Source organism: Ipomoea triloba, chromosome 3 (assembly GCF_003576645.1).
Source record: "Ipomoea triloba cultivar NCNSP0323 chromosome 3, ASM357664v1".
NCBI classification, from domain to species: Eukaryota; Viridiplantae; Streptophyta; class Magnoliopsida; order Solanales; family Convolvulaceae; genus Ipomoea; species Ipomoea triloba.
Genome location: NC_044918.1, coordinates 30172596 through 30244684, shown reverse-complemented (window position 1 = coordinate 30244684; position 72089 = coordinate 30172596). Strand labels below are relative to the sequence as shown.

At 34.6% G+C, this 72089-nt stretch overlaps 4 protein-coding genes across 4 annotated transcripts; 1 reads left to right on the top strand and 3 right to left on the bottom strand.

Moving 5' to 3' along the window:
• Nucleotides 1-9136: 9136 nt before the first annotated feature.
• LOC116014213 (probable 6-phosphogluconolactonase 1) lies at nt 9137-12102 on the bottom strand. The gene is made up of 4 exons (XM_031254223.1): nt 11849-12102; nt 11223-11426; nt 10965-11100; nt 9137-9786 (listed from the first exon to the last, which is right to left on the bottom strand). The coding sequence occupies exons 2-4, from the start codon at nt 11393-11395 to the stop codon at nt 9295-9297; spliced, it is 801 nt and encodes a 266-aa protein (XP_031110083.1). The 5' UTR covers nt 11396-11426; nt 11849-12102; the 3' UTR covers nt 9137-9294.
• A 25720-nt stretch (nt 12103-37822) lies between these two features.
• Nucleotides 37823-40888, bottom strand: LOC116012269. The gene is made up of 5 exons (XM_031251772.1): nt 40553-40888; nt 40207-40271; nt 39730-39905; nt 38609-38717; nt 37823-38485 (listed from the first exon to the last, which is right to left on the bottom strand). The coding sequence occupies exons 1-5, from the start codon at nt 40797-40799 to the stop codon at nt 38183-38185; spliced, it is 900 nt and encodes a 299-aa protein (XP_031107632.1). The 5' UTR covers nt 40800-40888; the 3' UTR covers nt 37823-38182.
• Nucleotides 40889-45861: 4973 nt separating this feature from the next.
• LOC116014379 (AUGMIN subunit 8-like) lies at nt 45862-52214 on the bottom strand. Its single transcript, XM_031254426.1, is given in 8 exon segments — nt 45862-46253; nt 47308-47415; nt 48434-48523; nt 48603-48719; nt 49643-49762; nt 50292-51515; nt 51517-51707; nt 51807-52214. Coding segments are annotated over 7 exon segments (1782 nt in total). The 5' UTR covers nt 51556-51707; nt 51807-52214; the 3' UTR covers nt 45862-46169.
• Nucleotides 52215-57204: 4990 nt separating this feature from the next.
• LOC116013188 lies at nt 57205-62615 on the top strand. Its single transcript, XM_031252836.1, has 5 exons — nt 57205-57415; nt 57512-57563; nt 57863-58840; nt 58952-61811; nt 61995-62615. Exons 1-5 carry the CDS (start codon nt 57205-57207, stop codon nt 62613-62615), a joined length of 4722 nt encoding a protein of 1573 aa, XP_031108696.1.
• The last annotated feature ends 9474 nt before the right edge of the window (nt 62616-72089 follow it).

Sequence of the window (72089 nt, the reverse complement as noted above, 5' to 3'; positions counted from 1 at the left end):
ATAGTAATTTGATTGTTGGATTTTTTTTTTAAAATATACATCATATAGTAATATACATACATACATACATACATACATACATACATACATACATACATACATACATACATACATATATATATATATATATATATATATATATATATATATNACGAAGGCAAGTTATTTACCAATGTTAGAAAGCACGACAAAACAGATGATGGCGAAAAAGACGCACAGAGCTAAAGCTTTACCCATTTTCATTGGTGCTCTAGTATTTCTGAATTAATATGTGAGTGAATTTGTGTGACCTTAAATATAGAGACATTGGTGCCATATTTGGTAACTTTTTTACCATTCAGGGATAAAAATCTTACAGTTTCAAATTATATTAAGAATGAATGATTTCCCAAAGAGTATTGATGTAATTCCATATAAATATTATGTATATTTAAAGATGTACTCGTGCCTCATTTCGATAGATGTATTACCTTATTCGGTTCCATTTTTTACGTTATTTCCTTATACGTAAACTATTCCATTTTTGCTTGATTTATTTCTTTATATTTCATTAGTTCTCTTAAATTCTTTTTGTCCTTATATTCATAAAAACATATATAATTCGCCTATGATAATTAATAACTAGTCTTTTACCCGCACGATGCACGGAAAATTTTTTGTTATTATGAATTTAAATAAAAAATTTTTAAAATGAAAATATATTAAAATGTACAATATAATAATATAGTTGAATTTTCATATATTTGGTCAAGTATCTATTATCTTAGCATATAAAATTAAAATTAAAATTAAAATTCTGTATGATTAATATAATCTCTAATCATGTACATATTTAGATAGATTTACATAATTAAATTGAATTATTCCTAATCGTATTTTTTTGGAATGACTATAATATATATCATATAGTAATTTGATTGTTGGATTTTTTTTGAATATTATGATGAGAGGAATTTAATTACGTACATTAACATAATATAGTAATATTTTTTTGGAATACTATAATATACATCATATAGTAATTTGATTGTTGAAATTTTTTTTAAATATTATAATGAGAAGAATTAATTACGTACATTAATATAATATAGTAATATTTTTTGGAATAGTATAATATACATCATATAGTAATTTGATTGTTGTAATTTTTTTTAAATATTATCATGAGAGGAATTTAATTACGTACATTAACATAATATAGTAATATTTTTTTAATACTATAATATACATCATATAGTAATTTGATTGTTGGATTTTTTTTTTAAAATATACATCATATAGTAATATACATACATACATACATACATACATACATACATACATACATACATACATACATACATACATATATATATATATATATATATATATATATATATATATGTATGTATGTATGTATGTATGTATGTATGTATGTATGTATGTATGTATGTATGTATGTATNATATTAAAAATACGCAAGGTTAAACTATTTTGTTTAAGGAATTCATACAGGAATAGAATCGAATAAAATATTTCATTAATTTCCATGCATAAAAAGGAATGGAATCATATTTTGAATATTTTGTCAATTCTAGCCATAAATAAGGAATGATAAGGAAGGCTAGAATTTCTAATAAGGAATTATTATATAATATTATGTTGACCGATTTCAAAATTTTTGGACTAAAATGAGCGAGAAAGCTAGCACTTCTGTTTTAATATATATATATATAGATATAGATTTCTAATTAAGAATGTCCTACGGAGTATATTAATATTAGGTGGTGCAAAAATATAAATAATTAATTATATTGTATGTATGAATTAGAATGAATAAAACTGTGATTATATTTAATTTTATTGTTGGTCCCGAAGGGTTTGGGGTACGAGTTTAGAGGAGGGGTGGGGGTGGGGTAGTTAAATAAACTTTTACGATTTTTAAAACTCTAGCTTTTTGAAAACTTTGAGTTCAAGTAAACTTGAACGCAAAGTAAAGTCAATGATTTTAATAAAGTACACAACAGAAAAATATGTTTAGGCATGCTTTTGTTCTTTTTTTTTTTTTTTTTTTTTTTTTTTTTTTTTTTTTTTAATAGGTTTGATTGGTTATATCTTGAAAGGAAATGTTTGTAAGTAAAAGATAGGGAGAGAAATTTTTATAGTGGTTCGGCTAAACTCAGTATACTCCACTTTTCTTCTAAAACTCCTTCGAGAATTGCACTATCAAACATTAGTACAATAAACAAGCACTTGAGCCTTGACCAATGCAACATTTTTGGGTCCATTGGCTTCCTCAATATCTCTTGAGCTCATCTCAAACTCATAAGCCTTCGAATCCCTAAACAAGTGCACCGTAGGCATGATCTTAATATCCCTATGATCACGCATTACTGTGATGTTAATTTCTCACGCCTTGGGCAATATCCTTAGTATTTTCAAGCTTACTTCTTTCTTGTTGATGTCCTTTCCGACATATGCAATCTCGCTCAACAGCATCATGAATCTCATTTTGATGTCACTGATGGTTTCCCCGTTGGCTATTCTAAAAGAGTTATGGTCAAAATTCTACCAGCTCGTTGTCGAATATCACGTTTTATCATTCTTTTCTCAGAAGTTCTTCAAAATCAAATGTTAAACGAGCTAAGCACCAAATTGTATCAAGATAAACAAGAAATCGACCCAATTGATAAGAAATATCTATGGAAAATATGTGCTTTTAAACACTTATCAATACTCAACGTTGCTATCTTTTTTTTTTTTTTTTGAGTACTACTGACTCTGTTACAATGTAGTATCTGTTCATAACTACTTTCTCAACCTATCGGGGACACCGAATGCCACTAGACCACAAGGTCTTGGCCTCAACCTTGCTATCTAGAATTCATATAATTGCATGAATGATAAGCCATAATTCTCAATCCTAGAAAATGACGTTTTACACTTTTACCCACTCATTTTATACCTACATCATATATCTTTTTATTAGTGAGGAATTGTTTAAAAAGCAAACACCCAGAGTTTTTATATTAAATATTTTTTAATAACGCGGCTTGTTTCAACACATTGTAACCTTTTAATTTTTGTAGGAGTGAAAATTTCATTAAACGTTAATATAAATTCTGCATATGCTATTACATTGCTATAAAATTGTAAATGTTATATTAATATTTAATTATTATAGCAACAACAAGCTTGAGGAGCTCCTATAACACCACCTCTAGGTGTTCGACATATGCCACGTTTGAAACCTTCTCGTTTGCATAGTGTTGCAATCTGCAAGGTGTGGAGCACATGCCCAATTGCAAGCCTCTTGTCCTTTTGTTTCTCCTGAAATGATAAAATTAAAAATAGATTAAAATCATCATAACAATAATATTCCATAGATAATTAACTAGACAATACTTCAATTCCAACATATTTCTAGGGAAATTTTTTTTTTTAAATTTATAAATAATATATCAAAAATAATAATTATTACTTTTAATCCATTCACTGTAGTGGCATTTTCATTTTGATCACTTCTAATTCTTGACTTTTAAAATCAGCCTTCTCTCCGTCCGTTTAACGGTCCGGGGTCCACCCATGTTCGCTTTTGGTAAATTTACAGGGTCTTTCTCTCCGTCCGTTTAACGGTCCGGAATCGTCACTTGTGGGAATTGAACCCGGGTTATCCCGAAATTCCTCCCCACAAAGAGAGCTCACTTGCCACTTGAGCTACCCCGTTGGGTTACTACGTCAAATGTTATAGTTAGTAGCGAATTGAAGGCGCAACTTTATTTGTTTATATTGCCACATTTTGAAGAGGCAGGGTGTTGGAGTTAACCCTTCACGCCTCTACCCAACAATTCCCCTCAACTCCCCACCAGCACCTGCCAAGCATAATTACATAGTTTTTTTTACTGTTCCTTGGACTTGAACCCGCCTATAACCTAGCTATGATATTGTTAGGATCAAACGCTTTGCACTATACCAAAAGTTATAGCTAGTAGCGAAGGCGCAATTTTATTTTCTTACACCACCACATTTTCAAGAGGTAGAGTGCTGGATCTTCAAGTTTTCGTCCAACAATCACCTAGCCACCTAGTGTTAGACATAGCCCTTCACCGGCCTTTACCCAACAACACTCACCAAACTTCACCTCCTCTATATGATGTCATTTTAGATAATTAAACTAAATTTGATTAATTAGAAAAAAAAATCATAAAATTAAAAGTTATCAAATTGATAATTGAGAACCAAAACTAAAAATGTTGAGATAATCAATATACCAAAATATAAATTAATTCTTATGCAAAATAACATTTGAGTTAATAAACATATGTCAAAAGTTTTAAAAAAAAAATAATAATAAAGTCACCTTTGAACATGAAAATGATTCCAATGCAAATGACTAAAAAAAAAAAAAAACTAAGGCAAGTTATTTACCAATGTTAGAAAGCACGACAAAACAGATGATTGCGAAAAAGGCACACACAGTGAAAGCTTTACCCATCTTCATTGGTGCTCTAGTATTTGTGAATTATTATGTGAGTGAATTTGTGACCTTAAATATCGAAACATTGTTGTCATATTTGGTAATGTTTTTTCTAGTTCAGAGATAAAATTCATTGCATTTCTAAAGTATGAATATGCAAACTGTATATTCATTGCATTTCTAAAATTCATTGCATTTCTAAAGTATGACCTTAAATCTAGCGACATTGTTGTCATATTTGGTAACTTTGTTTTACCATTCAGGGATAAAAATCATTGCATTTCCAAACTGCATTAAGAAGGAATGATTTCCCAAAGAGTATTGATTTAATTCCATATAAATATTATGTATATTTAAAGATATGCTCGTTCATCATTTTGGTACATGTATTACCTTATTCGGTTCCATTTTTTTCCGTTATTTCCATGTATGTAAGCTATTCCATTTTTGCTTGATTTATTTCTTTATTTTTTTTTTTTTGAGGAAAGATTTATTTCTTTATATTTCAATTAATTCTCTTAAATTCTTTTTGTCCTTATATTCATAAAAACTTATATAATTCACCTGTGATAATTAATAATTTCTAATTAATAATGTATTACGGAGTATATTAATATTAGGTAGTATAAAAATATAAATAACTAATTATATTGTATGTATGCCAAAGACCTTGTGGTCTAGTGGCACCCAGTGTCCCAGTTTTCACTCCCATATAGATGATGAGAGTGAGTTTGAGCCTCAGTGAAGGTAACTATTGTTTTTGTGCTTAGTGTGAGTTCATTTTTTATATGAACTGATACTGAATAACAATTCTTTGTGCTTTAGTAGGTATTGTAATAGAGTCAGTGTGGGTTCATTTTTTATATGAACTGATACTGAATAACAGTTTCACATTTGTGTTTTATATTATCGAATGAAACTGTAGTTATATCGAAATGTAATTGTAGTTGTGTTGAAATGTAACTGCAGTGTATATGAACTGATACTGAATAACAGTTTCACATTTGTGTTTTATATTATCGAATGAAACTGTAGTTATATCGAAATGTAATTGTAGTTGTGTTGAAATGTAACTACAGTAACTGTTGATTCTTTGTGCTTCAGTAGGTATTGTAATAGAGTCAGTGTGAGTTCATTTTTTATGAGTTCATTTTTTATATGAACTGATACTGAATAACAGTTTCACATTTGTGTTTTATATTATCGAATGAAACTGTAGTTATATCGAAATGTAATTGTAGTTGTGTTGAAATGTAACTGCAGTGTATATGAACTTGTGTTTTATATTATCGAATGAAACTGTAGTTATATCGAAATGTAACTGTAGTTGTGTTGAAATGTAACTGCAGTGTATATGAACTGATACTGAATAACAGTTTCACATTTGTGTTTTTATGTTATCGAATGAAACTGTAGTTATATCGAAATGTAACTGCAGTTGTGTGAAACTATATTGAGGTCGGGAGATGTGCATCTTGACCGGATATGGTCAGGTTGAGGTCTGCCCAGTCCACGGAGTAGGACCCAACCAACATACGGATACCAAGAGCAAGGAATAATCCCTATAAATCAAAGATTTTAACAAAGTAGACAACGAAAAAATATGTTTACCTTTTTTTACTTAGTCACGCTTTTGTTCTTTAAAAAAAAAAAATAAGTTTGATTGATTATAGGCTTATAGCTTGAAAGGAAATGTTGGTAAGTAAAAGATAGGGAAAAAGAAATTTTTATAGTGGTTTGGCTAAACTCAACCTACCACGCTCTTCTACTAAAACTCCTAGGAGAATTGCCTATCACACTTTAGTACAATACATAGAGATGGAAGATAATAAATATGTACAGAAGTCCTATATGAACACTAGCAGTGTACAACAAGTATAATACGCAATACGTAAAGTCCTAATATATAGGACCTTCAATGACTACCTCTCACATTTCGTCATGGAGGGCAAAAATGTGTGCATGCATGCGCACCTTCCAGTTATCAAATTTGTCCAAATTAAACATTAAATGATTGAAAATAGATCTTTCCATTATAATAAAATATCGTGCTAAAAAAATGTTTTACATTTCGAAATGGGATCACTAGGCAGTCACACAAAGTTTGACTATTCAAGGTAGATATCACTTGTTGGTCCCAAGGGGTTTGGAATACAAGTTTAAAGGAGAGTGAACAAACTTATAGAATTTTAAAAATTTTTAACTTTTCGAAAATCCTGAGTTCGAGTAAACTTGAACACAAAGTAAAGTGAAAGATATACTTAAAAGAAAGGTGTGATCTTTAGAAACTAAAACCATCATTATTCTGTTACAATTTTCACTTTGCACTTTACACACTGCAGTGCCAGTTTAGCAAGTTTAAATTTACACTTGACAAACTGATGACCTTGCGGCTACTACTTCTAGTAGTATAGAGAAAGTTTCAACCGAGAAGAAGGTAACAAGACGGAGAGGAAGTAAGAAGTCTAGGAAATAATTCTCGAAAAACTCAGGAAAAATGGATGAAATAGAAAATCCACAATAAAAATAAATAAATAATTCCAGGATTTTAAACCTACACAAAGGTTAGATAAACTTGGAATAACATGGGGATGGAGATGGACGATTTTGGGTAGTTGTAAGCATGAGTAGAGTTGTCTTTGTCCTTAAAACCTTATTTACTGCCTCCCGGGGTGTTGGAGCGTTGCGGCCTAAGTTTCCCAAGATAAAACGTACTACGATCCCTGCGTTTGAGCACACAAACTTCGGACTCATATCACTTGTTGGTCCCAAGGGGTTTGGAATACAAGTTTAAAGTAGGAGAGTGAACAAACTTATAGAATTTAAAAAATTTTTAACTTTTCGAAAATCCTGAGTGGTCGAAAATCCTGAGTTCGAGTAAACTTGAACACAAAGTAAAGTGAAAGATATACTTAAAAGAAAGGTGTGATCTTTAGAAACTAAAACCATCACTATTCTGTTACAATTTTCACTTTGCACTTTACACACTACAGTGCCACTTTAGCAAGTTTAAATTTACACTTGACAAACTGATGACCTTGCGGCTACTACTTCTAGTAGTATAGAGAAAGTTTCAACCGAGAAGAAGGTAACAAGTAGTAGTATAGAGAAAGTTTCAACCGAGAAGAAGGTAACAAGACGGAGAGGAAGTAAGAAGTCTAGGAAATAATTCTCGAAAAACCGGAGAGGAAGTAAGAAGTCTAGGAAATAATTCTCGAAAAACCCAGGAAAAATGGACGAAATAGAAAATCCACACAAAGGTTAGATAAACTTGGAATAACACGAGGATGGAGATGGACGATTTTGGGTAGTTGTAAGCACGAGTCGATACCTTATTTACTGCCTCCCGGGGTGCTGGAGTGTACGTTCCCTGCGTTTGAGCACACAAACTTCAGACTCGGCGAACAAGAACGTGGGATGAACACATGTGGCTTGAAGGAAGGGGGAGCAGCTTGTAAAATGCTATTCTAGCTTTATCACCTACGTAACAGCTCTCCACTAACCCCATTAACAAGAGTTTTAACCCTCCCCTATGCGCGAGAGAGAACATCTATGCTATACAAGTTAACAAGTTATAAAAGACCCTTGTATATATAGTGGGTGAAATCTTCTTCCCAAACCAATGTGGGACAAATGGCTTTACTTAAAGCTTTTTCCACACAAATTTCATCTCTAATGGGTCTACTTTGAGAACCAATTTTTCATTCACCCATTATCCATTTTGAGCGTATAATATATCGATCTCTTCGTCTCACTACGAAGAACTCGAATCCACTTTGACCAGACAAAAATCGGATGTGGACCCTACATATATTTATACCACAAAATGACCACTTTAAATGTCATTTATGCCATTTCTTCCAACAAAGAAGGTGCTTGATAATTCGGAAGATCAAGATAGCCAGTTAGAATCTTGTTCTCGTGAAGGGGACATGCTTATTGTGAAAATGGATGATAACAATGAGGATGAACTAGATTTGGATAAAGATGGATGAGAGGATATTAGTTCCACTTATGGGTGACCTCAACTTTGATGCAATACTTGAAGTGAGGCAACCATTGAATCCCTTCCCTGTTTCTCTTCTTCCCCCAAAAAGGGTGAATCTCCGGCCCTAACGGCCTAAACCCTTCAGCCCGACAGAGTATTTAAGAGAGAATGTAAATCACGGTAGTTTAATGACGCACCAGATTGGGTCGAATGTTGATCGCACACAAGGGATTTGTCCCATTTTGAACAAATTTTTCACATTGCAATTGTCGAGTTTCAAATCTCAGTCTCTTCCCTCAAATATTGCCTACTCATGGGCTTTCCCATTTCTCTAGTTTGTGGGCATAGCGATGCCGGCCAAATTGGAAAAACATGGTTTACATATTAACTATAATGATGCTTTGTAGATGAGATTTACCAATCAATACTTGATTGCAATCTTCTGAAATTTATCTATTGTTTATTTCTCTATGAATTTTCTTTTTAAAAAAAAAGTATTTATGAATATCAATCACATTAATAAGAGATAATATGCAATTTATTCCAACAATTTTATATTTTAGTATAAATATTTTTTTATCGTGTTTGAAGTTATTTAATTTTCTAAACTACAAGAAAACAGACAATCCCAAAAGCCCACCTGAAATGAGATACCATTCGCCTAAGAGAAATCTTAAACCAATACTAAGGTGTTTTCTTTAGATGTGTTTCCCATTCATTGAATAAGTAAAAGAAAGGGTAGAATAGATGGACAAAATGGAAGATGAGAGAGAGAGTTCACTAAGTTTTCATAATCCCTTTAATTTGCTACATACAAACATACATTTTGGCAAAGAAAAGGCTGTTCCCCCTATTTGGAAAATATTGAGTTGTCAAGTTTAGAAGCAGCTGCCTTGTCCAGAAACCACACCAGATTCCCCTTGGTTGGCTGGACCATCCTTGCAGGCAGCAATGGAGAGTCGGGCTCGAGATCGTCAATGGCCAAATGTACCGCCTCCGACTTGCCACTACCAGTAACAACTACAGCCACATTGGAAGCGGAGTTAATAACGGGTAAAGTAAAAGTAATCCTCTCGGGAGGGGGCTTGGGCGAGTCCGTAAGAAACGACACCCATTCTTCTTTCTCTTCGAGTATCGTGTGATTGGGAAACAAGGATGCCACGTGTCCATCGGGCCCCATCCCTAGGAGGATAAGGTCAAACTTGGGGCAGTCACTGATGTCAGAGACGCTGATTACACGGGTCCTCACGAGTTGTCTAATAACAAACTCGTAGTCTTCAGAAGCTTTCTCCGCTGATACCGAGTCATTAATAGAATGTGCATGACTAGGAACAATTGGCACCTGAAAGATGGACACAGCAAAGTTACAGTGAAAACAAGATACCTAGTGCCTAAACAAGACAAATAGAGTAAGATACCAGGTCAATTTCAAATACCATTCTCTTGTTTCAGACTCGGATTAAAATGATCCTCAGAAAATTGCAGTGTTGTTTATCGAAAACAAAGACTGGAGGGAGAGCTATATCTCTATGAGCAATATGTGCTTTATCATTCTTGCACTGCAGTGAAGACTAAATTTGATTCCATTTTGTGCAGTGTGGGATTGAAGACAGAACATAGAAGAGAGAATCTTAAGTCTTAACCAGTATTCTTGCTTTGTTTTCCCTTTGACCGGAATTCATTTTCCATTGACTCTAATTTTCCTCCTCTTGCTTTCATTGGAAACCCGAAGAAATCATTTTCCGGGTTTCCAAACACACCCTAAATGGCTAACACGTTTTCTCAAAATATCTTATGCAACAGAGTTGTGAAGTCAACAAAGCAAAAAACACATGTTTGAATGTATCCAGACAGAGTTTGAAAGTCAAAAAATCAATATAGACATGTTTGTTATTAATTGTTAAATACATATAGTTAGAACGGAGTAGTCAAAAAATTAAATTATGCAACCATATAGTGTGAAGAAGCTAATAAACAGTATGTAGATGAAGGGACTTCCACGTGATAAATGGACAAATACTAGTCAAAGCTGAAAACAACAGCAATTTAGCACAAGGACTCCAATGATTAGTCAATAACTTTGGTTTGAGAAACTCTCCACAATAGTAAGACAAATGTGCCAAATCAGAGTACACTTAATTACTACAATTGGAAGCTCACATAAGAAGAAAGGGATAAGGATATCACCAGCAAAATCTTCAGAAGAGGTTAATTAATAAATAATTTATGGACGCCAAACACCTTGTGCTCAGATGGCGCTCCCCTCGAGGGAAGGTCACAGGATCAAACCCCGGTAGTGGGTTATTGACTCTTTGGGTTGCAACAGATAGAGAAAGTATAGAACAGATACTACCTTGTAAATAATCTATGGACAAAAGAATTGAAACATCGTGTACTATACACTAATTGCTAGAGGATGCCATTTTAATTCTGCGGGTAAAGCTTTGATGACAGATCTCACAAGGGCAGAACATCAAATGCTATGCAGAAAGCAAAATTATGCCGAATATGAGCATTTACCTTGGACAAAAGGCCATCTTTGGTTAGTTTGTAATTGCTATCTGCATGAGTCTTAGCCACAACGCGCTCATCAGCCCAGAATATATGCCACTTAGCCCAGTCAACAGTTTTGTTGTAAGGGGCTTCAGACAGTTTTCTACTTCCACAGGATAAATTCGAAAACAGATCAATAAACTACAGAGTACATAATAAGGGAAAAATGAAAAAGCAATGAATATCAAGCAAATCAGAAAACAAAAAGACAGTGCACTTACATACCCCATGAGGCTAATGAGAGATCCACCTGATAAAGCAATGGCAAAAACACCCCTCTCCTTCACAGAAGCCTCAGATAATTCCGCAATATATTCTGCCAAATCTGTGCTCAGTTCATCAAAATTTTCATAAATCCTGACCTCTTTTCCATCTTTTCTAGCCCTAGACATAGCCATCCTTCTCAAATGGATGCTGCTAACCACAACTCTGCACAAATCACAGCAATGGGTGCAAAAATTCAGCTTGTATGCACCAAGTACAACTCACAATATCAACTGCATAATGCTTATGGAACAAGAATTTCCTAGAAATGCTATAAAATTCCCAAGAACAACACTATTTGAGGAAAAGTCAAAAGCCAAAAAGATCACAACTTTATGAACCTTAAAATCCAAATGAATGATCAGTACACGAAAATGACAATTCAATAAAGTAAACCGGAGAACCTCAAATGAACCCCAGATCCGGACATTCGTATCATACACATTTCAATTCATCAAATTCTAATTCAGATTTGAAAAAGCTTCAACCAATATCTCACACACATCAAAAGAAATAACATAATAAATGGAACCCCATAAATACATATTGGATTAATCAATGAAAAAATAGGTGTAGATGATTAATACTTTTTGATGTGGAGTTAGACAATGAGCAAGTGAAGAATTTTGAGAGTCCGTGGTGTTAAGGTTTTCGAAGCACAGGATAGGGAGATGGAGGCTGCGTGGGGTGGCGATGAAAATTGCGACGGTGGAGATAGTGGCCGGAGATGATGGCCGGAGGAGGAGAGGGGAAGCCGGACTATGCGTACAGAGGGAGGGGTGATGAGAATGAGATGTTGCCAAAACAAAATAATAAATGGGTTAGAAATGTTATGGCAATGGATTGAAGTCTTTCTCTATTTCTCCAAAATTGAATAATTTATTAAATGGATTTTCTAAAATGGTTAGTAAACAACTTTTTTATTTTCTTAATTTTTTATTTATCTAAATTTTTCATTCATTCATTTCGACGGTCATCGTGGAGATGGACTCAAAAGGGGTGATCGAGGTGATGAGAAATGCTAAAGAGATGATGAGGTTTGGCACACTTTGATGGATGACTGCCTATATCTCACTAACAGTTTGGACGAGATTTCCTTCACCTATGTCTTGAGAGAAGGGAATAAGCGTACGAATTTTCTTGCTAGTCTTGGTCTTAGCAGGGAGTGGGGGACTTCACTTCTTGATTCCCCATGGAAGAGATATTGCGGCTTCTTGCGAGCGACGTTGGAGGTGCCGCTTCTCATAGAGTTCGGTAATGATGAGGCTTAGCGTCTCATAATTCACCAAAAAAATAACAGTTACTAAACATCCGTTGTTATACAATGGATCATGATCTACATATCCTTGTGTGGACCGTAGTTGTCAAATAAAACTGTAATAGCATTAAAATGATACTTTAATGTTGTTATAATGAAACTAGTCTGACTGAAAAGTAAACTAAAATGTATAATTCATTCAATAACGTATATTGTCAAATGAAACTGTAGTATAATTAAAATTATACTTTAGTGTTGCTATAATGAAACTAGTGAACCAAAGGTCAAGGGTTCGATCCTTGGCTTTGTGAATGGAGCAGTTTTAAATCTCCAGGCCAATTGTCTCACCCAATAGAGGTGCCTACAATCCAACGAGGGGATTAGTCACTGTGTCCGATGGTAGAAACCTTGGGTTACACCAAAAGAAATAATGAAACTAGTGTGTAAAAAAAAAACTAAAATATTTACAATAAAATATATTGTAAGTATAATTAAAATAAGCATACCTTAGGTTTTCATGAGTACTGAATATAGTATTCTTAACCTCTGTCTGGTGTCTTCAAATTGATTATATTAATTATAGTAATTTTGGATTTCGTTTTTAAATTTATGTTTATTTGTTATTGAACTGTATATTTTTATATTTATGAACCACATATTTATTTTAAATCTACATATACATTTCACAATTAAATAAAAATAAAAAGTGCCAATGAACTTGTGGTCTAATGGCCCAAAGTGACTCTCTAAAATGAGAGGTCATGATTTGAACCCCAATTGAGGCGGCTTTGGGAGTCAATAGTAAAAAAAAAAAAAAAAGGCAATTGAAAGCTTTTGGGGATTTAGGTGCTATTAATCGGGGATTTAGGTGCTATTAATCGAAAATTCATTAAGGTTAACATGAAAATTTCAGGATATTATTTGTGTTGCATACTTGTATGCTAGATTTATGCATGAGAAAAATGTGAAATTATGAAAGGAAAAGGAATATATAATGTGGACTTGTGGTCCTAGTCTCCTAGATTTTTTTTTTATTGTATATTTTTTAAAAACACACACCTTAAGTTTCTATGCACCTTAAGCACACAAATTACGCACCTAAAGTCTTAGGTCGACGCACCTTAAGTTTCAACAACTGACGCACCTTAATCACACAAACCACGCGCCTTAAGAAGGAAAACCACGCACCTTAAGCTTTAAACGGATGCATTTAAGTTTCAACAACTAACACACCTTAAGCACAAAAACCGCGTATCTTAAGAAGGAAAATCGTGCACCTTAAATTTGACATATATAGAGCAGCATGTAATGACTCTCCCAAATGAGAGGTCATGAGATCGAGCCTCAATATAGGCGGTATTGACTCTTTGTGTTTCAACAAGTTGAGATAGTACATATACTACATTGTAGTAGAGTTAGTAATATTTTGTATGGGTAGAATTTGTAAAAAGAGTAGAATTAGAACTTTTAGTAGGTCTATAATGTAATATGTTAAGCCAAGCACTTTGTGCTCAGATGACATGTAGTGACTTTCACACATGAAAGGTCATGAGATCGAGCCCCTTTCAACAAGTTGAAAAAGTATAAATGAACAGAAAGTTCGATTGCCGTCACTAGCGACCTCACTAATCAACTGATTTCCGCTTTCCACATAAATTTGTCCAAATCTTGGCAAAGGCATGTTCTTTGCCTTCATTTGAGTAAGGATGATGAAGACAAAAAGCCTCATCTTTGACTGCGATGGAAGTCAAGTTTTTAATTTTTATTTTTATTTTTTTTTTGAAAACTTAATTTAAAATTTTCAAATATCAAAATCAATTATTATTATTGTTATTGTTGTTACACCCCATCAATTATAATTATACACCGAGAGTGAAATCATCTAAAACAAGTCATGACCCGTCTAGTTAGCAAGTTAATTACATAATGATAACGTATAAAAGTGCTAATTGAACTTTTTTACAAGTTTAATAGTGCTAGTTGAAACTTTTTAAATTTTTTAATTCAGGTGCTTAATTGCAATATTACTATTAGTTCAAGAGCTTATTTGAATTTTTTAATAATAATAAATATAAAGAGGAAACAAATACATATTACAAGTAACATTATATTAAATGAGATTTCAAAAAAAAACATTATATTAAATGATATTAAATTTGATATAGATAATATTTTAAAAGGATTAATCAAGGAGTTTAAGATATGCTGGTGCATATATATGGTGAAGCAAATTATTCCTCAGTTTTTACATGCTAGCTTGAACCCTACCATATATATATTGTAAAGATCATTTTTAATAATTTAATACTTTTGCACCAAACACTTCATTGATGTAGGATTGACATGTGTACCTGTGAGTTACTTGTACGATTTAAATTGAGTATTTTAATATAAGATCGCGGGTTTCTTTTCTTTCTTTTTTATTTGTATTCTTTTTTTTTTTTAATAAATACCCTATTTTATTTTACTCCATTTAACTTTTTCTCTCTCCCACTTTATATATTTTAAGAAAAGTGTACAGTGAAGCAACCCCAGTCAAATTGATCAAGTTAGTCGATCAGTTATAGATAACTTAAATTAGTTTACCTTTACGGTCACAAGGTGGGTTTACCAAGTGCACACCCTCTAGTAGTGGTTGCGAATTTCCTCCTTATCACTCAAAAAAAAAAAAAGAATTTTACCAACATTATCTTAGTCAAACATGTTGCACGAGTCTTGCTTGTTGCTTGCAAGCTATTACACAAGACAAGTTTATATAACATTGTATAATGTGATATTATAGTATCAAAAATAAAAATAATCTATCTACTATACTAATAAGAGCCAAAAAAGTTAGGCCTATAATGGGTAGAAAAAATGACAGTCAAATTATTAAATTAAATGGATGGTTCAGATTGTTTAGATTTATATTTTTTTCTTGAGATTTCCTATGATTATCCGTTAAATATTCTCCTCTCCGTTAATATTCCGTTAACTTTTAACTTACTCATTAATTTCTATAAAAATGTCTCAGGTTCGAACCTCACCCCAATCAAAGTTGGCATAATTGTTGAACATATACTACGAATATGTTAGAATATATTATTCAAAAGTAAGTACCACTTTAATTTATTACTCTTATTAAATTAAATAAATTAGTAGTTACCAAAAAAAAAATTAATACTTATGTATTTCTTTAATTTATAATTCGATGTCTACAATGCCTTTATTCAAAAAAAAAATCATTCTAAAAAAATTTAAAAAGATACATAATTTCATTAGTTATATTGTCTATATTTTACTCCAAGATTAGTATCAAGTCAACAAAAACTTTTACAAAAAAAAAAAAAAAAACACACACACACACACATGTACACACAAAATCAAGTACTACACTCATTCATACTAATTTCAAAAATATAAACTTCAAAATAAACATGTGCAAAATGGATGTAGAAACTGTTGATGAAACTCGACATATTGCAGCATCAGTATTCAGACTACTTGCAAAGTTATTGTTGTTACTATCAAGTAAACAAGTTATGAAACTAGAACAAAATGTACTACAAATTAACCTTCTACAAATATAATAAATACTAATAGTTTGTTCAATACTTTCACATGAAGATGTACGACACACATCTCACAGCACATGAAACATATAGGAGAGAAAACTACCACTTCCAAATATCAATAGGCGCTTGCAAGATCAAGATTTCATAGTACAACTAAGATCTCAGTCATATATACAAACACAACGAGAAAAGTCCACAACTTCCTACATCATAATCTCATTGCATGACGCTACCCTCTATACTACCACAATAAACCAATTGCACATGACACATTACCAATACCAATAAATAAATTACAAAAAAAAAAAGAAGTACTGAAGATAAAGACAATGACAATGCTACTCGAAAGAGAATTAAAAAAGACTTAGAGAAATTTAAAAGAAAAAAGTAGTATTTATTTATACTATCATTTTTAGACTAAGTATTTAGATTAGTGAATTAAAGCATTAAACGTGTGAAAACATAAATGCAAAGTGGCTCTCTCTCTAGGGTTTTCTTAGAGAGTTCTCTCCTAGTCGTTTCTAGGGTTTTTTTTCATTCTTTTTCTCGTTTTTCTGATAGGCTCCTAGGCTCTCCATGGTGTGTCCAAATATGCTCTTTTTGGTTTCTTTGTTTTTGTCTGTCATGGATGTCGGTGCATTGGAAGAGGGTTGTGCGTTTCTCTCCCTTGATGAAGAATAATCAGAAGGCTTAGAAGCGTCTTTCCATGATCATGCAAGTGGTAGTATTACCTACTATGAACTCGTTGGACGATCCATCAAGTTTGAGCACATGCAGCAAACGATGGCCTCGGTTTGGAAACCCATGATGGGTGTTCAAATTGTTCCTTTAGACGACAGCCTGTTCGTGTTCCAGTTTCCTCATCAGCGTGACATGCAAAGAGTTTTGACGAAGGCCCATGGTCTTTTGATGTTGGAGGATGATATTAGGAAGAAAATATCTAGGGATAGTAGTGTACATTTACACTAATATGTTACTTCGTTTCCTTCCTTCACTTCTCCTGCTTATATATATATATGATGTACAGTACAGTACCTTTCCCCTTTTTTTTCCCTGATCAATGTAAGCTACAGTTTTCCACTCATCAATACAACTTACGTTTTCCTTCTTTGTGTATTCCATCATGGTATCAGAGCTCGCCGGTGAGGGAGCTGTGCCGCCGCAGCTTCCGGCACCGGCGAGTCACGCAGAGTTGCGCATTTGTCTCCTGCAATCAATCCGCAAAGGATCCTTGCTTAGCCGGCAGTACGTCAATCCGCTGTTAGACCCCGAGCTTGATTTCTTCGTCGATGTCGGCAACAAGCTTGCCTATGCGACTGGCGAAGTCATTCGTAATCTGAGCACAGTGCTCTTCAAATCAAATCAGTCAAGTGTGAGCGATGATTCATGGAGCAAATCCATGAAGAATATGAGCAAAGTGCTCGTTAATTTTCTATTTGCAGGTTTTAATCGCAGCTCGTGGAGCAGATCCGCGAAGTGTTGGAGCAGAGTGCTCGTTAATCTTTTGATTGTCGTCTTCAATCGCATTTCACGGAGCATATTCGTGAAAGTTTTGAGCAGAGTGCTCATATTAGTCACCTGTTTACCGCCTTCAATCCTTGTTCACGGAGCAGATCCGTAGAGATTTTGAGCAGAGTGCTCGTTAATCCTATAGTTTCGGTATTCGATCGTAATTCCGAGAGTAGTGAAAGTTCGAGCATAGAGCTTGTCGATCCTTCACCAATAGCTATTCCTGGAGCAGATCCATGGAAAGCACGAGCAATGTGCTCGTTAGTCATCAACGATTCGTGGAGCAGATCCATGGATTTGTGGAGCAGAGTCGTCGTAGTTGTATTGTCGCCAAGTCAACTACGACGAAGAAGAAGCAACAAGCGCCAAGTCAGCCGAAGACGGTTGGGGATGACGACAGCGGCGGCGCAGTCAAGGATCTGACGACAGCGACGGCGGCGAAGTTGACATTGATCCAGGAATAGATGGCCTTGTAGTTGGTGTCAAGGATCTGGCAGTAGACCTGGAATTAGGTGTTGATGATCTTGGAGGAATTGTTGACTTGGTTAAAGAGAGTGTTGCACAAGAAGTAGGTGTTGCAGACTTTGATGGTCTAGATGCGATTAAGGTTGGTGTTGCTGTGTATGGAGAGTTTCGCAGAGATTGGGGTGAAGCTTTGAGGACGTATGATGAAGCCTATCATGTTCTAAGAGAAATAGTTGGTACTTCATCAACATTACCGAAGTTTGTTGGGGCACCAGAAGTTACCTTTCTTCACTGGGAGTGGTTGAGCAAACAATCTTTAATATTTGCAGAACTGCTAGAGACAAGCTATGCCACTAATCAGAATTTATTCTCTGCAGTTTCAGATAATGAAACTAGGCCAACTATGTTGGAGAAAAACAATTTGCCAGGTGCAATTTTCACCATTTTTTGTGGTGGTGCTGACATTGGTCAAACCATAGCCATGGATACATCTACTTCAAAACTACTGCATTCTGTTAAGTCCAAACAAACAGAGTTGTTTTTGTTGAAGCAAACTTTTGAAGGTTGTATTCCATCTTTAAGTGACAAGTGCCTTGTTTGGAAAGTTGGGGTCTCATTGATGGAGAGAAATGAAGTTCATTGTCAACAGCATCTTCAATATGCTTGTTGAAATCCAAGGTTGAGCAGATGAGTTTCTAGTGTATGTTTTCTGGAGGAAAAACAACTGATCGTGCATCCAAAACTTGCATCTTTGTTCAAGCTAAAGAAGCATATTGTTTTTCTCACTTCCATTCTAAGCTGGCATACAAAGCTTGCATGCTCAGCTTACGGGGGGGTGTTGGAGGATGATATTAGGAAGAAAATATCTAGGGATAGTAGTGTACATTTACACTAATATGTTACTTCGTTTCCTTCCTTCACTTCTCCTGTTTATATATATATATATGATGTACAGTACAGTACCTTTCCCCTTTTTTTCCCGATCAATGTAAGCTACAGTTTTCCACTCATCAATACAACTTACGTTTTCCTTCTTTGTGTATTCCATCATTTGAAAGTAATACTTTGGTATACAAACAAGTTCCCCCGAATACTCATCCTGAGGATGTTGTTCTGGACTCTATTGACTACTGGGTCCAAATCCATGATTTGCCTGCGGTGTTTGCTAATGTGGAGTTCATCGAACAGATCGGAAACTACATTGGTGTGTTTAAGTCAGCAAATCCATACAACTTCAGTAGTAACTGGAAAGGTTTTATCCATATCCAGGTCTCGTTACGATTGAGTGATCCTCTCAAGAGGAGAATGAAACTTCGTATGCGTGACGGTTCGTTCCAATGGGTTATCTTCAAGTATGAAAGGCTTAATACTTTTTACTTTTGCTGCAGGTTGATTGGTCATTCCGAGCGCTTTTGCTGCAAGGTGTATGAACAAGGGATTGAGGCGAAGGACTATCCCTACAATGCGTGGTTGAGAGCTGGCCTTCGAAAACCAGTTAAACCGGTTGATGCGAAATGGCTCCTTGCTTAGTTGTCGGCTGTTGCTGCTTGTGTGACTCCCACTCCTGCGATTCCGACTCACCATCCTACCCAGCTCGAGGAGTTGAATACCATGCAGGGAGACCTTAAGAGGCGTAGGGAAGATGGTTCTAATGATATGCTTTCGGCTGATGCTGATGTTCAAATGGATGACGCTTCAAAAAACTTGGTGTTGTCGGGTCTAATGGTCCAGACCCGCCCATCCAAATGAGTACAGTTAGGTTGAACTACCGAGGGTTGGGCAATCCTCGGACAGTTCTGGAATTGATGGGTTTTGTGTCCATGCAACATCCAAATTTTGTGTTTTTAATGGAGACGAGAGCATGTTCCGTTCAGTTGGAAAGGTTAAGAGTTCGTTTGGGTTTTGAAGGCTGGTTCTATGTGGAGAGAGTTGGTATGAGTGGAGGATTGGCTCTACCTTGGCGTGATTTTGATACGGCTATGCTACTGGGATACTCGGCAAATCACATTGATATCTTAGTGACTTTGGCAGGGGAATCTCCTTGGCGACTCACTTGCTTTTATGGTTACTCGGAGAGATCCTGTCAGCATCAAGCTTGGAGTTTGCTGCAGGAGTTAAAGTTTCAATCAAATCTCCCTTGGATTGTGATCGGAGACTTCAATGATATTGCATATCACAACGAAAAGAGAGGTAATTTTATTCACCCAGATGGTCTTATTAGAGGCTTTAATGAGCCCCTCTAAGATTGTGACTTGTCTGATCTTGGGATGTTGGGCCTAAATATAAATGGGAGAAGGGCGGAGGTTTGGACTATGGGTTCGGACCATTGGGTTGAGGAGCGCCTTGATCGTGCTATTGCCTCCTCTGAGTGGCGACACATGTATGGGGATGCTACGGTATCTAATTTGCTGACAATTTCTTCTGATCATAGTGCCTTCTTTATGGATTTGAAGCGGTAGCCTACTCGTGGAGTTGGCAGGAGGTTCAAGTTTGAACCCGCATGGCTTCTTGATGCGCAATGCCATGATATTGTTGAGACCTCCTGGTTTCAATCTTCGGGGTTTGATTTTCAACTTTGTTTATCCACGTGTGGCCAAGCTCTTTGGAAGTGGGGTAGTGACCACTTTCAAAATTTTGGAAGAAGGGTCCAGTGGTTTCGTAACAGACTGGAGGCCTTGCGTAATTGTAGCAGTATGAATGATATTCGTCTGTTTCGAATCTTGGAAAAATGATCTCTCTGTTTTGCTAGCCCAAGAAGAGATATATATTGGCGTCAGAGGTCAAAGCAGTTGTGGTTGAAGGATGGGGACCTGTATACTAAGTACTTCCATAGGTTCGCAAGTCAGATAAGAAGAATTAATTATCTCCACCGGATCAAAAATTCCTCGGGTGAGTGGTCCACCGGATCAAAAATTCCTCGGGTGAGTGGTTGGAGGTGTCGGCTATACATGTAGACATTCTGCATTATTACCTCCATATTTTTCAAACATCTAATTGCAGTCCGGAATTACTTAGCAGCTTACCGAGCCGTGTTACGCAAGAGATGAAGTCCATCATGTTGCGTCCGGTTGAGCAAAGGAGGTTAAAAATGCGGTATTTTCCATGACTCTGTTATGAAGGTTGAAGAGTCAACAGTTGCCTGAGGCTCGAACCCGCTCCCATCATCCATGTGAGAGTGTTAACCGGGACACCGGATGCCACTAGACCTTGTGGCAGTGGGTATTAGTTTAGTTGCGGAATGTGCATGCTATAACTATTATTATTGTTTATTTTAATAAATATTAATACAATTAATAAGTTTTTGTTTTCAAAATTTAAAAAAAAATCTTGATATGGGAGAATAATTATACTAACTATTGATATTTTTCAATAAGTATTACATTATAAACTTTTATTATTATTTTTTTTTGGAATAAACAATGAATAAGGATTTTAACCAAATGGGGTTGCTCAAGTGGCAAAGTAGGTTCTTTGTGGAAGAATTTCACAAGTGACAATTTTCCTTAAACTCTCTATATACTGATTCGATAGCTAGAAATTATCACCAAATCTAGCTTACTCCCTAAATTTTATTCCCTGATTTGATGGATATTGATAAGTTACTTTTTAAAGATTTTGTGTGAGAGAGTAAATGTTTTTTTTTTTTTTGGAAAGAAAATTCATAACATTAAGTCAAGTTCGGAGACACAATGTTACAAAGAAAAGGTGGCAGATTAGAGAGCCACTCGAAGCAACAAGATCTAGAAACGGTATATCTTGCTATAACATGAGCTACACCGTACTGTTCGCTGATCGCTTTACAACCGATAAAAACACGTGCATAAAGTTGCACAACACGTTTTTAATGTCACTAAGAATTACATGAAAGGAAGATTCTCCTACAATCGAACTGAGAGTAAAAATAGGAGTAAAAGTTAAGAGTAAAAAACGAAAGTAATAGTAATATTTTCATGAAGTGAATTATGCCATTTGAGTCCATTGGGCATCATAACATATATATGTATCTTAAAAAAAACAAAGTTGATGTCAGCATGCATAGTGTAGGGATATATAGAGAGAAGAAATGATGGCAGCCATCAATCGTTTTCTTGAGTTACTTCAACCACCACCATCCACCACATAGACAAGAAATGATGAGAGGGAAAGAGAAGCAAATAAGGGTTTGGAATCTGAAGCCATCATTATCAACCAATAGGGCCAAAATATAATAGAGTACGTCTCTAGCTAGCTAGCCTTAGCTCCCAAAGAAAAAGATGTGCAAAATTCCTAACTAATCAAAACCCCACATTGTGACAATGCAAATCAAGAATAATATTATTGATACCCCCCAGCTAGCTACTTTCAAGAATCTAACATTTCAGCAGCCTGAGATTTTATGTGTGTGACGTGGCCTTTGGGACATATCTTGTTTTTCTCAATTATATGTGGGGAAACATGCATGATCCATCAACAATTTCTTCTTAACACAATTTCTTTGTCCTTCATATAAATTGAATCATCTTTATTTTATTTTAAATTTGAAAAAAAAAAAAAAAAAAACAAGTAGAACCCCCCACTAATCAGAACACCAGATTGGGACAAATCAAGAATTGCTACCCTAAGGTTCATGAATCTAACCTTAATTACAAGGAACCGCTGATATTGTGTATGATGGGACTTTGGGATTGTTTTGAAGTCCAAAACAGTCTTTTTCAAATATTGCCCCTCTCCTTTTTCTTTTTTTTTTTGGTAACTAGGGAAACCTGCGACCACTACTTGAGAGTATACATTGAATAAATTCCATTGACTCAAACCTAGAACTCTAGAAGGCTATAAGTCGTTCTCACTGAGAGTCAAAACTTGTAACCTTGTGATTATTAAGTTAACCGTCCAACCAATTTGACTGGGGTTGTCCCCAAATATAACTCACTCAAAATAATCTAAAACTTTTTATCTTTAATTAAAGAAATTTTATAATGTTTATAATAAGAAAATCGATCACAAAAAAAAAATCATAAATATTGTTTTTTGTTCAATTTCCTCTTTGCTAAAGTTGTAAAATTATCAATCCGACATTGTTTTGGATCCTTACGGGTTGGCTCTCTTTTTAGTTGATCACAAAATAATTTTGGACCATCAAATATTCAATAATATATATATATAGGGTCATGTTTAGGTGCGGCCGTGCCTTCCCACGCGGCCGTGCGGTTTACACCACTCAATGTTAAGAAATACACCACACAGTGTTCAGAAATGCACAATTAGAAACAGGGGAGTTATGAGATGTTTTTATGCATTTTCGTAACATTGAGTGGTGCATTTCTCAACATTAAGTGGTGTAAACCGCACGGCCGCACGGGAAGGCGCGGCGACATTTGAACAGACTTCTATATATATATATATATATATATATATATATATATATATATATAATGCACTATTTCATGCTATTTTTGCTTGTGTGCTTCATATCTGATTTAGTGTACCATATTCAATACACAATAACTTTAATACAACTTGCAATTTATAAAAGGATTTAACTTGTGGAAGCAGACTATATATCACCATTATACTTTTATTTAATTATAATAATAGTGATAGTTGTAATTATGATATGATGATGATATTATTAACATATTATTGTTGTTATTGGTCTTATTTACACTCAAATGTCCAAAGAAAATAAAATAAAAAAATAAAAAAGGTATGGTACGAACTAAGACTAATGCATTTATTTATTAATCTATTTGTTTCTTCTTTTTTTTTTTTTTTTTTTGAGTGACTAGGAAAACTCGTAGCCACTATCTGAAGCCCGAAGGTCTGCATCTAGCATCAAAAAGGACAATAGATTACTTTCTATAGTCAAACGAATCTAATCATATTGGCTCTGTTTGGTAAATGAATTAGCTACTGGGGCTCAAACCCATGACCTCCTATTTTGGAGAGCCATTTTGTGTCACTGGACCACAACGTCATTGACAATTATCTCTAGATTAACTAATTTCATTGTGAGCTAATTAGATCAAATTACACCAAATAGTAAGACCTTGTAACTATTGTTCATTTTTTTAAAACAACATATATGCGATTTTCTTTTCACTTTGATTTATTTTTTTGGTTTGCTTTTATTTTTATTTATTTATTTTTTTGTGTTTTTTTAATAACTCAAAGTGGCTTCTTTTTTATTCTTTTTATTTTGTTTTGCATATTGCATTGATATCTGTATTTTGTAGATTGAAATTAAATACAATTGAGTTTTCATTGTCTCGTTTTATTATTATACGCCAAGGTCAACAATGAAATTCAAATATTACAAGTCAGAGTTGTAGGCTTCATGTTTGTGCACTCAAAGTTGCGCTATTGTCCTTGGAATTGCGTTGTTATTATTAATGTTTAATTATTAATCTATTTGTAATTAATAAGAATAAATTGTCTTTGTCAATTGACTTAGTGATTATTTGGTTTATGAAATACTCCGTACTACACAAAATATATTTAACTAGGGGAGGTTTTAGCTGTGGAAGTTTCTTTTTTTTTTTTTTTTTTTTTTTTNTATTGTCCTTGGAATTGCGTTGTTATTATTAATGTTTAATTATTAATCTATTTGTAATTAATAAGAATAAATTGTCTTTGTCAATTGACTTAGTGATTATTTGGTTTATGAAATACTCCGTACTACACAAAATATATTTAACTAGGGGAGGTTTTAGCTGTGGAAGTTTTTTTTTTTTTTTTTTTTTTTTTTTTTAAATATTAGGATAAAGTACAAATAAGCCATCGTACTATTTGAAAAATAACAATTAAGTCATCGGACTTAAATAACCCCCAAATAAGCAACTAAATCCGGAAAAAAGAGAGTAATTAAGCCACTAAAACTGGAAAAAAGAACAATTAACATTTTTAACAGGTTAAAGTACAAATAAACCATTGAACTGTTTGGGAAATATGAACTAAGTCATCGAACTCAAATAACTCACAAATAAGCCACTTCTTTTTACTTTTTTTAATGAGTTAATTTCATTTTTTGTTATTGACTCTTGTGCTTCAATAGGTTGAGAAAGTAGTTATGAACAGATACTGCATTGTAATAGAGTCAGTAGTATTCAAAAAAAAAAATAAATGTTTGGTCATAACTCATAAAAAATTTAAAATTAAAAAATAAGGATATTCGGATAAAAATGACTAAAAGTAGACTGTCACCTATAAATTTAGGACAAAAAATGAAATTAACTCATAAAAAAGTAGCTCATTTGAGAGTTATTTGAGTTCGAAGGCTTAATTGCTATTTCTCAAATAGTACGAGGGCTTATTTGTACTTTATCTAAAAAATATTTAAAATTTTTATATTGTATTATACTATTATTCAATCTTTTTGTTTTTTTCTTTTTCTTCACTCTCTTTAATCCGCAGCTCAATTTGTAATTTTAATGGAACGAATTTTGATATGCTATAACATAATTAAAGTCATAAACTATGAGAACAACAGAGCGGTTAAATTAGGAAGAATCATTATCTAATAATATATTTATTGTATATGAAATGAGTGATGTTAATTATATTCTGAGTTAACTCCATTTTTTGTTCTAAATTTATAGGTGTCATTCTATTTTATTTTTAAAACATTCTCCTTTGGTTCTAATATATATTGTGAAATGACCCTTTTTTATATTTTATCGACAAAATTGCTTAAATTTCCTTAAATGCAAGGACATTTTAGTCTTCAAATAGATTTTTTTTTCCAAAAAAGTATATATATATATATATATATATATATATATATATATATATATATATATTATTCAAATGTGGGCGCGGCCACACCTGAACATGACCATATATATATATATATATATATATATATATATATATATATATATATATATATATATATATATATATATATATATATATATATATATATATATATATATATATATATATNATATATATATATATATATATATATATCGGGTCAATCCACTTTATAAAATAAAATCAAAATGCTCTTATATTTAATGTCATTTTAACAATTTTAATTTGTTGATAGATGACAAAAATGGTCATGCCACAATAGTAGTAGGACCAAAGGTGGATGTTCAAATACAAAAGGAGTAACCTGTAAATCTAGGATAAAAAATATATAAAATTCTCTTATATTCCCTTGATTTACCTTCTAATATTTACCTTTTAATGTTACTACCTCTATCCTATTTTTTTTTGTCATGCATACTATTTATTGGTCAAAACAACTCTTTCTTCTTGCTTGTTTTCATTAGTATTTACGTATAATTTTTATATTTATTTTTTGTGTGTTCAATATTACTTTTAATTCAGTTTCTAAATATATAAATTTCACATACTATTTCTAAACTTAATATTATAAAAAAAATTAAATTGTAAATAACTCTAGTCAAACTTCATTAACCGAATTCAACATAAAAAATGGGAAAAAGGGAGTATAATACTTGATTAGTTCTTTTTATATTTGATTAATAGGTAGATTCTTTTCTAGGTGTGGTTAACTAATTTACATAACCAATAATAAATATAAAGAGTTTTATTATCACATGAGATAAAATAAAAAAGATAAAAATAGTCTATATAAAAAGGCAATTATCAAAGAAATATCATTTGAATATCTTTTTTTTTTTAATTTTTATTTATTTATCTATATTCTCTCTCGGTCTCTATCCCTCGTGTTCCTTCTCATATGTGAACAAAATAGGAGTTTTAGTGTCACTCAAATATCAACGCAAAATTAGAAACTTGTTCAAAAAGTTCTGTATCTGTTGTAATTCTACAAGCTAAGGATGGTAACAGATTCTCACCTATTAAACCCAATAATAGGAAGCCCCCACCACAGTTTGTGTTTTTTGTTTTTGTTTTTTGTTTTGTTTTGTTTTGTTTTGTTTTTATTTTTATTTTTTTGTGTTTTCTTCTGGTTTTCAATTATGGAGCAAACCATAACCATGAAGGTACTTGTTGATGTGGCTACGTTCACGTGAGTAAAATTGTTATTTTAATAATTGGGATGGTAGTAAAACATCCAAGCCTACAAGCATCATATTTATATATACAAACCTAAATATGTACAAGTACAAAATTACATATGTACATATGAAACATACACAACATATATTCACTTTGAAGAATATATCCCTTAGGAGAAAAAAATCAACCACACATATACCCATAGATTGTGTTAACCATACTCAGTGGTAACCATACATCTAGCATATGAAAATACCCAACAAATCCAAACAATGTTTGAACTTGTTAGTAGTACGGTAACTGTCTTTGTCAACATGTCTGCAACATTCTCACTGGTATGAATTTTCTGCAACAAAATTTCACAAAAAAACTACCAACTTTCTAACCTTACATCAATATGCTTAGTTCTAGCATGGTGTACTTGATTTTTTACTTTTTAACAAAAAAGATGACACTTTGACTATCACATTGTAATTGAACTCTACCTTGCTCAATACTTAATTCCTTAAATAAATTTGAGAGCCACAAAGCCTCTTAGCTACCTCAATCAAAAAGCTACGATGGATTGAATTGATGAATGATGATCTCCAACAAACAGGACCACCACCAAGGGTAAAGACATACCTCGTTGTAGAACATCAGTTATCGATATCACCATCATAATTATAATCTACATATCCCATGAGTACATGCTTAGCTGACTCCCAAATACAATATCATGCCCCACAGTGTTCCTCAAGTACCGGAGAATCCACTTAATTGTCTCATAATGTTGTTTTCCATGTTTAGACTTGCACTAACTGACTTGGCTAACATCATGAGTGAAATCGAGTCGAGTACAAACCATTGCATATATATATATATATATATATATATATATATATATATATATTAAGCAGTTAACTGCACTAGTATAAGGAACCTTGTTTATATCTTCAATCTCACTAACTGTCTAAGGACACTAACTAGATGAGAGCTTAAAATGATTAGCCAAAGGAGCGCGGACCAGTTTAGACTTAGTCATTCCAAACCTGTCAAGGACCTTCTCAATATAACTTTGTTGAGTTACGTAAATTAGCCACAAATTCCTTGCACCTCTATCCCTATGAATTTTTGTGCAGCTCCTAACTCTTTCATATCAAATTTCTAACTCAACAAAGCTTCCAATGCAATAATATCTTTCATACACTTAGCAACAATCAATATATCATCCACATACTGTAACAAAAATAAAAGAACTATCACAAAGACTCTTAACATAAATACAACAATCATAATCACAACATGTGAAGCCAATTTGGATAAAGTAAGAATCAAATTGATTGCTTGTACCACTGACATGAATCTTGTTCCGACCCATACAAAGACCTCTCAAGCCTGCAAACCATGCATATGCTCACCTCCGAGTTTAACAAACCCTTTAGGTTGCTTCATGAAAATCTACTCATCTAGATCACCATGCAGAAAAGTATTCTTCACATCCATTTGCTCCAAATACAAATCCTAAATGGTTACCAAAGCAAGTTGAGAAACCAACCCACTTTGCAACTAATTGAGCCTTGAATTTTTTTCATACTTTTTCTAATATTAGTGGGTTCTTTATATAGACACACTTGCACTCTATAGCTTTATTGCCTTGAGGAAGTTGAGCTAACTACCAAGTATGATTCTGATGTAAAGACTCGATCTTCACAATCATACCTGGAATCCATTTATCTTTCTCCTAGTTAGATATACACGCTTGAAAGGTTATGGATCATTATTAATAACAAGAAGTGCAAAAGATACCATATCCTCAAACTCGTACATGTTAGGTGGTTTGACATTGGTGTGTCTCTGTTTATCTCTGGCCAAACAATAATTTTGTAAGTCATCTGAACTAGAACCTGCTGCAGATCAATGTTCTTAAATCTTCACCGTAGGTGGATTAACTACTCTCTTAGTCAATGGAACCTAGTCTATATTCATTTCTAACTCAATTGAGCTAGAGCCACGTACCAATCAATGCATCTCCTTAATTTTTCTGAAGCATGGAATGTTCATCAAACATTACATCTTTACTAATCACCACATACTTCGTTGTAGGATCTCAAAACTTGTATCATTTTACACCTTTCTTGAAGCCCATAAAGATGTACTTATTTGACTTGGGGTATAATTTCGATACCTCATCACCTGGAACAATAACATAGTCAGGATAACAAAAAACTTTTAAATGATCAAAACTACTTATAAGATTACCTTACTAAACCTCTTCTGGAAGTTTGCCACTAAGTGATGCCGTAGTGATCTATTGATCAAATAACATGCAATGTTCATTGCTTCTGTCTAAAAACACTTAGAGAGCCCAACTTTCAATCTAAAACACCTTGCTCTCTCAATAATGATCTTATTAAGACACTCATCAACATCATAGTGTTGTGATGTCTTACACATTGTATATTGCCTCTGAATTCCATGCTTTACATATAATTTCTAGAATTTTTTCTCTGTATACTCTATCCTATTGTCACACCTCAAGTACTTAAATTTTTTTTGCTAAACTGGTTCTCCACCTCAACCTTCAATTTCAAAACTTGAAATTCTTTTTTTTTTTTTAGAAATACACCTAAACCTTTCTATAAAAAAATCATTAGTAACGTAACATAATACCGAGAGCCACCCATCGAAGGTTCCCTAGTGGGTCTCCAAACATCAAAATGCACATAATCAAGATGACCCAAACATAGAACTCACGGAAATCTTGCTTAAAGCATTTAACCGCTTCTAATAGATTTCTTTTGTGTAATTCAGACAAACCATGTGTCCACGTTCACTAAGATGACCCAAACATAAATGTCACAACCTAGTAGTATCACCACTAGACTAAGTAGAATATTCTTAACTTACAACAGTACTGCCCAACAATTATAAATGTTCTCTGTGGTTTTTTTTTTTTTTCATTTCATCATAGTTAGAGCACCCTTACTAATTTTGATAGTTTCCCTATCACTTTTAAATCTATGAATAAAACCAGGCCATTAGCATGCAAACTACAAGAGAAATCAGGTTCTTAGTTAACGCTAGTATATGCCTAACATCATGCAAATTTCTGGCAATACCATCATACATAGCATCACCAATACCCACAATATTATGACATCTATAATCATCTATAAAAGCAGAATTGAAAGTACTTGACCTGTAAATTGTGGACCACTCCTTGTTAGGTGTAATATGATAAGAGCATCCCAAGTCCATAATCAAAGCATCTGACAACTGACTTGATGAAACTGCTAGGATATCACCTTCACTGTAATATGAGTTATCAACTTTTACCATGTTCGCAACATCCTACTTCTTCAACTTTGAACAATCTCTTTTCATGTGTCCAAACTCCTTACACTTGTAGCACAACATTTTCTCGTTGTTTCTTAACTTAGACTCTCTCTTCACAAGATTATCATTTTGTTGCTTCCTTCCACAATCTTGACTCTCCTTAGCATATAAAGTGCCACCAACATGAGCAACCATAGCTTCAGAGAACTCATTGAGTTTAATCATGACTTTCTCATATGAAAGAGTAGTCACCAGATGTTCAAAGGAAATAGGCAGTGAGAATTAGCAAGATCATCACCTTGTCTTCATCTTTAATCTTGACATCAAGCTTGGCTAGATATTAGTTCTCTGGTTGAGGATATTAATATGACATAAAATAAGAAAGACAAGATTTAAGTGGTTCATCAATGTGCATACGTTCGTATGAGCAAAATTATTCTTTTATTAATTGTAATGGTGATAAAACAACCAGAGTTACAAGTATCATATTTATATGCAATCCTAAACATGTACATGTACAATATTACCCATGTACATATGACACATACACAACGGTCACTGCACCCTCAAATTCTTAAGAATCTATAAACAAAACATAGAACTCCTAGACAACGATAGATGAAAAATTATATTGCATGGTGCTTAATGGTATCATATTGTGTTTATATATAGTTTGTGTTTAGTGAAAGTATATTCTCTTTAATATCTTAGATAAAACAAGAAATATTATTTCAATTTTTATCTTTTTTTTCTTTTAATTTTTTTTAAATGTAATCTAAACACCTTATATGTGTCAATCTAGGTTATGTCTTTAGTTTTTGTCTATTTTTATGAGATAATTAATGTATACATTGCCCTTCAAAAATTGTACATGACAAAAAAAAAAATCGTAAATTCTAACATTAATGACTAAATAATTTAAATAAAAATTATAATGCACCATTATAATTACCATAGATAGTGTAAAGACCATAAAATAATTTTTGTTAGGAATAAGTGTTATTAAATTTTGATGATACCAAATTATGTTAGACATTTTAGTCCCCATTTTGGTGTTTTAGTAATAAGAGTTCGTAAGGTAACTTAGAGAATTATATTTACCAATTCGGAAGTCAATTAACCATAAAGTAAACAAATTTAAAAAGTAACCTTAGAAAATTTTCAGCCTTTGGAAGGTCACTTTAAGGATAAACTTTACCTACCGAAAAGTCATTCAAAAAGTCACGTATGGAAAGTAAAGCTATCTTCAAGAAGCTACGAGAAAACAAAGAGACTACTCTACGAGAAGTCACAAGGAGTCATCTTCGAAAAGCTAGACTATAGCAATCTTCGAGAAGTCAAGACTACAAGAGGTTGAAGACCGAAGAGTTGAAGTTACGAAGAGTCAGATATAAAGAGTTGAAGACCGGAAGGTTCAAAGTTCGAAAAGTGGAAGAGTTAACCTACCTTTACGTGGGAAACACGAAAAGTTAACTCAAACGAAAAGTTAGCTTCTGAATAGTTAAGGATTGACTAAGGAAAGTCAAATCCAAAAGGTTGTTGAGGAAGGATTTGAAAGTTTAACCACAAGAAGTTAATGGTTGCCTTTACCCATTCATTGTTCGGACATTCTCTGACCGAATAGCTAACATCCTCTAAAGTTGATAATGTAGGAAGAATGTTATCAAGGCAAAGGGCGTCCTAAGTACACATCTCAAGGAAGATTTTTCGAAAAGGCCCAGATATATATGTTGCACAATTTAGACAGTTTTGAGCAGATGCAAAAGTACATCTCAACGGAAATATAACAAAAGCAACCTACTACTTTAACCACTGGTCTTTGCACGAAGGATATTGGACATTTGAAATTTGTTTCCCTCCAATGGACAAATTTTCAAAGAAGTCTATAAATACCTCTATCCTAGGGATGTCAACGAGGCGGGGCGGGGGCGGGGAATGGGGTCATAATCATAATCAATAAAATTAAAATATCCAAACTCTAAAATTACTATAAATATCCAAACTTTCAAACTTTCAAACAAAAATACATAATCATAAAATGCCCAAACACTTTAAATTGTTTCAAGCTCCTNGTCGGGGCAGGGAATACCCACCCCGTCCCCGTCCCCGTTCCCCGCGGGGATTAGGAATTTCTCCCCATCCCCGCCCCCATTCCCCGAAATAATTCCCCGAACCCGCCCCCGTCGGGGCGGGGATCGGTTTTTCCCGTCGGGGGCGGGTTGAATTGCCATCCCTACTCTATCCATGTCTTGGAGAGGTGCAGGTCAATTTTACAAACAAGAAATCTAAGTGCATAGCAAGGAATAAGTCTTATCAAGTAGACCAATGAAGAGCTAAAATTGTTAGATAAGTTCAAGACTACGGCATCAACAAGAAGTCATTAGCCATGCATGTCTAGTAGTTGGATTTCATATCTCTAATTTTTTTTTTAAATAATAAAAAGTAGCCCAATTGCTCTTCTTCAACTGTAAAATCTAGATTTTTGACAACTTTTGAGTGATCAAATTTGATGATTCCCAACCATGAATAAGTAAAAAGCAACAAAACATTAAAACTATCAAAATAAATTGAAGAGTTTAAAGAAACAACTAATTAAAAGAGGCTTAACTATTAAGTACCAAATTAGCCTATCGGTATATACAAGAAAGAGAAGTCACAAAAGTGTAAAGTTGTTGCTTTGAGTCCTCGATCTCATCAAGAAGACATCAAGGCACATGAGCAATTAGTAAAAAATGTCAAAATTATTAAGTTGGATTTCATTAAAATATAAAAGTCCAAAATAGAGTCTATCATATATAGCATATATTTGGTAAGAAATGATTTCCCCAAATAACATTATGAGCAAACGAAAAATCTAAAGCATTCTTAGCTTACTATTGTGTCCACAGTGGACTTACTGCACACAAATTGTGTCCAATATGATCAACCACAACCACATACACCAAAACTTGTTGGTTCTCAATCTTATTTCACATTTATTCAACCATCTCATCTGCCACCTCAGCTGGTTATCCAATGTCTTGCATCAATCATTATCTAACATGCCTATGTAAGCAAATGGAATTGATTGAGCGGGTAAAAATTATTCATTCCGTATGAAATAATTTATATCTAATTCTTGTTGTTGACAAGAGATAAATACTACAGGTGTATGAGCTGTAAATTTCACTACAATTAATTTTTTTTTTTTAATAATACAGTGAGAACAAAATAGTTGGGGTGCTTGGTAAATAGTTGTTAGCTAATTGGGTTAGTGTGTTTAACTAGTTGATAAAATTAGCTGATTTGTATAAAAATGTTTGATAAATTAGCTCTTAGTTGATAGCTGATAGCTAGCTGATTACATGCAAAAAGTTTATCGAAAAAACTACTTTTACCAGCTTTTTGAATTTTAGCATTTTGGAGCAATAAGTTGTTACAAAACGCTAATTAATCAAACATTTATATTGAATGTTTAACCAAGTCAAACAACTAAGCTCACTTGTTAACTCGGGACACCCTGCTCAAGTCTGATCGTGTTGACTCTCTTTCTCTTCCTTTTCCTTTCATTGTTCATGCACTTGTCTCGGATCTTAATTAATATACCATTTGCTTTTTCACCAAAAAAAAAAAAAAAAAGTAGTGGTCAAATAAGTCAAAATTGACTGATAAGCTAATTATGTTACCTAATAAGGCTAGTCTCCTTGTGCTTGAAGTTTTATGTGCAATAAAGAAAAATTACTTTTAAATACCTAAGTAATTACTAAGTATAATAATTTTATTTATTGTCATATTCTATGATGAATAAAACAATTTATATTCAATTCTCGTCGCCGATAGAGACTATTAGTATATGACTCGTAAATTTTAATATAAATCTTTTTTTTATTTTAATGTAGTGAATACTTTGATTCGATTGACAACAAAATAGTCTTTGTAGTCTTTAATGTTTTATGTGCCAAAAAAAAAAAAAAAAAAAAAAAAAANCTACGGCATCAACAAGAAGTCATTAGCCATGCATGTCTAGTAGTTGGATTTCATATCTCTAATTTTTTTTTTAAATAATAAAAAGTAGCCCAATTGCTCTTCTTCAACTGTAAAATCTAGATTTTTGACAACTTTTGAGTGATCAAATTTGATGATTCCCAACCATGAATAAGTAAAAAGCAACAAAACATTAAAACTATCAAAATAAATTGAAGAGTTTAAAGAAACAACTAATTAAAAGAGGCTTAACTATTAAGTACCAAATTAGCCTATCGGTATATACAAGAAAGAGAAGTCACAAAAGTGTAAAGTTGTTGCTTTGAGTCCTCGATCTCATCAAGAAGACATCAAGGCACATGAGCAATTAGTAAAAAATGTCAAAATTATTAAGTTGGATTTCATTAAAATATAAAAGTCCAAAATAGAGTCTATCATATATAGCATATATTTGGTAAGAAATGATTTCCCCAAATAACATTATGAGCAAACGAAAAATCTAAAGCATTCTTAGCTTACTATTGTGTCCACAGTGGACTTACTGCACACAAATTGTGTCCAATATGATCAACCACAACCACATACACCAAAACTTGTTGGTTCTCAATCTTATTTCACATTTATTCAACCATCTCATCTGCCACCTCAGCTGGTTATCCAATGTCTTGCATCAATCATTATCTAACATGCCTATGTAAGCAAATGGAATTGATTGAGCGGGTAAAAATTATTCATTCCGTATGAAATAATTTATATCTAATTCTTGTTGTTGACAAGAGATAAATACTACAGGTGTATGAGCTGTAAATTTCACTACAATTAATTTTTTTTTTTTAATAATACAGTGAGAACAAAATAGTTGGGGTGCTTGGTAAATAGTTGTTAGCTAATTGGGTTAGTGTGTTTAACTAGTTGATAAAATTAGCTGATTTGTATAAAAATGTTTGATAAATTAGCTCTTAGTTGATAGCTGATAGCTAGCTGATTACATGCAAAAAGTTTATCGAAAAAACTACTTTTACCAGCTTTTTGAATTTTAGCATTTTGGAGCAATAAGTTGTTACAAAACGCTAATTAATCAAACATTTATATTGAATGTTTAACCAAGTCAAACAACTAAGCTCACTTGTTAACTCGGGACACCCTGCTCAAGTCTGATCGTGTTGACTCTCTTTCTCTTCCTTTTCCTTTCATTGTTCATGCACTTGTCTCGGATCTTAATTAATATACCATTTGCTTTTTCACCAAAAAAAAAAAAAAAAAGTAGTGGTCAAATAAGTCAAAATTGACTGATAAGCTAATTATGTTACCTAATAAGGCTAGTCTCCTTGTGCTTGAAGTTTTATGTGCAATAAAGAAAAATTACTTTTAAATACCTAAGTAATTACTAAGTATAATAATTTTATTTATTGTCATATTCTATGATGAATAAAACAATTTATATTCAATTCTCGTCGCCGATAGAGACTATTAGTATATGACTCGTAAATTTTAATATAAATCTTTTTTTTATTTTAATGTAGTGAATACTTTGATTCGATTGACAACAAAATAGTCTTTGTAGTCTTTAATGTTTTATGTGCCAAAAAAAAAAAAAAAAAAAAACAAAAAGTACTTCATAAATGCTAACTAAGTATAGTGCTTCCATTTTATGGTCATATTCCCAACCTATCATGCTGACTAATTAATCATTAGTTGCTCTCAAACTAGTTGATTAAGAATTGCACCCCAATCTTAAAGTTCATATCACTCTTATCTTTGAATGTTTTAACTTATTAATTAATTATTAATTTTAGGAGACAATTTACTTTCCTTTTCATTTTGTAATTTTTTCTTATCAATAATAAATTAAAGATTATATCGTAGAAGTATATACACTCTCAAAAGAACAAATAATTAATATTTTGTTGTAATAAAATTTCCCCTAATAATAACAATGAAATTTTGGATGGGTTTATCTTAATTTCTTGAAAAGGTAAAAAAATCTGCATTAAGCCTTACAAGGAACACAACAAGAGTAGTAACGTGTAAAAATTTGGGTTCTCTATTTAAAAATAAAATAAAATAAAAAATTGTTAACCTTGGAAAGTCCAACAAACTTTGGTAGAGAAAGAGACTGTACAATGCAGGTCCTAAATATGGTTGAAATGCCATTTTCAATTAAAGTTTTGATGGAGTTAATATATGCAGGCAGTTTAAGTGCTTGTCTATAGCAGTGAGCATGGACGGATCGGGACAGTGGGGGCATATGTCCCCCTCACCCCTCCCCCTCCCTACCCCTTATATATGTGTGTGTGTCTATATATATATATATACATATATATATATATATATATATATATATATAATCACAATTTATGTATAAATTATGTCATGGGATTGAATCCCATTTGTAGCACTTTTGCTTCTTTTTCTTTGTAGTAGTCCACAAGTTTATACTATACTTCATGTATTTGAATTAATTTAGAAAAACTTTAAGTTTGATCTAACTAAAAGAAAATTAGAATTAAAGTATTTATGAATATAATGTCTATCTTTTTTTTTTATTCAAACTATTTTATCTAATTAATTATATTTCATATCTTGGCATAAATATATTTATAACATTTTAAAGTGTTCGAAAATTTCACCCTATCTAAATATAGTTTTGGCTCCGCCCCTAACTACCATGTAGTCTTTCATAAATATCGTATTGTAATTTATAATGTATTTTGTATTTGAACACCATATTATAATGTTTGATATTTTGTCATTAACATTTCTAAAATTATTTGAACCAAATAATTTTTCAAATCCGTCCTGGTATGTGTCTTTTTCGTATGAAAAGACGACTGAAAATAAAAGGCTTTGTGTCCTTAGTGGACCACTGTTTTCTCCTCAATCCCACAACCAAGGGACCTGCCTTATATGGACATTTCCTCTTCACTTTCTTTGTGGTTTATATTTCATCTCTAAATTTCTCCTTGTTTTTCTCCACTCTCATTTGTCTTGGTTAAATGAACCCAGAATAGTATTCATATGGCCGAGTTAATATCTTTTCTTCTTTTTTTTCTTTTTTTTTTTTAAATCAAAGAGAATTATAAATTTTGAAAGAGGTGAAGTCTAGATGGAATACACCAAAGATTAAGGGATTTCAAAATGAGTGAGCAATGCAATCACCGAGCACGATTTTGTTCTCTAAATCTATCATTTCTACAAACTTTTGTAAGCATTCAAGAGATATAAAGAGCCTCCCAATGGTGACTAAGACACAAAATCCAAACATTATTGTGTTATACTATCAAATAATGTACTTTTAATATATTAAAAATGTACATTATATTTAAAAACACTACATTATTTGAGTACTAAATGTACATTATTTATTTAATATAATGTACATTTAGTACTCAAATAATGTACTTTTAGTATATTAAAAATATATTTTTGTTATGGTCAAAATAGCATTGTATGGACCATGGTCCATACAATAATTTGCCCACAAAATGAAACCAGGCTAGTTTGGTCCTTGAGTAAAAAAATGATGGCTTGACTCAGTTCATAGCATAGATTGATAAATACAGGAATACAGGATGGAATTGTTACTGTTCATGAAGCGAAGTTCTTTCTATTTCTGAGATCATAAACATTACAAAATCTACTATAATAAAGGCCCACAAAGCCTATAGAGTAGTGTTCGAGGGTCCTGGTGAACAAGAAAATTGCAGTAACGAATATCTTGAACAGATATCTTAACAAAATGATCCATCTCTTGGCCCAACCAAAAAATTAATTGATGCAAATTGGTTTTTGTCTGATTTGCAGAGGACTTGTAATTTTCCAGAATGGAATTCAAGTTACAAGATCATTCTGCGGTTTACAGATCAAGAGGGAGGATGGTATATTTAGCATGGGAGGTACAACGTTACCTGTTTAATCATAGCATATGGCAGTGTCAGTCTCCAATCTTTCTGTTTACGGCTTAGTGGCCTACCTTTAGCAGAGGGACTGCGGTTTTCCTTGACATCAACCAGCTTCCACACACAGCTTCCCGAGTCTGCATCAATGGACTCCAGGAAGAATATCTTGTTCGTTTCAGGGGCTCGAGATTCTTCATCTTCCACAAAGCTCACTCTCATGGGCATGTGTTTGAACCGGTTCAAGTCATCAGGCACTTTCAGTAGCCGATCTGCCCCAGGAGATGACACCTAGCAAAAACAGAAAAGCAAAACAGTGGCGCTTCAAAGATCAAGACTTTTTTACGTTATACTTGTTACAAGATTAACTAGTGTCCAGGTAGTAATGTGAAAAGGTTAGAACCAGATATGTACCTCAAGAGCCAAATCCTCCGGAAATTCTCCCATTGCCCCTGCTTCATCTAATCTTTTCTTATATTGGTGGCTGAAATGTTCTATCTCATCCATGCTTGGACAGCCATATCTGACGAAATATAAAATATCAGAACATTTTGAACTGCTGCAGAAGATCGCATAATATGATACTATATATACTAACAAACAGAAATGATTTCAGCACACTCTAAGCCACTATGCTCTATAAATTTGATTATGTTAGATTGGCACCCGCAAGGGAGATCTTAGGGAAAAGTTTCAAATGGATTAATGTGTAGGAGATCCAATGCAAATCCATAAGACCGTAATTCAATACAAGATTCTCTGTGTTGGGCGGAGGCTAGTAAAGGGCCAAGTCCAACAATTGGTAGCTAGGGGATTGTTGGACAGAGGCCGTTCACGGCCAAGTCCACTTTGCCTCTCAAAAATGTGGCGGTGTAAAGAAATAAAGTTACGCCTTCGCTGTGAGCTATAACTTTTGGCATAATGGTAAGCGCTTGGTTCCTAAAATAAGTGGTATCAGAGCCATGTCACAGAAATCTAGCACCCAATCTATCGAAAATGTGGCAGTGTATAAGCAAATAAAGTTGCGCCTTCGCTGTGAGATATAGCTTTTGGTGTAGTGGTAAGCGTTTGGTTCCTAACACTATGATCACAGAAAGACTTCATAGATACTGATTTTAGTAGTAACCATGGAATCAGTAAATGCAAGGATTTATTCAGCATGCCAATGGGAAAAGATAGCAGCCATGGATAATGCCAATGGGAAACACAAACATAAAAATCATATTGTACTAATTCTTTTAATACTCTAATGGCTGTTCTAGATATTCCCCTAGAAGATAAGACCTTAATCAAGAAGAGGATAAGAATATATATGAAGAACATGGCAGTATTATGTTCATGACTGTAAAAGCGTAAAGGAAGGACAATCAGGAACATACTCAAGGAGGAAGCAGTATAAAAAAGAGCTGGAAAAATCTTTCTTTTGCCTTATAACACTTCAAGAACTAAGTCCTAACTGTAGGCCGATACCCCCAACCATAAAGATTCAATTAGTTGGATTCTAAGTGCAATAAATATGCGCCTTCCGCACTTACTCATTTGTAAGTTTGTCCAGTCTTACATAGATGTATCCTCGAGGAGAAGTTTTGAAAGCATAGAGCTCCATGTCAACAGTATGTTCCTTTAGTACCTCATGAGCTATGGACAATGCCTGCTCGCCCCATGGACAATTTCGGAACACAACTCCACCACCATCACCTCCATCTCCAATCTGAAAGTTTGATCATCTTCACACTCATATTTACATATAAAATATCAAGCTAGGGTAACCCAGCCAAGTTAGATAAAGATACAAACTTATAACCACAAGGTTACTAGTTCGAATCTCAGTCTTTTTTGTGTGAGCTGGTAAACCATGAGTAACACCTAAACTGATTTACCTCCTTCGCCGGCTAAGGTGAGGGTTTACCCAGTGTACACACTTGGACAGTGACTGGGGTTTCCCTCGTCCGCCCAAAAAAATATCAAGCTTGAAAAATGTTGAACAGACAATTGGTACGAAATTTATATACCTCAGGCTCAACTTCCTCCTCTTCTTCCCATGAATCAATCGGCTCCACCTCCTCACTTGTATCATCTAAATTATCAATATAAAAGTAACATATGATACTAAAATTATAGAAATGGATATAGATCCATCAACCAGAACAAGATTGCACTTTTCTTAGCATTTAGAGAAGTGGTTTCCGAATGTAACTCGACAGAAAAGGAGAAAGTTCTCAAAATAATTTTCGCTATAATCAACAAGAAACCAGAAGCAATCGCCACAGAGACAAAATATCAAACGCATGGCGGACAAAGAACAACATAATTCACAAGGAAACCTTTACACCATACAGAGAAGCAAGGGGGACTAACAGTTGATTAGGTGGTCTCCATTGCTCGATTGGTGGTCAATATCTTCTTCGGAAGATGTAGTGCTCAAGTACCTCAGGGCTAAAGACGAAGCAAACCCCTCTCTGCGATTGCATAGCTGCAGGAGGCCTGGTTTTGGCGGTAGTGTGGCGGGAAAACGATGTGGACGACGAGAAAGAGGTGGAGAAGAAGAAAAGGAGAAATTTTGAAGTCGGGTTTTGAACAAAGAGCTGATTCTTCTGCTTCTCATTTTGTCGAGAAAGCAACGGAGCACGGCGGTGGAGGCATTCTCGGGAATAAGGCTGTAGCGGTTTCAAGTTTGAAGTTTAAAGAGTAGAGGCGTCATTTCACTCATTTGGGCATTTGGGCCAAGTGTGTTTGGCAGGTCGGGTCGGTAAAGAAAACAGGTCCATTTACGACTTCTTTTTTTTTTTTTTTTTTTTTTTGAAAAGGTCCATTTACGACTTTAGAAAGATTAAAAGTGTGTTTGGTCGCACATAAGAATCGGAATCGGTATGGGTATCAAATATTTGGTAAGGATAATGGAATTTGGTGAAAGTATTTTGCATGTTTAGTAGTAGGGTGGAATAAGAATGATTATTAATAGTTAGAGAAGAAAGGAGGAAGGGAAATGAAACACTTATTTAATAAGGGTATGATTTTTCAATTAATGGGGTATTCCAAACGCATAGTAGTATTCTAAAAATCTGTCAACCAAATAATAATAATCACTTTGACACCATACCTTATACCAAAACTCGTCAACCAAAAACACCCTAATAAGTAATAATGCAATGCCACAAATTATTAATCATGATCCACACAGCTGTGTCGACCATACTATTAAATAATGTAAATTCATTATAAAAATAATATACTTTTTTTTACACAAAAATAATATACTTTTAGTACATTAAAAATGTACATTATAATCATGGGATGTAAATTATTTGTGTACTGAATGTACATTATATTATATAATGTACATTGAGTACACAAATAATATATATAATGTACATTCAGTACACAAATAATGTAAGGTTAGTATATTAAAAGTACTTTTTGTTATGGTCCACACAACACTATGTCGACCATGGTCCACATAATAATTTGCCGTAAATTATTTTATGGATCCTGATTACAAGGTGGACCCATACAAAATCTATATACTAAATATTCACAATTTAATTTGTAAAAATCCACAATCTATATATTATGAACACACAATTGTTTTGTATTCACAAGTTCCATTCAAATACTACAGTCAATTATAATACTAAAAAGATACAATTTAATCTTTTTTAAATTTAGTACAGTTGTTATGTATTTTGACTTAGAAACAAAATTTACATTTTAAAGGTTCACAATTCCAATACTAAAAATATACAATTCAATGTCATTTAGGATCAGGGTCCGGACCCTGGTCCATGGTATAACCACTTATGCAATGCTTATAGCATGCAATAGAGGTATAAGGCCTGAACCGGTTCTTTGTCAGGCTTGGACCGATTCTAGATCTAAGGGTAAATTATTATGTAGACCACAGTCCAAAACAACGTTGTTTTGATGTTAAAAAAATTTCTTGTTCCACGTACGTGTTAGAATAATGAAATTTGTAAGATAATGTATTTTATGAGTTAGAATGATGTATTTTATGTGTTAGGATAATGTACTTTATAGTGTTAGAATAATGAAATTCCATAGGTAAGATAATGTACTTTATGAGTTAGAATAATGTACTTTATGTGTTAAAATAATGTATTTTATGAGTTAGAATAATGTATAATTTACTTTATGTGTTAGAATAATAAACTTTTTGAGATAAAATAATGTATTTTATGAGTTAAAATAATGTATTTTATGAGTTAGAATAATGTACTTTATGTATTAGAATAATGTATTTTATCAGTTAAAATAATGTACTCTATGTATTTTTTGACTGTGATCCACGCAGCTGTAACTTTTTGAGATAAAATAATGTATTTTATGAGTTAAAATAATGTACTTCATGTATTAGAATAATGTATTTTATGAGTTAAAATAATGTACTCTATGTATTTTTGGACTGTGATCCACGCAGCTGTGTGGACCATAATAATTGGGGTCCAATCCTTATACCATGGACCATGGTTTACAATGCATTGTGCATTGTGCACTCTTGTGCATGTGTATGTATCTTATGTTGTGAGTTTTTGTATCTTGTGTTATAAAATAATGTATTTTAAGAGTATGAATTATGTACTTGAAATAAATTATTAATTTTGTCTTTTGTTATGAATTTATGTGTCTTATGTTATGAAATTATGTGCATATGAACACAAATTATGTACCTAAATCAGGAGTAAATATATAACATGTGTATGCGTCTTGTGTTGTGATTTTGTGTGTCTTATGTTATGAAATTTTGCATCTTACAAATATGAATTATGTAGTTGGTCATTTCGATCCAGAGTTCGTAATGTTATGTGGACCTTGGTCCATGATATAAATTGCCCATCATAGTTAACCATCAAATTTATGTTTAATTGAGGGATTTTCAACTTTTTGATGCAATAATATAAATGTGTGTGTGAGATATTTAAATAAGTAATTCAAATTATATCGATGCAAGATTATATATGAAAAATTCATTATAGTTGGCAATAAAATTAATGTTTAATTTGTACTTTTCTTAAAACAATTATCTAAATACTTATTATAGTTGGTATGGTATTAGGTAGTAGGTACTACTTTTGGTTGGAATTACTCTAATTTTTTTTAATTCACTTTTGGATAGGTTTGTCATTGTCTTCGTCTTCATTACTTGTCTGTTTCGTTTTTGTTGGTAGTATCACATGTGCAATTGGGTTATTAGTGCTAGTTTGTAAAAAGAACATATTAGATTTAATTAGTTTTATTACATTAAAGAAATATATGCATGGAATCCCTAAGTTGATTCCCTTATACAGTTATACTACTCTGTAATATTTATAAAATTGACTATCATTTTTTAGCCATTGATCATCCTAGATGGATGTATCAAATTAGTCCACACTTATCACAAAAAACCTAGTTCACATTTGATCATTTAAAAAAAAAAAAAACCCCTTAACCTTGATTTTTTTTTAAAATGCAAGAAAATGATTTTCAAGGTTACTTATTTGTAATCTTTGATGCTTAACTTTGAACGATATGTAAATAGTCTAGCTAATTAATGGACTAAAATTTATGTTCAATTTTATATTGTATTTGAAAATCAGACTCTCTGAGTCTAAGGTCTAAAACCCGTAGGTAATTTTCAATTAATGAAAGATTACTTTGCAGATTGTTCTCTGTAATTTTCTTCAACCTCTTCTGAATAAGAGTTGGCTCTTATTTAAACCTTTCAGAATCTTGAAACGGTTGTAACTTCAGTAACCAACTCTGAACATCTTGCAGGTTCTGGTTCAGATACTTGTTCACTGTGTTGTCTCTGTTGTCTTCAAAGTCTTCCAGACCTCTGAACTACTTAGTGTACTACATACAAGCCTTATTCTAAAGAGTATAAGATACACCAACTATGTTTGAACTATCTTTTGAACTAATGAAATATTGACATGAAACTTAGTATAATTTAGGGAGTTCTAAAACACTTGTTTTAATGCTTTTATTAACAGTATTTTTTTTTAATACACTCTAACATATTCATAATATATGTTCAACAACCCAATGGGATAGCTCAAGTGGCAAGTGAGCTCTCTTTGTGTAACGAAATTGGACATAGATTGTTTAGGCCAAGATAATGGTCATTTATACAAGGAAAAACCCAACAAACTTCTTAAAATGGTAGTTGGCCTTGAGACCAAGTAAATGACTCAAAGTCCACGCAGTGGGCCACATGACTAAGTCAGTGACCACTAATTCGGGCCCAGAGACGAGCTCCAACGCAAGAATGATTAGCAACCTTTGGCCGGCTCCGAAGGCTGGCTCCGGGTTGCCTTCTTGGTCCAAGCAGCCTTTTTGGATCATCTTTTTTTTTTTTTTTAGTCCAGATCACCTATCTTAGGCCCCGAATCCTCATTCTTGAACCGTTTTCAATATCTCCATCACTTAATACTATGCCTTATTCTTTTGTTTTGTAATAACCTCTAGCTAGCCTCTTACTACCTCACTCTTATCTTAGCTTGCAAAAATAAAATATATTAGGAATATTCACAAGACCAAGGTTTTCGATGTATATATGTAGCCTATGCAAAATATCTCTTATATTTTGTTAGGTGACTTTTGGCTAATGAAATATTGAGAGCTTTTTCTCTATTCCATTTAGCTAGGTACGGGGTCTTAATCCTTCATCCTTCTTTAATACACTCTTGTATTAGCATCTTGGATATTCATTTGGAATACAATCTTACGTTAGTACTTTGGATTTGGATACATATTCATCTGTGAACTGATCGAACAAGCTAACAATGGTTGGTGGATGGCAAATTATGCTGTGTCCACCTTGCAAGGTGGACTTGGGTCCAATACGACGCCGTTTCACTATTTTTTTTTTTAAAAAAAAAAATTACTAAACATATATAACCCTAAAATGTGTGAATGCGGAGGTTTCAAATTGTGAATATGGAGTATAGAATTTGTGAATGTAAAGTTATGAATGTGTGAATCTGTAGTAGAGTTAACGGAGTTCTAGCAGCCCTGAAATGTGTGAATGTGGAGGTTTTAAATTGTGAATATGGAGTATAAAATTTGTGAATGTAGAGTTATGAATGTGTGAATCTGTATTCTGTAGTAGAGTTAACAGAGTTCTAGCAACTTGTAGCCCTGTAATTTGTGATGTGGAGTTCCCAAGTTATGAATGTGTGAATACATGTATTATAGTTACTAAACATATAACCCTGTAATGTGTGAATGTGGAGTTTTCAAATTGTGAACATAAAGTATAGAGTCTGTGAATGTAGAGTTTGTGTTCTGTTGCGATGAAAAACCGTTAACGCCGTTAATTTTTTATTTTTATTTTTTAAAAAAAGAATTGTGAAACGGCGTCGTATTAGACCCAGGTCCACCTCCCAAGGTGAACCTGGGTCCACGGCATAACTAAATGTTGATGGATGCATTGGGCTATTCTTGTTATGATAACACACAAAAAAAACCTTTCTAACTCTTTAAAGAATTATATTGTGAAGATCTAGAGGTCTTCCACATCTATTATTAATTACTCCGTATTAATTAGTCCCTTCAACTCATCAACTACCAAATCAAACATAAACCTTAGCTTAAAAACCCCACTAGCATCATTCCAATTTCCAAACCAAGGTGTCCCCATTTAGACTACAACAGACTAACCAGAAAGCTAGGCTATAGAAATTACATTCATTTACTCATCGTGACTTTTGAGCTCTTTTTCTTTCTTTCTTTCTTTGCGTTTCACGTATACAAATTACACGTAGAATACAGCAACATCTCCGGCCAACTATTACAAGTGGGAAAAGAGATTAAAATGAAATTAAGAAAAGCAATAGGAATATGACCAGAAATTACACATTCCAATCGAAGAAAAAAAAATACATACAGAGCTATATATGGCTAAAGACACTTTCGTGGCCGGGGAGCTGAGGAGAAGTTGTTAGTATTAGAATATGGCAGAGTAAGTTAATGTGTACTAATTCCCAGGTTGTATTAGCTGTTCACATCTTGTAGCTTGTTCCAGCTGCATAAGATGGCTCCTAATGCTATACTCTTCTACCTGCTTTAACCCAATAATAATTATATGATTAAACAAAAACGCAAAGAACGATCCAAAAAACAGACACAGTTGTTGTAAAACTGAAAATGCAGCACCATTTACATCAAATTATGTCAACAATGATCACAAATTAAAGAAGTTTACGCTAGTTGAAGAACCAAACGGGGATTAAACTAACAAAAGTACTGAAACTACTGAACCCCATAGTAGCCTGCCATACACTCTTGTCCTAATGTAATAGGATTGATGAGTGCAAACCTAATTTAGAATGGCATTATACTTTGCATGGTTATGATTAAACAGAATGTCTGTGGTAGTCATTCCAGATACGGAAAAAATAAATAGGAAAAAGGGCCAAATAGGCCACTGAACCAAAGACCAAAGTCCAATTGAGCCACTGAACCAAAAAAATAATTCAATTAATCCACTCAACATTCAAAAGTCGTCCAATTATTCCATATAATCAGTTGTTTCAGGTTCATGCAGGTTAAATAAGAATTGTTGACAATTGATGTGGAAATACTTTCTTTTATTGATTGTTGGTGGCATAACATCTCATGAACCACTCAAAATTTAACCTGTGTGAACCTAGTACAACTGGTTATATGGAAAAATTGAATGGCTTTTGAATGTTGAGTGGTTTAATTGATTTCTTTGTTTTTGGTTCAGTGGCTCAATTGGAGTTTGGTCTCTGGTACAGTGGCCTATTTGAACTCTTGTTTGGTTCAGTGGTTCAATTGAACCTTGGTCTCTGGTTCAATGGTCTATTTGGCCCTTTTTCCAAATAAATAAATAAAATAAACATATTCATCAACAATAAGACAAATAACACGTGTGATAAGACTGCATAATGATCCATCAAAAAAGGGTTTCCAAATCAGCATTGCACACATTTTATCTCTATATGCAACAGTATTGGCTAGCTTTAATCTCTACAATTCACACTTAGAATTAACGAGGTGAATAAATGCACAAAGTCAATGGGAACATGATATTATGATAGGCAGTTTGTTGTCACAGGAGATATTCATGCACAACCACAAGTTTCACTTACCTGCAAAGCCGCTGTAGAAGCCAATAGTGATTCACATTCATCAAGCATGGCCCTCTCTTGTGCAGCCACATCAGCAAGTTCAGAAACAAGGTTGCTTGTTCCCTCCACCTGCATTATGCAGATCATAAAATGTAAAGTTCAGAAGCAGATAAATTCGTTTGTGACATTGTCTCAACAAAATTGCACAAAAAAACATCATGATGGGACTGGAGGAAAAATAGCAAGAAAACAAATTCTCTACAATCTTCTCACTTTACTGTATACTTTGAAGGAAATGCCAGTCTGTCTCCTCTTTTTGGTTAACAGTTTGCCCACTTAACTTTCTCTATCTTAATGAAAGGATTCCTGGTGAATCTTTTAGTTATATCAGTGATTAAAATAAGGGAAACTTGAACTTAAATCTCCTAAGATTTTCTAAACTGTGAGGTCCTTAGGTTGAAAATATTTGCAATTCAAACCCTTCTCATAATCTCCCAATAATCAAGACAGTACTTTAAGCTACAGCATTTCCATATATACTACAATAAAGAAATAGTTTGGAAGTAGCAGCTTGGAAGCAGAGCACGGGAAATACTTACTAGGATAAGATAAAGAAGAATCTATCAAAAAGGAAAACCAACAACACCCTTACATGGTAATCAAACCAAGCTACTCAGCACATGAACTTCACTAAAAGCTCACTTAGGATTTGTAAAAGGTAATCATGAACTTCACTAAAAGGTAATCATATAAATCTTGAACATAGTTTTCAATGCGACAAGCTGATGACTAATACCAATGTAGTCACTAGTCACTAAATATTAAATGTGAGTCAAAAGTTCAAAACTTGAAGTTACAAAAAGGCATCTATTCATCTTATCTCTGCTGATTTCTCTGTTTTTTTCTATCCTGAACACAATGTATGCCAGGCCAGTTCATTTTTTTACCTCTTTCCCATTCTTCCAGCCAAACCCCAAATCAAATCCTATTTCTACCCTTCCTCAAGTCAACATTCCTCTACTAACTCTATTTCTATGTATCACATACATTTGGTATGGAAAAAACAGTTAGAATACTAATATCAAGTTTTCAACACAGTGGAGAGGCATGAAAACATTTGAGATAGAAATGAATGAATGAAACTCACTTGTGAAAGTACTGAACAAATAGAGGATCCCATTGCCTGCATCATATCAACAGCTGAACAAACGGCCACCTTTACAGTTTCAATATCTCCCTATATAAAGCAGATAAAGTCAATAGATACTTTTATCTTTAAACCAAAAATCTTTAAGACTCTTCATCGAATGACATACCCTTGCCCCTCCTATGATGGGAAGGCGTAGAGTGCATGCCTGAAGATCTTGAATGGCCTGCAACAATGAACTAGTATGGTCCCTTTCAATTGAAGCCCATTCGTCAAGGTAGGAGAGCTGAGTCAGTCATGTTTGCAGTGAAGAATTTGGAAAACAGTAGCAGTCAGACAATATTAATAACACATGAAAAAAAACAGAAATGGGAGTAAAACCTTTTCAGATCAAGCAATTAACAAGGACAACTTATTATCATTGCCATATAGTTATAGCACTGATGATTTACAGAAGTATATTCTCCCACCACCACTCATCCAACCAATTCTTAGAAACTTCCAGAGGTCAAGAAAAGTTAAATTGGGGGACTTGTAGCAGAAAACCTCCTTTTGGGAAAAACATTTAGAAATAGGTTCTAGGATAATAGTTGATTACAATTTATCTTCAGAGCAACTAATTTTAGAGGTACACACCATCTCTATCATTATGGGATTAAAAACATTAGTAACTTCAAATGCTTGATGAACAAAGAAAATCCTTATGGAAAACAAGCAATTGTAACTCTCCTGTAAACAGTAACTCTGCTGAAAAGTTACAGCAAATACCCTACAAGCTCATGTCCCACTCCAAGATTTTTTTTTATTTTTTATTTTTGAGTACCCCACTCCAAGATTTTATTCCTCTATTGCAGAAAACTTCACTCAAGTTCCATCAAAACAGGTAGCAACAAGATATCAAGCAACAGGAATGAAAAATCTATATTCCTTTCCTACAGACCATTACTGAAGAACATCTTTCTGTATGAATTAAAATTCACAGCACACTGATTTCATTTCCTGACACCTCTTTTGAAACCTTAAAATCTTGCATTAGCTGGAAAAGAAGATTCAATATAATTCATAAGCCTCTTCATAATCTTGAATTGTATTATTCATATACACACTAGTATGAACTGCATAATTTAGTCATTCTTTGCTAATCTCAATAACATACCAATTTACTTAAAAGTTTCACTGGAGGAAAAATATTTCTAGGGAAATGCTTACCTGTTCATTCAGAACTGAATAAAGCTTCAACTTCAGTCTCAACTGTTGAAATTCGACTCTCTTCTTGATTACTGAACCCCACAGCTCTGAAGTAGATCTCCACACATTGTGCAACATTTTCTGCACCATTATTGTGAATTAACAGAAGTTCCAATAAAATAAAGAAATGGTTACAGGCTTACAGCATGCCAAAAAGCATCGAAACATTAAAATGGGAACCTTCTACCAAAGAAAACTGAAAGGGAAAAAATGGGAGAAAAGGGCAAACAAGCTTATCTACAAACATGATTGTCAAGCAAAGTCCATGTTCTACATGTATATATACTTGAAAAGCTTATAAAAAATATTCCTTTCCCAGAATTATTTATATCTTAATTCTTACTTGAAAGCTCTTTCTCATTTGGTTTTAGTAATCAGGAAGGCTGCTGAATAAAGGTCCAAAAGGGAAAAAATAATACTGCTCAGACTACATTACAGAGGACTGCTAAAATTTGATATTAGTTAGTTCTTAAACGTCTACTATTTTATAGTCTGGTCTAAGAAAAGGTAAAACCATAGTAAAAGAAAAAAGAATGAGGTTTAGATGATTAGTGCAAAAAAGAAAACAGAAATTCAAAGCTTAAAAGTTTCACAAAGACTTGAAGCAAACCTTGGCTTTAACTTTCTGTGAATGCAGCACGGCATCTACTAGGGCATTAGCATATCGCCATTGGAAATGTCTATTATATAATAGCCTCAGCTGATGGGCATCTTCTATGTGATATGCAGCCTTCTTCCCCTTAATATCTGTAATAAAACTGAGGACTGAAGTAGAGGTCTTGGTTTGTCTAGATGGACTTGATGGCCTTACCCGAGAAGGACTAGGTGCTCTTGATGAAGCACTACTTACAGCCCTCGTTGGGGATGGACTGATACCTCTAGAGGAAGATATTGTTGATGCTTTATTTGGTGATGCAGGACGAGATCCAGGAGCCAATAAAGGGCGTGATCTAGCTGAAGGACTAAGAAATCTTGTTCTTTCCTTTTGTTTCAGCAGTGAATTATCATCAAGTGAATGAACCCTAAAGCTCCCTTGCCGACTCTCATCAGCTGATATTTGGGATAGCAGGTCACTGGAAGATTTTTGCAGTGGTTTGGTCACTCCATCCAAGGAGTATCTTCTGAGTGAAGGTGGTCCTGATCCTGAGGGAAGTGGTATAGTTCTGCTATTCTTATTACTCAGATCAGTACTTCTGTTCAATGCATTGGACGATGAAACTTTTCCACCTGCTCTACTCGACCACCTGTGCTGATCCAGAACCCGAGAATTTGAAGTATCAACAACAGGTTTAGAATTTTCAGAGTGATCAGCAGAATTCTTTCCCTTAAGGGGACTCCTCTTCCTTTCTGGTGTGGGCTTTCGTGAAGCAGGTGGGGCTTCACTCTGCTTATGCACCACATTGGATGAAGCCCTCAAAGTGCGATCTGAAAGAGCCTGAGAAACCGGTTTCTCTCTCTTACTAATAGGGAGAGAAAATGTATCAGACTGAAAAGATACACTCAGGCTCCTCATTGTTGACGGCCATAAAGCTTCTGGCAAACGGTTCCCGATTAATTTCCGGGATGCTAATAGAAATGCAGTAGATGTGTCCTCCAATGGAGTTGACGGTGATGGCGGTGTCGATGGCCGCTTCCTTTCAACCGACACAGCTCTCTTCTGCGATGAAACTGTAGAGGAAGAAGTTCCTGTTCGTCGAACATTTGGGGAAGGGGTACGCCTAGGAGTAGGGGATTTGTACCTAGAACTAATTTCTCTGGTTTGAGAACGGCGAGTGGCGATTCCATTATTCATGTCGGCCGGAAACAATGGTGGTGGTGGGATCTCCGCTGCTGAAAAGCTTGTTTGGTGCCTGCTGTGATTCATACACATCCATCCAAACTGTCCAAATTAGACCACATTGGTGCCCTCTCTTTCACACAATAATTAACCACATTTCTGACAGGCTTTCACAAAACCCCCACATTAATCTGATTATAATTCCCACCAATTGCTCTCTTAAAGAAGACTCCTTTTTCTGGTATAAATCTGCCACAAAATTAACAGCTAAAAGTGAGATTCTACAGATAAGAAAAGACTAAGGTATTAGTAAAAAAGGAAAAGATGATCAAAAGAAAACATCTTTACAGATACCCAGATCTGAAGACGGATGAAAATGATACTGGGATTCTGGGAACAAATCAATTCCAATGGGTATTCTCTACAAATCAAGAATATAGCATAACCAGGCAGATCAGAGCCAAGAAAAGCTCAATAAGTGCAACTCTCCAGTCTCTACATACACCCAGTTGTATTTTATGAACAAAAATGTACATTCCCAGTGATAACAAAGGGATTCACAAGTCCAAAGCCTTCCCTATCAAGATGAGTCGAAATGGGGAAGAGTTAAAGAGGGAAAAACAAGTGACGTGTAGAACAACAAATCAAAAAGGTACAGTGAGTTTAAGTCTTTAAAGAGTTTTACTCTCTACATGGCTACATATATATTGTCTTCTTTCCAAAACTTTTTTCTTTTTGACTCATCCCAAACTTTGTCTCTCTCCTTCTCACGAGAGTGCCATGGTCAGCTGGACATACAAGCACTCACTGTCCCTCTGTCTCTCCCACACCCAACTCCTTTTCATGAAAGGGAGTTCATTCAAACTTAAAATTACAAAACTGTCCCTCTCTCTCTTCTCCCAAAATTCTGACCCTAAAGGGTTACCACACCCCTAACAGAACATATGAAAGCAGGTAAAACACGATAGTTCAGTGGCTTACAAAACAAGGTCAAATGTTCGTGTGATCTACTTACTTTGAGACTTGAGCATAATCTCCACACTGTTACTGGCTAGTTTCAAACTTTGTCCCTCCTCTTAAATACTGCTTAGTAAACCACTAAGCTAAGTTCGAGCCCCTCTCTCCCCACATACCTCGCAGTCCAATGAAACTATTACAATAGAAAAATACTATTTCTACTCTCAAATTTTACTTTCAACTTTTATTACCTCTTACAAAATGTTAATGTTAATATTTTTCTTAGAACTCACGGGATGAAGATAACTAGTATATCATTACATGTAGTAGAACTCATTACAATAATTTTTTTTTTTTTTGCTTGTCACCCTTAACCACTGTCCGGCCTTTAATCATAATTAATTCCCAAGAGAATTCAAAAGCGCAATCATATTTGTTTGTTTTCACGGCAAAATTAAAAATGAGATTCCAAAAATAAATAAATATAAAATTAGCAGCAAATAATTCATACAGTAAATGGAACAACAAAGGGAGGACCACGTGGAAGTAGAGATCATTGTCCATCCCCATGAACTTACTGTATAATAAATGCACAAATGCACATACTTATTTACTCATATACTATATATATATACCTTACAGAGAAAAATCCAAATAAAATATATTATTATGTTGACTATTTATAATTTTTTAAACTAGATTTAACGACAAATATCGATGAAATAGCTGATCTTTTAGCATATCGGTAACGGGAATATTTTGGAATCATATGAACGACACATGAATTAATGCCAAGTTTTGCTCCAACGTTAGGAACATGTGCAGTAATCATTCATGGTCTTCAGAAACAAGAACCGGTAATTAATTTTTAAATTTTGCCAAATACTTAGAAAATCTAACAGTGGAGAACTTTATTTTTGAAATTTTTCCAAAAAAACATAATCATTACCAAAAGAGCAAAAAGTAACTATATGAACAGGTTCAGTAATGTTTTGAATAAAACTAACGTTCCGAAATCATAGCGATCGAAAATCTAGCCAAAATAATTTTCGAATATTTTACTTTTCTGTAAAATAAATTCAAAAAATTTTCAATTTTCCATTACTTTAATCGTCTCACCTTCCAGGCAACCAAAAAAAAAAAGAGGAGCACATTTACTAAAGCACATGTTTGTGTTAATCGCAGTGGTAAACAGTAGAAAATTTGTAAGCAACAGGAGAAAATTAAAGCCTAACCAGTAATCAGAACACAAAATCGTCGGAACAGGAAAGCAATTCCCCGGCGATCGGATGCCGGCGATTGGAACTCTGTACAAATAAGCGTATCGCGTGTATGAGAATTGAGCAAGGCGAAAGAGGGAGGCGGGGATAATGAAGGATGTCGACGACTTCGTTGTTTTCGCGCCACCTTCGTCAGTTGCTATAGCAAATTACAAGGACCAAGTCGTAAATAATGAATAGTTAAGGGTCTTCTAGATTATGACCAAACCGCCCTCCGGAATTTTGCTAATCCACGTTGGTGGGCTCTGGATGGGTAGTTATAATCAGTTATTTCTTGACTCATGAGATTTTTTAAAATTTTTTTTTTGGTAACCCAAATTTTTTAGTTGTGTTAGACTATATTCTAAATCTTATAAATTCACCCTCACGATATTGAAGAGGTAAATTAAATATATTAATATTGTTTTGAGAGTGAACACAAAATGTACAGTTATGCATATAAAGAGTTCATCCCAAACTCAAACACCCAATACCCGGTTGTTATACGGTGGACCATGGTCCGAAAACAGCGGAATTTCTTTAAGTAAAGAAACGACAACAATTATATTTTAACAAATCTCGTATTTTTGGTGTGTTCAGAACACAATAAAATTAGAGTGAATGCCTTTTTTGGTCCTACTTTTATTGGCCAGTTTCTAATTTTAGTCCGCTTTTGTTATTTTTGCCACATTGAGTCCATATTTATTAGATGTGTTCCATTTTTAGTCCAGCGTTAAGTATTCCGTCAAATGACCATCCAAAATAGGGATATTTTGGTCTTTTCATGCTTTGGTGGTCTGATCTCCTTTACTCTTTGCACTGTGATGATTTGGCTTTGAATGAGGAGTTCTTCAGGTTTCCTTCTCCAACGTGCCGAAACACTCAATGCCATCACCAGAGCAGCTCACTGTTGAAGAAGGAGAAGGAAGAACGTCCTTGAGCTGCCGCCACCGCCAAGCTCCACCGGAGACAGAGGGAGAAGACGCCACCGCCGCTGCTTACGCCTGAGAAGAGAGATGGTCGAAGATGGACCACCGTACCGCGGTCACGGCCTTGCCGCTGGTCTACTTTGCCCGTCGAGAAAACAAGGAGTAAGAGGGAGAGATGCCGCCGCCGAACACCAAGCCTCGTCGACGCCATAGCTGCTCACCGGAAAGAGAACACTTGCGGGCGGCTTCCACGGAAATATGATCTCCGCCACCAACTATTGCTGCAATACCGCTCGCTAAGAGCAGGGGAGGTCGCCGGATCTCTCACATCATTCAAAGTTCTCTCTCAGATCTCCTCCTTCAGGGCCATGATTGTTGCGTTAGTCGTGCTATATCGCCAAACGGGCGCCGGCTGAAGCTTTGTTGTCTCCGATTTTTGCGGTGAGGATGACAGCGAAGAAATCGGTCGTTGCGAAACTCAACCGCCTGTCGTTTCCTCCGAAGCCTCCACACCTCAACCTCAGCCGGAAGTTGCGGTGAAGATGATGCAAATTCCTAATCCAATCGCAATCGCAATCGCATCCTTCCAGCAGCCCAAAACATAAAAAGACGAAAATGCCCCTAAATTACACAGCCAACTAACGGAAATACTAACGCTGGACCAAAAGTGGAACACATCTAATAATTGTGGACTCAATGTGGCAAAAATAACAAAAGCGGACTAAAATTGGAAACTGGCCAATAAAAGTAGGACCCAAAAAGGCATTCACTTATAAAATTAAAGTGTGTCTAAAATAAAACTGAATAACTTGTCTTGCATATTGTGTTTATATTATCAAGTGAAATTGTAATTGAATTGAAATGATATTTTAGTTGTGTTGAAATGAAACTGAAGTATGTATAAAATGAAACTGAATATCATGTCTCACATATTGAGTGTAAATTATTAAATAAAATTGTAATTGAATTGAAATGATACTTTAGTTTTGCTGAAATGAAACTACAGTATGTATAAAAAGAAACTGAATAACATGTCTCAAATATTGAGTGTATATTGTCAAATGAAACTCTAGTTATATCAAAATGATACTTTAGTTGTATTGTAATGAAACTACAATGTATATAAAATGAAATTGAATAACAGTTTCACATATTTGAGTGTATATTGTCCAATGGAATCGTGGTTGAATTAGATTTATAATTTAGTTGTGTTGTAATAGGACTATAGTGTGTATAAAATGAAATTCAATAATAAGTCTCACTATAATAAGACTATTATGTTGTATGTATAATGTCAAATGAAATTGTAGTTTAAACAAAATGAAACTTTAGTTGTACTGAAATGAAACTACAATGTATATAAAATGAAACTGAATATGTTATACAAACAGAACTAATTACACTGAACGAGTGTTATTTCTTTCCATTAAACGAAATAACACAATTTTGGACCATGGTCCACGCAGTTGTGTGGACCATGGTCCATAGTAAAATTTACCCCAATACCATTGTCGTTAGAAGCAAGTTATAAACAAAGATTCTCATTTACTAAACCAATTTCCCGATATCATAAGGCTAACTGGCTAAGGGCACTCTTGAGAAGTATTGTAATGCATTTGTATATTAACTCCAAAGTCTTCTATTTATGAACGTACTAACTTTGTTTTTTTTTTTTGGTAAATCTACCGGGTCATTCTCCGTCCGTGTAATAGTCTGGGTCCACCCGCGTTCGCTCTGGGAGGCACAGGTGAACTAACTTAATCCATCTTTTTATAAACTTTTAAACATTTTATTCAACATTTTTAGAGAATTTGTCTTTAAAAGTCAAATAGTATTCAAGTTACTTTTAAAAATAGTCATTAAAAATAATATATATTATTTATGACGTCGGTTCTTAGCAAAAACTGGTGTCATAAATATTTTTTTAAAATATTAATACATACGACGTCGGTTCTCCCTAGAACCGACGTGGGAGAACCGACGTCGTTTGTTTTAAATAAAATTTTTAAATAAAAAACATAAAGACGTATGACGTTATCTATAAAACCAACGGCGTATGCTCTAAATATTTTTTTTAAGTAAAGACTTACGACGTCAGTTCTCTCCAGAACTGACATTGTATGTCCTAATTCTTTTATACTTAACGTAAATCTATACGCACACACTCTCTCTCTCACTCTTGTTCATCGTTGATATATCCTTCGCTAGCATAGCTGACGCCTTCTGCGGACTGCCTCTCTCTCTCTTGCCGACGAAGATAATGTTTCCTAGCTTGAGTCATATTTCTTTATTTTGTATTTACTTCTTGTTAATATGTGTTTGTGTTATTTTGTTTATTAGTTACCATAGCCTTAAAACATGTTATGGATTGCTTAGCTTCTTGTGTATTTCCTAAGACTAGTGTATAGTTACTTGTTGTCACATATTGCATGTCATATCCCGCAATCCCTAGAGAACGACAAAATACTCATGCACTATATGCTACATCAACCAGTACCACATTCAGACAATCTGTTTCCACCATCACATTTGAGAGTTTTCTTGCATGTATTTGGGGCTTCTATATAAAAAAAAAAAATCAATTTCATGAATTTTGATGGCATGGCTGCTTTCTTGGAATTCTTTCACACAAAGGAAGTTATGGATGAGATTGAGGATAGCTGGGGACACATCACCCTTGAGGACGAAGATGAGGGTATTCAACCATTTACAGAAAGGGGAGCAACGGCTACAACAGGAACACAACAAGAGTCTTGGATCATCGTCGAGTATTTTCTCACCAATAGCGTCACTGTTAAGTTCGATGTTATGTGTAACATTTTAGCATCTGTTTAGTGCCCACTCATGGGGATTTAAGTGTCGAAGGTATAGAATAATCTCTATCTTTATGAATTCTTTAATGAAAAAGATGCACGACTAGTGTTAGATGGGGATCGTGGTCTTTCGGGAATATCTCCTTGGTTTGTGTAATGACCTCCAAGGTCAGACGACGTCGTATAAGGAGGCAGTAGCAGTTGAGTCCAACGACGTCGTATCAGTAGTGGTTGTTTGAGTGGTTAATTCGGTTGCAGAATCCAGTAGATATTTGTAGAATTGTTGAGCTGTGCTTAGCTGTAATTCTCCCCATATATAAGGGAATTAGTATGTGTACCGGAGTATGTTTTTAGATCATCAATGAATCACCAAAACCTTCCTCTATAGCTCTCTTCTCTGCAAACTTCTCCCTACCTTATTCTCTCTATTTCCTGTAATCTGCTAGGGTCATAACATCTAGTATCAGAGCCCTAACCATGGATGCGCGTGTGAGCAAATTGGAAGCAGCAGTTGCTGATCTAAGCAATCAGATGGAAATTCAATCTAAGACAACACAGGAGCTTGTTGAGAAGCTAATGGCACAGATGGACAGTCGAATCACCAACTGGAAGAATGAAATGGTGGAGACAATCAGGCTCAATCGACCTCCACCTCCTGTGTTAGATTCGGCGCCGGTAGGATCGTCGGTGAATGGAGTGGGACAAGGACCTCACTCCAGATCTCGACAGGATCAAAATCAGCCGGGAAGAAGGCCCGGTAAAGCTCCGGCGACACTCATGCACCTAGATGAATTGGAGCAAGGTGCGAGTGCTGATGAGGAATCCGGTAGTGAGGTGGACCTTGCACGAGTCCGCAGAGATTGGGCTCCTAGGCATGGACAACTGCCAAAACAGAACATGGATCAGCCAATGATGAGGTACAAATCGGATTTTCCCCCTTTTGATTACGAGCAGCCTAGACTATGGGTCAATAGATGTGAAAGATTCTTTCAGATGTTTCATATCCCTAGAGCTGAGATTATGAATGTTTTGTATGTGAATTTAACTGGCAAAGTAGGGTTGTGGTTTGAGGGATATCTGAATGGGTTGGAAAAGGCTTTTCAGTGGGTACATTTTGCAGAAGCAGTTTGTAGAAGATTTGGGAGAGATAGTGGGGATGTGATGGAAGAATTTGCATATTTTAAGCAAGTTGGTGGAGTGTTAGAATTCACAGACAAGTTTGAAGAATTTAGGAGTTTATTGCTCCAAAACCACCCCACTCTCACAGATTCATACTTCTTGGAAGCCTATGTAGCCAGACTTAAGCAAACTCTCAGGTGTTTTGTGAGAGCTGCCCAGCCTAAAGCCTTAGCTGATGCTGTGTGGTTTGCTAAGCAATTTGAAAAAGGATTCAAAGCTAATGATCCACCCAAAACTAATCCCTAGTACACTTCAAAGCCTTCCCAATTCACAAACTCACAATTTCCCAAACCTTACAACCCTAGAACCACTGAAAACAGATCCACCAACTCCCAAGGAATCACATCATCCAACAGTTTGGGAAGTACTGCCAAGGGCCCTGATGTGGCCAAGTTCAAGTCCCAATTGAGAGAGCAGAATAGATGTTTCAAGTGCTTTGAACCTTGGCAACCAGGCCATAGGTGCAAGGGTCCCACCTTCAACATCATTGAGGAAGGTGAGTTTCATGACACCTATGAGGAATTGAGTAATGGGAATCAGGAACAGCAGGGTATGGAGATTGGGAAACAGGCTGAAGTATCTGTGTATGCCATGATGGGTGGAGAAGGACTGAACACTATTAAGTTGTTGGGGGCAGTTGAGAAACAACAGATAGTAATCTTGGTTGATAGTGGAAGTACTCACAGCTTCCTGGACCCCAAGTTACTCACGCAACTCAGGATTGAACCGGAAAGAGCCCATCCTCTCAAGGTGACTGCGGCCAATGGAGAGCAACTTGTATGTGACTCCATTAGTAGAAAGCTGAAGTGGCATATCCAAGGGGAAGAGTTTGTAAAGGATTTTAGACTGCTGAGACTAGGAGGCTGTGATATGGTCCTTGGTATGGATTGGGTAGATCTATTTGCACCAATCCAACACCACACCAGGCCCCCTGGGATCTCATTTCACAAAGAAGGGAAAAGGGTGCTTCTAAAAGGATTGACTAGGAAAGCATGCAAACTGCAAGCAGTATCTAGAAAAGAGGTTAAGAAATGGCAGAAATGTGGTGTGCAAGGATTTCTTATTCAGTGTGAAGGCCTAGTCAAAGAGGGCAGTGAATGTGTGTGCATGGCAGCCACTGTGCAAACAGAATTTAAGGAATTAACTGAACTCATTCAGGAGTTTCAGGAGTTATTTGAGGAACCCAAGTCACAGCCACCAAGAAGGGAACATGACCACTCCATTCCCTTGATTCCAGGAGCCAGTCCCGTGAATGTAAGGCCCTACAGGTATTCTTTCGATCAAAAGAATACTATAGAAGAAATGGTAAAGGAAATGTTGAAGACAGGTGTGATTACAGAGAGTGTATCTCCCTTTGCCTCCCCTGTGTTGTTAGTGCCCAAGAAGGATAATACATGGAGATTCTGCATCGATTATAGAGCTTTGAACAATATCACCATAAAGAATAAATTCCCTATCCCTATGGTAGAGGACCTATTTTCTGAGTTGGAAGGGTCCAAATATTTTACTAAGATGGATCTGAGGGCAGGTTACCACCAAGTGAGAATGAAGAAAGGGGAGGAATATAAGACTGCTTTCAGGACACACCAGGGTTTGTATGAATTTAGGGTTATGCCCTTCGGACTTACAAATGCCCCAGCCACATTTCAGGCTTTAATGAATCATGTGTTCAAGCCATTATTGAGAAAATCTGTGTTGGTATTTTTTGATGACATACTAGTCTACAGTTCTGATTTGGGAACACATTGGAGTCACCTCAAAGAAGTCTTGCAGCTCATGAGAAAGCACAAACTCCTAGCCAAGCTCAGTAAATGCTCCTTTGCGAAGAAAGAAGTGGAGTATTTGGGCCACATTATCTCAGAGGATGGGTTGCATACTGACCCCTCTAAGTTAAAGGCTGTGGCTGAGTGGCCTAAACCAGTTTTAGTAAAAGGACTAAGGGGATTCCTAGGGCTGACGGGCTACTACAGGAGGTTCATCAAGGCATATGGGATCATTAGCAGGCCCTTGATATGTATGCTGAAAAAAAACTCATTCCAATGGAATGAGGAGGCTGAAATTGCATTTGAAAAGTTGAAACAGGCACTATGCTCATCACCAGTATTGACTCTGCCCAATTTTAACAAACTCTTTATAGTGGAAGCTGATGCTTGTCATAGGGGAATGGGGGCAGTCCTAATGCAAGAAGAAAGGCCTATTGCCTACTATAGCAAGGCTTTTGGGGAAAAACATTTGGGTTTATCCATATATGAAAAGGAATACATGGCTATCATCAATGCTGTAGAGAAATGGAGGTCCTATTTGCTTGGCAGGCACTTTATTATTAGCACTGATCACCACAGTCTTAAATTCCTCCTGGAACAGAAAATAATTACTGCTACACAACAGAGAGGGTTGTCTAAATTGCTTGGGCTACATTACACAATTCAGTACAAGAAAGGCACTGAAAACTGTGTTGCAGACGCCTTATCTAGGAGGGGAAGGGACCAAGAAGCTGAGTTGAGCTCCATCTCTAGTATAAAGCCGCAGTGGATGGAAGAAGTCATAAGTTCTTATGAGGGAGATGAGTGGGCCCAAGACAAACTAACAGCTACACTCATTACCCCTGGTAGTAATCCTGACATAGCTGTGGTGGAAGGGTTAGTCAGGTACAAACAAAGGATATACATTGGAAGTAAAGGGGATTTGAGGAATAAGCTACTTCTGCAGATGCATGATTCACCCTTGGGAGGTCACTCTGGGCAACAGGGAACCTATCAAAGGCTGAGGTCATTGTTTTATTGGAAGGGGATGAAGCAGGAAGTGGAGGATATGGTTAAGAGATGTGACATCTGTCAGAAATGCAAGGCTGAGAATGTAGCTACCCCTGGGCTACTTCAACCATTAGCTATCCCTAATCAAGCTTGGAAGGGAATCTCTATGGACTTCATAGAAGGGCTGCCCAGATCCCAAGGGAAAGAGGTGATCCTAGTTGTGGTGGATAAGCTTACCAAGTACAACCATTTCATTGCGCTTTCTCATCCCTACACAGCTGAAAATGTGGCAATGATCTTTATGGAAAATGTCTACAAGTTACATGGATTACCTGAGAATATTGTGACTGACAGGGACAAGGTTTTCCTCAGCAGATTTTGGCAGTCCATCTTCAAACAGTTGCAAGTGCAGCTGAGCATGTCTACTGCATACCACCCCCAATCAGATGGGCAAACGGAGAGGGTTAACAGATGCTTGGAGACCTATCTAAGGTGTATGGTGTTTCATAAACCTAAGACTTGGGCTAAGTGGCTGCATATGGCTGAACATTGGTATAACACCAATTTTCATTCTTCCTTGCAATGCACTCCATTCCAAGCACTCTATGGGTATAAGCCACCTATGTTGGCTCTGGGAAATGTGTAGAGGGCTGGAGAAGAAGAATGGCTAGCTGAAAGGGAAGCCTTGTTGGCTGTCCTAAAGGATAACCTGAGACTTGCACAACACATAATGAAGCAACAGGCAGATAAAAGGAGGAGTGAAAGAGTCTTGCAGGTGGGGGATTGGGTCTATTTGAAGGTGCAGCCCTATAGGCAAGTTTCAGTGGCTGTAAGGGCCAATGTGAAGCTAACCTCTAAGTACTACGGGCCATATCAAGTGACTGAAAAAATTGGACCTGTAGCATACAGGTTGGCACTACCCTCAGATGCTCAGATCCATCCAGTTTTTCACATCTCTCAACTTAAAAGAAAAGTGGGAGATAAGGTGACGCCGCAACTAGAACCTCCGCTTACAGGCCAAGAGGGAGAGGTTCTTGCCCAGCCTGTAGCAGTCCTGAATAAGAGGCTGGTTAAGAGGGACAACAAGGCTGTTACTCAGATTTTGGTACAGTGGGCAAACCTTCCAGAGGAAGCAGCCACCTGGGAAGACTATCACCATGTTACCAGTCAGTTTCCCACCTTTGATCCTTGGGGTCAAGGATCCGGTGGAGGGGAGGGTAATGTAATGACCTCCAAGGTCAGACGACGTCGTATAAGGAGGCAGTAGCAGTTGAGTCCAACGACGTCGTATCAGTAGTGGTTGTTTGAGTGGTTAATTCAGTTGCAGAATCCAGTAGATATTTGTAGAATTGTTGAGCTGTGCTTAGCTGTAATTCTCCCCATATATAAGGGAATTAGTATGTGTACCGGAGTATGTTTTTAGATCATCAATGAATCACCAAAACCTTCCTCTATAGCTCTCTTCTCTGCAAACTTCTCCCTACCTTCTTCTCTCTATTTCCTGTAATCTACTAGGGTCATAACAGTTTGCTAGTTGCTTGAGCCAGGTGAGGTCCCAACTACGGTGGAGTTGAATGCCTTAAATTATTAAGTACAGGTCTAAAAATCTTTCCTATGGGTACACAGACGAACCGGTTCTTGAATTAATAAGGAATTTCCTAGGGATATTCCTGGAGTATAAATAGTCTGGCTTTGGGGGGTTCATGGAGGAGTTACCAGCGACTTAGGGTTGCCATTGATGTTACTAAACCATTGAAGCGATGTATGAAGTTGGACAAGCAAGATGGAACATGAGCGTGGGTCTCTTTCAAGTATATATGAGAGATTTTTGTTTTTTTTTTGTTTTTGTTTGTTTGTTTGTTTTGTTTTTTTGTTTTTTTTTGTGTGGGGAATTTGAACAAGATAATGCAATAAAGCACAAGGAGCAAGAGAAAGATAATGAGACTCCCTTAGTGAGTATCTTGTGCACATCAAGAAGCCTCCTCAAATCAAGATCTACTCCTCAAAATCGATCCTACGAGCCAAGGGATATACACATCTAAACAAAAATGTAAGCATGGCATGACAAAATAAGGAGAGAAAATTATTAATCAAAATAAACTAAAGGTAAACAAAAACATAAAGAAGCAAAAAAATTGCAATAAAGGGAAATGCATGAAAATGTAAGATAACATGGGGTGCCTCCCATGAAGCGCTAAGTTTAACGTCGCTAGCTCGACTCAACCTTTCAAGGAACAATCCATGCATGTTTGGACAAAGATGAGTCCATTTTCTCCATCAACCTTTTCTTCAACAAATGTCCTTAAATGCCGGGCATTAAGAAACTCCTTTAAGCTCACAAATAGCATATTCTCCTCAAAAAATTTGAAACAATTTACTTCCAAGAATATGCTTTCTTCTTCAACCCTCATCTCTTTTTCCTCTTCTTTCTCTCGAACAAGTAACGAGAGTCTTGGATCCTTCTCATGCACCAATAAGAGATGAGAGTCATTGGATATGAATATTGGCCAATGGGGGCCTATACTTTCAAGAACATTGACACCTCCGGGTTCCCAAATTATTCTAAAATTTTCCTCAAAGAGGGTGTCATCCAACGAGGAGTGTTCCTTGTTTGTGCCACATGTTTCATCTTCTTTGAGCACTTTTTCCATTGAGCCATTTTCAAGTAGCTCATTGTCACCATTTTCTTGCATCTTCACCTCTCCTTCTTTTCCCAAGATTTCCATCTCAATGCATTCATCACATATTTCTTCATTTTCCTTTCCAAGGTCCTCACACTCCCTTTTATTTTCATCAACCTCATGACCTTCCTTTGACAAGAACAATTGTTGGTACGGAGACACTAGAGGATCTAGAGTTCGCCCATCATATCGGTACTTGGGATCAAAGATGAAACAATTTGAACCCTCATGAGGTCCTCCACACAATATACACCTTAAGGGTTGTGAAGTAGGTGGTGTGCTTTCTTGATCAAATATTTCTTTGCCCTCATCTTCAAGGTCCTCAAATTTCTTTTGAATTTCCCAATTAGCAATATCTTGATCCACTTGAGCTTGTAGCTTTTGTAGTTGAGACATCAAGTGCATAAGCTTGTTACTCTTTGCGGATTCCACCTCAAATGTTGGGTCAAGTGATTGGCATTCTTGTTGAAACTCTTGGTATGGAAGCACTTGGGATCGCCCACCATATTGGTAATTAGGATCAAATGTGAAGCAATTTTCTGCCTCATGAGATCCTCCACAATATGTACACCACAAGGCTTGTGAACTTGATGGTGTATCTCCTTGATAAGTGACTTGACTCATGTTGGCACAAAATCCTTGAGTATGTTGTTGAGGAACATGATTGGTGGGGTAGAGTGTATAGCAATTTTCTTCAAAGTGATCCCCTCCACAAAAAGAACACCATTGATGTTGTGATGTGAATGCTTGAGAGGAGTCTTCATAGAAATGGTCTTGGCTTGAGTTGACATAATTTGAGAAATTTTGTTGTTGTTCCATTCCTCCATAGTCTTGGTATCTATTCCAACTCATCTCATAATCATGGGAAGAAGAGTAAAATGGTGGCATAGCTCCTTGAAATTCATATCCATCCATAAAACAAAATTGTTAACAAAAACAAAAATAAAAACAAATAAAAGAATAATGGAATAGACTCCTAGAAAAAAAATTTCACTAATATCAATACAAAACACCGCATTCCCCGGCAACGGCGCCAATTTGGTCGTAGCCTTTTTTAGGTACAAGCAAATACCCGGAGTATTCCGGGGTTATCGATCCACAGGGAAGCGGGGTATCAAGCACTAGTTACTAATTAATTCCCGAGAAGCTATTCCTACGTTAACAATGGGTATTTATCTAAAATTATGAAAACAAAATAAATGAAGCAAGGCAAACGGACTTTTATATACAAGAGATTAAGAGCAAGATTTTTGGGTGTCAAAGTGTTTAATCACCTAGTGCCAATCTAAAGTAAAATAATCATTCGGGTTTAAACAAGTGTGGATGATTGCAATCTAAAAGGGAAAGATTACTCTCGTAATTCAATCCCAAAACAAGGTAATTGGAATACTCACTCTCGTGAGCTATTCACAATAAATCCCTTAATCAACATGTCCTCTCTCGAGGTACAAGAATCAAGTGCAATTGTGGGTGCTCTAATTCATAGACAAATTTAGCAATGAAACAAGTAATTAGGATCCTTAACTACAAGCATCAAGAAATTAAGCCACAATTACAACACAAGTAATAAACTCAAATAGATATTTCATTCAAGCAATTAAAGAACTAGGCACATAGGTTCATAAACACTTATCAATCCAAAAATCCCGAAGGAAAGCTTAGCCTATCATGGCTAAAATAGATTCAACAAACATACAATAAAGCTTTAAAATAGAAAAGAGATGAAGAAATTCTCCCGAATGAAGCCTCCAAGCTCTTCTCTTTGGTCTCTCCTCTCCAATTGATTTTTCCTTTTGAGCTCTTTGAGAAGATGAGAGCTTCCTTTCCTTGCTCTCCTTTTTCCAAATCCGCAGCCAAGCTTAGGGTTTGAAGACAAAATGATGCTTTTATAGTGGGTGGAGAATGAGGGGCAAAAATGACAATTTTTAGAAGTGCAGATTCGCATATCTGTGACTTTCGACGCGTCGAATGTTGGGTTCGACGCGTCGAATGTTTACAGCGCCGAAACGAGGCCATTCTGCCTCATTTTTGGGAATTTCGACGCATCGAAAGTTGAGTTCGACGCGTCGAAATTCCTGGGACGCAGTTCCGACTTGCATCCTGATTTTGACCCTTTTCCCTTTCGAATCACATTTTGATGTCTTCATAAGAGTTGTAGCCCTTGAAGTCTTCTTTCCAATGGTTCAAGAATCACCTCATTTGGATATTCCTAGGCTGAGATATGGTCCAATTACCAAGGTGTCGCCATATTTAGCAGGAATTACAACTCTTTGATCTTTTGACCATTTTCTCTTTCAATCTACACTTTGATGTCTTCATAAGAGTTGTAGCCCTTAAAGTCTTCTTTCCAATGAATCAAGAATCATCTCATTTGGATATTCATAGGAAGAGATATGGTCCGATTACCAAGATGTCGCCATGGTAGCGGGAATTACAACTCTTTGGATCCTTTGGATTGGCTTTTGCTCACAAATGGTTCTAATGCACTTCTAAACACATCAAAAACATCTAAACCAAGCATTATACCATTTTAAATATGAAAACGAGGAAATAAGCATTGGACACAACATTTTATCACACATTTGATTATAAAACCTAAATAAAAACACAAGTAAAATAGGTACAAATGAGAGTGTATCAGTGGTTGGCCCAAAGTGGAGGAGGTTGGGGGGGGGGGGGGGGGGCCGACGCAAGTGGCAATGTTGAGATGGTGGAGGTTGTGGTCATTCCGTCATTTAATAAATATGACTAACATGTAAATTTATCTTTAATTAAAATAGTTTACAAGAGAAGAAGAGAAATCACAGTTGGAGCAAAAGGTTTGAATGATAAAGTTACATGTTATGCATCTTTATTAAACGTTGAAATGATAAAAATTTAAATGGATGACTAATTGTAACAAACAAATAAAACTTTAGGATGTAATTAGACAAAATTAACATAGTAAGGCTAAATGTGGTAATATTATAATAGTTGAAGACTAAAAGTGAATTCTGCTTCATGTATAATTATTTCTTATACAAGACTTTTATAGACTCTTATAAACTCTACAAAATTTTTAAAATATTTTATAAAAGGCAATTAAAATAATAAAATATATTAAAGAGTTAATTCTAAGAATGATCTCTTGACTATTGATATGTACCAATTTTTTATCTTGGACTTTCAATTTGACCATAAATGGTTCATTAGCTATTGATCGATTTTGTTCTAGATTTGGTCCTCTGGTTGGATTAATAGTCAAGTGACTAATTATGGTCAAATTAAAAATCAAAGACAAAAGTTGATAAATGTCAATAGTCAATGGATCATTCCTAATATTAAAATTTATCATTTAATTTTTTTAAAAAAAAGTTTAGAAAAATAATAATCCAATACACCCCTTAATCTCTAAAAAATTATCATCTACTCTCTCTCTCTCTCTTTCATCTTGTTTATCATACTTTCATTTTTTTAAAAAATATATTTATGTATATTGTTTTATTAATTCAAATATTAATAAATTTTTTCAATGCCTAATTTATCTTGTCTTTTTATATGAGCAAATTCTCTTTTAGTCTTTGACTATGGTTGTATTGTTACATTTAATCATAATCTTTTAATTTTGCCTCATTACATATTTACATCCTTGACTTTCATTTGTTTTTCACAATTAATCCTCTATTTTAATTTTTCCGTTCAACATTTAATAAAGAGGGCTAGCGTGTAATTTAGGCATTCAAGTTTATTACCACAACATGTAATTTCTCTCCTTTGATCTCTCATATACTCTTTTAAGTGAATGATAAAATTACATGTTAATTTTCATTGTTAAGTCATAGAATGATAAAAATTTGAAAAAGATAGTTAATTGTGACAAGCAATTGAAAGTAAAAAAAAATAAATAAAAAAATAGTGAAACAAAATTAAAAGAGTAGAGCGTGACAATTTCACAATAATTAAATACTAAAATTATAATTTGCTACTTTAGAGTATCTTCTTTTTTTGAGTATCTTCTTAATTGACTAGCTTTTTACTTCATAAATCCCATTTGATTAAAAAAAAAAATGAAAGTGATGCCTAAGCATGTGCACTCATAAAATAAGGATAAATTTAGAAAAAGATAGTTCATTTATTTCTATAAAAAAATGATATCTTCTTATCTTCAATGGATATCGTAGTCTTCATTAATATAAATATATAATTCATATCATAGTCTTCATTAATATAACAATTTACTTTAATTGTTACCGTGAATTGACTTAATCTACTATAACTAAAGAAAAACATGAAGGAACTTATCATTTTTTTTTAATACTACTAACTACTTTCTCAACCTATTGAAGCACAAGAGTCAGTATTGCCTGACTCCACTAAGGCTCGAACCCACCACCTTCTTTATAAAGAGAAGGGTTTGATACCACTAGACCACAAGGTCCTTGGCAGCAATTTATCATTTAAATACTTACAAAGAAAAGTTGAGTCAATCAGTATTACATTTTTAGGTGGAAATCGAATTAATAAAAATAATAATGATAATAATAATTAGAAAGGAATAATAGTTATTAGATGTATCATGATATATATATATATATAAATGTATTCAGGTGAGGACTAATGTATTATAGAGGATTATGAGGACTAATTGTGTACGTTTAATTGTAATATCTAATGGTCTAAGATTAATTGTATTTTTGGTTATGTTTTGGGTTATATGTGGTCATATTATGCTGGGAGGTTATTATTGTCTTTTGGAGTAGTGTGTTTAATTTTGGAAGTTTTAATTTACCATGTTTTTAGTTAATTCAATTAATCTGCATTTACTGATTCAATTTCCAACTTGTTACTAATACATTATGCAATCCACCCTTTAATACTTTAATTTTGTTTTCTACACTTTAATATTAAAAACTTAGATATATAAATATTGTTTTATATTCGTGACTTTTGACCGTCCTACCTTGGGACACACAACATATGCGGCTCGGGCACACAACAACAACCACAATGGCACACGAAAATATTAACACAGTATATGAATGCATGCTTCTACGATTTATAATCAATTAGGATCAGCGTTTGACGTGGACTATTCCATTTTTTAAACACAAACTATTGAACTTTTACATAAGTCATCTACTTAATTTTTAAGTGCAAAATAAAAATACAAGCAAATTTATAAACGTGGACTTTTGGGGTAGTGCCCATAGTCCCAAACATGACGTTTCAGTTGTGTGCTCGTATACTTTGCTTTGTGTGCCCTCTAACGTATACTGTGTGCCTTTACTACTTTAGCGTAATGTTTTTCACTATTACTAACTAATAAAAGTAAGTTTATTAAGTTCATGAACTACTACGTATTAAAAGCAATATTTTCAGTTGACAATAATTCATTCGTTCTGTTTATAATGTGGTATGATGATGTAATCAGTAATAACAATCTCGATGTTCGAATATGTGTATGCATGCTATTCAACAGCACATGGTTGGCACACGAAATATACTAATCTGGCACATAAATATTCATAATATGGGTTGCCTTCTCAAAATTCATAATATGAGCTGCCTCCATGTTTTAACTAATTATCTATTCCCACGATGCCTTCTCAAATTAAAATTCAGTCTTATTGTACGTTAATACCATTGCTTTGATTTATTACCATATTTACTAATGATCTACCCGACCATGTTTGTTAATAATTTCCTTTCCTTAATTTCAGTGCATACTAAATTAGTAATGGACTTATTTGCCATTCATCTTAAGATCTAATGTGATGATTGAGAATAATCACATTTAATCTCAACCATTTATTACATTTCTATGAATGGTTATGATGGGTCTTAACATTTCTATGGATGGTTATGATGGGTCTTAATAGTCCTATATATATTAGTGTTCTCATGTGAATAAGAGCATATATATATATATATATGTATGTATGTATGTATGTATGTATGTATGTATGCATGCATGCATGTATGTATGTTCCAATGAAATCACTTGTTTAATTAGGTAAGATTGCGAGATCAGATTTTGTGCATCCATATAATATTTTTTTAATGGTCTAGATTGATTGACACGCACACTCCGTCCGCACACATTTAATCACCGTTCGCACACACTTCAACTTGGAATCTTAATTAATCTAGACCATTAAAATATTTTGAGATCAAATCTTGTACATCAATCTAAAAAATTTTAATGGTCTAGATTGTTTGACACACTCACTCCGTTTGCACACATTTAATAGGGATGGCAATTTCAATCCACCCCGCATGGATCGGGTTTTTTTAGGTGATAGTGGGTGGTGGGTCGGGGTGGATCTTAAAAATGTAAACCTGCGGTGGGTCGGGTTGGATTCGGGTTTTATGTACAAAACCCGCCTAGCACCACACCCGACCCACCATGTGTGTATACATATATATAATAGTAAAATAAGTAGTACTAGTATATAGTTAATTATAAAAGTTTCAATAATTTTGGGTAACTTTTTAGTATTTTTATATCTAAACTACTAAATTTATTTTTTAAAATTAATAATTTAGTTATTATATTATAATATTTCTATTATTTTATGTTTTAGTATAACTAATGAATTTTATTGTTTAATTATGTCTAAGTAATTTTGATACTCCGTATTTTTTTTAAAAAAAATAAATAAATTGATAGGTGGTGAGTACCCGTAATGGGCACCCGCACTCGGTAGGGGTAGGGATGGATTCTAAAAAAGTCCACCCGATGCGGGTTGGGGGTGGGGGTGGGTGGAGAAAATAAAAGGTGGGTCGGGTGATGGATGTAACCCTCCCCGACCCACACCCGACCCATTGCCATCCCTAACATTTAATCACCGTTCGCACACACTTATCACCGTTCGCACACATTTAATCACCATTCGCACACACTTAATCACCGTTCGCACACATTTTATCACCTTTCGCACACACTTCAACTTAGAATCTTAAATCAATCTAGACCATTAAATTATTACATGGATGCACAAGATCTGATCTCATGATCTTACCTAAACAAGTGGTCTCATATGATCCTAACTCTCTATATATATATATGGAATGGTTCAGGTGTGGTTAAAGCTTCCCGTACGGTTGTGCGGTGATGAATGCTTTTTAAAAAGAAAATTTTAAAATAATGTACCTTAAACTTCTAATCTACGCACCTTAAGTTGGATTAACATAAATATGACTTTGTAAAGAAAATCGTATAAAGAATATTGATTGTGTTTTAGAACTTTAAAAAAAAAAAAAAAACTGACACACCTTAAGAAGGGAAACAACGCACCTTAAGTTTCAAGAACTACTCGATCACCTTAAACACAACTCACGCACCTTAAGCACAAAATCACGCACCTTAAGCACAAAAAGCACGCACCTTAAGAAGGAAAACCACGCACTATAAAATTTGATCTAGATGCAAAAATTACCAAATTGCCACCGCGCTTTATTTTTTTAATTTTGATAATCATGGACGTTGATTTAAGCAAGATCCATGAGTCAGATTTAACCGCACCACTGTATCGAAGGGGAACTAAATTATATATCTACTATACTAATAAGAGCCAAAGAGAGTTAGGCCTAAAATGGGTAGAAAAAATGGCGGTAATCAAATGGATGGTTCAGATGAATTATTTAATCAAATAGATGGCTAAGATAATTCAGATTAATATTATTAATAGAGATTACCTAATTTAACCTTACTTTTATGATTATCCGTTAAGTTTACCGTTAAATATTATCTTCTCCGTTAATATTCCGTTAACTTTTAATAACTTACCGATTAATTTCTATAAGATAGATCTTAGGTTCGAACCTCATCTCAATCAAATTTCACATAATTAAGTTTCTCACTCTATTTACTCTTATTAAATTAAATAAATTAGTAGCTACAACAAAAAATGATACATATGTATTTTTTTAATTTACAATTATGTGTCTACAATACCTTTATTTGAAAAAATTATTCATTATCAAAAAGTTAAATTAAATAAGAGAAATCATTTCATTAGTTATATTGTCTTTATTTTCTCTCATGCAAAGATTCTTTACATTCAAATTTATCAATTGAT

Bases quoted from the DNA above. Each gene is read 5' to 3' on its own strand.
- LOC116013188 (XM_031252836.1), top strand. From the start codon at position 57,205: ATGGCTGCTTTCTTGGAATTCTTTCACACAAAGGAAGTTATGGATGAG. The intron at 57,564-57,862 runs GTTTGTGTAATG...GTAATCTGCTAG, and splicing joins CTTTCGGGAATATCTCCTTG to GGTCATAACATCTAGTATCA. The intron at 61,812-61,994 runs GTTAACAGATGC...GGAAATGTGTAG, and splicing joins CAGATGGGCAAACGGAGAGG to AGGGCTGGAGAAGAAGAATG.
- LOC116014213 (XM_031254223.1), bottom strand. From the start codon at position 11,395: ATGGCTATGTCTAGGGCTAGAAAAGATGGAAAAGAGGTCAGGATTTAT. The intron at 11,101-11,222 runs GTATGTAAGTGC...CTGTGGAAGTAG, and splicing joins TCTCTCATTAGCCTCATGGG to AAAACTGTCTGAAGCCCCTT. The intron at 9,787-10,964 runs GTAAATGCTCAT...TCCATCTTTCAG, and splicing joins AAGATGGCCTTTTGTCCAAG to GTGCCAATTGTTCCTAGTCA.
- LOC116012269 (XM_031251772.1), bottom strand. From the start codon at position 40,799: ATGAGAAGCAGAAGAATCAGCTCTTTGTTCAAAACCCGACTTCAAAAT. The intron at 39,906-40,206 runs GTATATAAATTT...TCAAACTTTCAG, and splicing joins AGGAGGAAGTTGAGCCTGAG to ATTGGAGATGGAGGTGATGG. The intron at 38,486-38,608 runs GTACATATCTGG...TGTTTTTGCTAG, and splicing joins CGGAGGATTTGGCTCTTGAG to GTGTCATCTCCTGGGGCAGA.